Raw genomic sequence first — 53,270 nt, 5'->3', positions numbered from 1 at the left:
ATACCTTCCAACTTCAGCAAGCAGGGAGACAAAGATCCTGCAGATAAAAACTTCCTACATAGTTATGATTTATTCTTACAGCATCATTCCTCATGAATAAATACACAGCCTTCTGGGAAAATTACTCCCACTCTCTTCCACCTTCCTCATTTTTGCCCTTGAAATTCTAACACTGCAAAATTCTAACACTCAAATACTTGCAGCTCCTATTACTATGAGTTTATCTCACATACCTGTTGCTTCTCTTCTTTTCTCATGTACCAACTGAATTTTATTTTATCCCAGCAGTTTCCTCCTCATTTTCAGTATGTATGCACACATACAATACTGAAAGCACAGAAGAGTGACCTCCATAGCTTTTAGTTTCAGGATTTGGCTTCGTATGTTTACAAGAGATGAGAATTGTAGGGAAAATTCTGGCTGATCCCAGGCTGCATAGAGTATTTAGAGTCAAACTATGGAGATGGTTTATGTGTAATCTCATGGCCTGTGGAAAGCTGGACTACCCTCAGTAGAAGTGGAAAATCTGTAAAATTTAACCGAGCACCTCTTTATCATCCACTGCATCAGACTGGAAGATTAAATCAGCATCACAGATTTCTGTGTGCTAACCTAGATTCTCTCATTCTTCTTCAACATTAACTCCTGGCCTCCCTTGCTCTTTTCTTCCACTTGGTACCCAATAGAAAACTGACTATGAACAGTATCCTTGTGAAAAGCCTTTGGGATGGCAGTCTGCACAACAGCTCTGCTGTGCTTCCTCAGGTGCCTCTGCACTCAAGGCACAGAAACCCACACTTCTGTGGGTTTCAACACTCATTTGGAGGCAGCAAGTGGCAGCAAGACCTGCCTCTCCAGTGTCCATTATCATCATCATTATTTCTAATGATGGCAGTGTCATCAGTCCTGGTGTGTTCTGTGGTTGCCTTCTAGAGTCTTGCTTTTATTTCACACAGTTATTCCCTTATCTCCAGGCACAGATTTGGGGGGTGAGGAGAGGTGGTGATGGCAGATATTTCTTCCCTACTAAGAAGCACCAGCTTTTTTAAAATCAGCATCTGCTGACATTCATTTGGTTTCTGGAATTTCTGTTTTCTCAGGTTAGGTGGTCCAGGTGCCCTATGGCTGACACTGCAAAGCTTCAGCCTGCACACTGCCAGCTAGTTCAGGTTCTGAAAAACAAAGTCGCAAGCTGAACACACCTCCAGTGTCACAGCCAATCCTACACAGAAAAGAACCCTAAGTCCCAAGTGTTGAGTGCTGCTAGTCATTATGCTATCTCTTCCCATGTGTTTCACACCAGTTTCCAGAGAAATAAAAATAAAATGCCATCTCTGGCAGAAATGTGAGTTACATCTTGTCCCCTGTACCCCCATTCAAGGCATCACTGCCACTCAGATGCTGCACCCGCTGCCCTCACCGGTGTGCATGGCTGCATTTAAATTGGATCACTCAAACAATTCAGGTTAAAAATACACTACCACAATCACCAAGAAGAGCTAATTTTAACTCAGATCATTGCAGTGATCCCATTGGGTTTTTGTTCTGATGGTATCTAGGGAAACGTGACCTCAATTATGATCACCATAATTGTTAATTGAACTCCACCCATCTTTGCTCATAAAGGAATCCACACATTTGGATGTTAACTCTGGAGGATAATGTTGTTCTCAGAGTTAATGGCAGCCTTTCTATTGACTATTTTAACAGACATCTCCCGGAGCAAATACAGAATTTGGAAAGTTGTATTTTAAATCTCAGTCTGACCCCCACACAAAAGACAGGGAAGACACAATATCCAACACGCATCGGTAATGAGCAGCTGCAGCCTTTGGAGCTGTGTTTTACATCTTCTACACACAAAGAAAGCTCTCACACTTCCACACAGACACCCTGGGATCTCAAACAGGAGAACAGGTCAAGTGCCAGCAGCAGGGTGATCACTCAAACTTGCAGGATCATGTCTCGGGTCCCAGTCACTGTGGTAGAGGCTAATTGGCAAAATGACTCAGCAATACACATGTACTCAGTTTCTCCTTTTCTCTCTTCTCTTCTCTTCTCTTCTCTTCTCTTCTCTTCTCTTCTCTTCTCTTCTCTTCTCTTCTCTTCTCTTCTCTTCTCCCTTCCCTTCCCTTCCCTTCCCTTCCCTTCCCTTCCCTTCCCTTCCCTTCCCTTCCCTTCCCTTCCCTTCCCTTCCCTTCCCTTCCCTTCCCTTCCCTTCCCTTCCCTTCCCTTCCCTTCCCTTCCCTTCTTTTCCCTTCCCTTCCCCTTCCCCTTCCCCTTCCCCTTCCCCTTCCCCTTCCCCTTCCCCTTCCCCTTCTCTCTTTTATTTTCTTACAAAATGTTATTAAATCGAAGTTTATAGACCACAGCATCCCAGAACACAAGACTCTGCTTCTGTTACACTGGAGGCTGAATGTAATGTCAGAAAAAAGAGACTTTTTTTCACAGAAAGAAGAGAAACAGTGAAGAAGTCCGTGTCATTTTTACTAGAAGCAGCCTCTATTTGTGGGTTGGTAATGCAGTGTTACCTCCTGAAATCCAAGGTCATATTTGAATTACATCAACTGGAGACAGTTTTGATTTTAAGTTTGTGCTTCTAGACCATCGCTAGACTGCCAGACCATTGCACAAACCCACATCTTTAACTGGTGCTGTTCTGCACAGCTAGAGAGTCTGTTCAGAAAAGTCTTGATGACAGAAATAGCGGCTTGACACAGTCAGAAAGAGATGGACCTGCCACCATGAGAGATGTCTTAGCAGCAGATCTCTGCACCTGCCTTGATCAACCCATTTATCTCTCCTGCCATTTTCTGCATCATTAAATACACCCATAACACTTTAGATGAAAATAACTGCAGTTTACAAGCATGGTTCACAACAGCATGGTAAATTCAGCTGGCTCCTCAGAAAGGTGTCATGGTTTAGCCCCAGCTGGCAATTAAATACCATGTAACCACCCCTTCACTACCCTCATCCCCACACTGGGATGGAGAGGAAAATCAGAAAAGGTAAAATACATGGACTGAGATAAGAACCGTTTAACAACTGAGATAGATTAAAATACAACAACAACAACAACAACAATAATAATAATAATAGTGATGAAACAGGAGATAACAAAGAATGAGAGTGGAATAAAACCGAAGAAATATGAGTGATGCACAGTTCAGTTGCTCACCATCCACTGACTGATGCCCAGCCTGTCCCTGAGCAGCAATAAGCAGTTCCTGGCCAGCTCCCCACAGTTATGTATTGCACATTTCACTCTGTGCTATGAAATGACCCTTTGGTCAGTTTGTGTCAGCTGTCCCGGCCATGTTCCCTCCCAACTTCTTGTGCACCCACTTGCTGACAGAGCATAAAAAACTGAGAAATCCTTGACTTAGAATAAGAACTAGAGAGCAAAAACTAAAGCATTGGTGTAGTATCAACATTATTTTCAGACTGAATCCAAAACATAGCACTGTACCAGCTACTAGGAAGAAAATTAACCCTACTGCAGACAAAGCTAGGACAAAAGAAGATTGAACAACTTCTGTAAAAGATGACCTTGTGCCTGCAGAACAGCAGCTGACAACCCACCCACCACATCTTTAGTTTATTATGTTTGCTATTTCTATGTCTCTGTTACACACATAACAATAAAGATTCTTAATGAAGCCCAACTTAAGCCACAGTTACTTGTGAATTGACAGATACTATCTAATTATGTAGACATCCTAATTATGTATTAATGTAACATATTGAATGATGCAGGTGTTTGGTTACAGACCTGCAGAGCTGTAGTAAGACATTTTAGTGGTGCAACCCTTGCAACACCACAGCTGCAGGGAACTGCTACTCTGCTTGGTGCCCTTCTACTCCAGAGAGGACCTGGGTTTCTTGCTGCACCCTGGAGAATCCCACAGGTACCAGTGGATAGCAGGGAGAGGCACAGAATGCAAACACAGGTCGTGGTGGTACACCTGGAACTCCTGCAAATTTTGCACTATGATCTCTGCTCTTGAGACCCTGTGTCTCACACAACTTAATGACCTTTCTGCCTCATATTGCTGCTTGTAAAATGTGGGTAGTGAATGTGGTTGTGAATTATTTTGAGTGCAAGTAACATTTACTCCTCAGTAAGACTAATTGCTTTCATCTAATTTAAGATGCCATTAAAAATTATAATCACGTGATATCTTATATTGGTAGGGAACTTTAGAGATCCCCTCCCCTTCCTAAGGGAAGCAGGATCAAATTTGAAACTACATCAGGTTGCTCAGGTCCTGTCAGTTCTGAGTATTTCCAAGGATAGAGACTGCATGTCTCCGGATACTTGTTCCCATGTTTGAATTTTCTTCACAGTGAATTTTTTTTTTCTTTCTATCTAATCCTCCTTGGTGCAGCCCATGTCCTTGGCCCTCCTTGCCATTATGCATCACTGTCTTCTCTATAGCCTCCCATCATTAGTTTAAGATTCCCTCTGAGCCTTCTCCAGGCTGGACAAACCAGCCCTTGGGATGACATGGGACATTCTCATTTCATAACAAGAGAACCCATGCACATGTTTAACTGCAGCAGTGCAATCCCTGCCTGTTCATACTGCTGCTATCCAAGTAAAGAAGCCACCACTCCCCATTCATCCACCAGCCTTCCCAGTACCTCACCATGAACTCCATCACAGTGGAAACCCTCACCTATTTTTCCAGCATGGCAGCTCACCTGATCATTTTCTAACCCAGCCTGGTGAAAATGCCTCAGGCAGGTTTAGATTGTTACGGAAATGCTCAAGCAAACCAAATAATTTTGAACTGGCTTTGGTCAGGGGATGACTTTGTAGGCAGCTGCGCCAGATGAGCAGAGAAAAAACTGTTGGCCGACAAGTGGGTTCATCCAGGTCCACTGGGAATGGAAAATCCTCATCCCTCTGTGGCTGCAGCTCCCACAGGATGAGTGGCACAGCAACAGCTGCTTGAGCACTAATTCCCATAGGCTCAGGCTCCTGTGCTTGATAGAGTTTTTCTCCTGAGGTTTTGTCAAAACTTCCTGAGTCCTCAGCAGAGCAGTAATTGTTAACAATAACATTTACACAGGTGTATGAACTTTCCACACATACTGTTCCTGCTTGCCAAGCAAAATGTTACGAGGATCAAGAAGAAGAAAAATGCAGCAGCACAAGAACTTAGTTAAAGCACACCCACACGTGCTATGTTCAAACAGAGAAAACAAAACAAGCAAAAGTCTCTCCTAATCCCTAAAGGTTAAGAAGCTTAAGTCAGTTTTGTAAAGACATTTTGTCTTGTCACACCAGCCTATTACTGAGAAGCCACTTTAGACTAGAGTAGCATAGAACAGAATGGTTCAGTTGGAAGGGACCTACAATGATCATCTAGCCAAACTGCCTGACCACTTCAGGGATGACCAAAAATTGAAGCACTTTGTTAATGGCACTGTCCAAATGCCTCCTAGCTACTGACAGTCTTGTGCCATCAAGTACTCCTCTAGGAAGCTTATTCCAGAGTTTGACCACTCTCTTGCTAAAAAAAAAAAAGTTTCCTAATACCCAGTCTCTGTCACATTTTTGAACCATTCCCATGTGTCCTATCACTGGATTTCAGTGAGGAGAGATCAGCACCTCCCTCTCCATGTCCCCTCCTCATGTAGCTACAGAGAGCAACAAGGTCAAAATTCAGCCTCTTTTTCTCCAAACTAGACAAGCCCAAAGTCCTCCTCCACTCCTCACAGGACATACCTTCCAGCCCTTCCACCAGCTTTGTTGCCTTCTTCTGGATGCACTCAAGGACCTTCACATCCTCCTTAAATTGTGGGCCCCAGAAGTGCTCACAGTGCTCAGGATGAGGCTGGTGATGCCGTGTCTGATGCACCCCAGGATACAGTTTGCCCTCCTGGCTATCTGGGCACACACTGCTGACCCATACTGAGCTGCTGCCCATCAGCACCCCCAGATCCCTCTCGGCACAGCTCTTCTCCAGACTCTCCTCTCCCAAGTTATACTTGTACCTGATGTTACTCTGTCCCAGGTGCGGAATCTGGCATTTGGATTTGTCGAATTTCATCCCATGAATCATTGCCCAGGACTCCAATCTATCTAGATTCCTCTGCAAGGCCTCTCCTGCCTCAGATCATCAGCACCTTCCAGTTGAGTACTATCAGCAAACCTGCCAATGGGGCATTCAATTGCTGCACCCAGATCATTTTAAGTGTATTAAACAGAAACATACCCTACAGGGCAACTCCCAGAGGTTCTCCAACCACCAAAGTCTGACCAATATTTGTATGATAACCCTTTTGAAGCCTGTTGGACGTGTACTTTTATTTTGAAAACAGCTGAAACAACTTACCTAACAGTCATGGCTGATGAACTACGTGACTGCAAGGACTTGTGAGGCATCAGCTTGGTTCCAAAAGACACGGGCAAGGTTCAGTCAATATGATGAAGCTCTCACATGATCTGTGCCCTAGCACTACTGACTTCAGGTTTCAAAGAAGCCTGTCAGAAATATCTTCCCCTGTGCCGCTGCAGTGTGCACCTGCAGCAGTCAGAGGGAGCAACAGTACTGCGGAGGAAAGTCAGGCTTATTTTGAGGACCTCACTGCCACACTACAGGCTTCCAAAGGTGTGATACTGACATTTCTGTGTCTTGTACATTTTCAAATTGACACAGTCAAGCCGGTGTAAGATGCACATTCATCATGCCTTAGCAGACATCAAAATAATCAGAAGAAAATGAAAGTTCACAGTTACACACTATTTTTCCTGAAGATTATACATGTGTAGTTTAAAACTTGGCTTACTCTCTCTGGCTTACCTCACAACATTACATTTCTACTACTCAGCAGCCAAGCACAGAGGGAAGAGAGGATTCAGCAGTGATCTGAACTAGAAAGTCCAGCTGCTTTACGTGTAGGTGTGTGTTTGTGCCGAGGTGGCAGCTGAGTGGTCATGCACAACAGGGCAGCCTTGCGCTCAACCCAGGAGCAGAGCAAGGCTGGGCCCTCCAGCACTCCTCTCCTGCCAGCACATTCTCACCAGAGGCCAGACATGAAGCACATCAAAATCTACACAAATAACAGAACTCCAGTAAGGCAAACACTGCAGAGGCGAGTGCCAGCATGCAGACACCATCCTCAGCAAAAGCTGGCTGCAACCCACAAACTCCCATCCCATGGTGTCTTTGCATTAGGCTGTGACCACTGCTATGGGTGGTGACTCCCCCCAGCTCTAGCAACCTTAATGGCAAGACAGAGAGCAGAGGAAGCCCTTTGTATTTGAACTGGGTTTCAAGCTAAACTGTGTATTGCAAATAAACTAAATGAGTCATCAAACAGCTCGAGTGAAGCTCTCTCAGTCTTCACCAAAGTGCTAATTCCACCTCTCCCCCAGTTTGTTGAGTCAGAATGTCTCTCCCTCCAGCCCTGCTCTGCTGTACACAATCCAGAGAGGAACTGCAGTGTTAATTCTCCCATCACCTCTTTCATGCCTTCAGCCAAATGTCCTCACCTTGCCGTTTGAGGCAGATTTCTGATTCTTTTCTTCCTGTGAAAGGGATTTAGCAGATAAACCCTCATTAATACTATAATTCTTATTAAGAATTCCTTGCTAATGAGAGATCTGCCAAACACATGACTAGGCTAATTTGTACAGTGCTTGTTCTCAGCAATACCTGCACTCTGAAGTTCTGGTGTTCATCAATTATCCAAAGCACTAGTACAAATCTGGCATAAACAGGCACAACCCCATTTCCACAGACTTCAGGAGACAGAGGACAACTACATGCCAAAATCCTGTCTTGGCTTCCTAGATCTGCTGCAAGCTACTCATTTCTCACTTTTTCCAGCCACAAACAGGCAGCTGCTGGAACCTGCTTCTCTTCGGATCTTTCCACAGAGCAGAAAGGTGGGTGGGCAATCCTGCTCCACCTGCTGCAGAGCAGGGCTGCCCCCTGTCCATGAGCACTATGCAGTCACACACACCATGGTAGGGACAGCCACTTGCTCCCACCAATCTTCCAGTGCATAACTAATGAAGCAAGGACCCTCTCCAGACCCTCTCCACCTGCATGGTGCAGGGAACCTGAGCAGGCTCATGATGCTTTAGGTTCCCTGCATAACAGGTCTCACATCACTGACGTGTAGCAACAGGGGTTGGCTAAGTGCTGCTGCTTTCTGCCTTGCTTTTCCATGACAGCCTTTTAGATAAATAGTTCTCAGAAGATCACAAGCATATCAGAGATGTTGGAGGCAGAATGCAGAAGCAAAACAATTCAGCTCAGCCATATCCAAGCTGGTCCTCTCCAAGGCTTCCAACTCTCCACACTACATCTTGTACCTGCAAGCACTAAGGTGCACAGAGTCAGTGGGTCTGCAAGGAGCCAGCTGCATGATCCCCCCCAGCTGTGAGCATCCCTTCAACTCCAGCATGGGTGGAACAGCAGAGGTAAGGAACAGGGGCTCTTCAAGCCAGAGGCAGAGGAAGTTAAATTCAACAATGCACAAGCATTGCCAATTTTTAAGTGAGGAGCTGAATACAAAATCTCCAGGAAGAATTGCAATAAAACTTATGTGTGGAAATGGCCCTTACTCTGCACTTTTTATTCCAACCAACCTGGCTGCTGCACTGCCTCAAGCAGTGGATTACACTTTGTGCGTTATTGTGCTCCCAACCATTCAGTTTCCCTGCTCCACCTGCCTGTGTGCTGAGATCTGCAGCCTGATCCCCTTTTGCCATCAACCTGGCAGTCAAACTAGCCATGACTGTACCAAATGGAGAGGCTGACCAATGGCAAGGAAAGACTTCCACACAGTTCAATATATTCTTTGGCAGAAAACATTTAAAAGCAGGCTAAATTCAATTATTTGTATAACTGGAATATCCTTGTTACAGGGCTTGTAACCATAGCAATCACTTTAAAAAAAGCTTTAAAGAAAATATTCCCTCGTTATTAAAATATTTATTTTAGATTCTGATTCAGTTTCTCAATCTTCCTCATTTCTGATCTCAGAGGTGCTGTCTGCCTCCAGGTCTTATAAAATACATGGAAAAGGAAGAGCCTGGCTCAGAAACACCAAGTATCCTCAGCTAGTACTTGTGTCTTGAGCCAACAGAATGTTTTCCTAAATATACAAATACAAAAGGATCAGGTTGTCATGTGGGGATTGGGAGGTTTGCAAACATTATAAAAGTAACCAGCTATCAGGGATGTTTTTCAGAACAAGTCCCAGGCAATTAAACTGAACCTACATTAATCACATTGCAAACACAAAGTATTACTTCAGTTGGAGCCAGACTCATGTAAAAGCTCAGGCACTGAAAAAAAAGAAAATTAGGGGGAAAAGGCTGAAGTATTTGGCAATTGGCAATATACATTAAGGTCCCTTGATATTATGGCTGGATTATCTTCTATCTTCACAGACTCCATTCCACAGTTATGACTCTTGTATCAATCAGTAAGAGTCATGCAGGCATCACGAAAAGGCAGCACTGATTTGTTATTCTGTAACTCTATCTGGATAACCAGGGAGTATCTGTTTTGAAAAGATTCAGCCATAGCCTTTTACTTTTTTCAGCTGCCTATTAAATGAGTATGTAGCCAGGAAAATGGGACACAGAAACTGTAAGATGGATGTGATCTGCACACGCATTTTTCTCACAAGAAAACAAGTACAGTGCATGTTTAACAAAAGGGAGTAGCACCAGGGTTACATTCTATAATGGAGCTGAATGCAAACACCTGAATATACAGCACCTCAGGGAGGTACATTAGGAAAGGTACAAGAAGGAAAGTATTTTCTTCACGTGAGGAAGGAGAAAGTATCTTCTTGAAACACAACTGGAGAGTCCCTCCTGGATGCCACCACAGCTGGTTTGGCTCTGCAAACTAGTCATGTGAGCTTCAGATCAGGTGGCCTGTGGATTAAGGAACTATACCAGCTGCTTTAGCTTCTCTCCACATCCCACTGATCTTGGTTGGACATCACTGTATGAAAAGCAAACGTGCAGGAAGCTCATGACTAACAGATGTATTTAAGGCCAAAAAAATATTCATGTACCTAAAATACTGCAGCAGCAGCTGTTTTGTTTTACATGGTCAGGTTCAGAATAAACAGAAATTGCTTCACAGAATACTGTCAGAATAGAAATCAAATACAAACGTGTCTGTGTGAAACCTGGGCATGTATTTTTAGGTGCACACACCCACACACATATGCAGCCTGAATAGTTCATTCCCCTCCTCTGACACAATCAGGGATGCCTTCAAGAGGAAAATGAGCCCAGGCATGCTCCTAACCCAATCTGCCTGCGCCACCCCTCTTTTAACTACATACTGTATCATGTAGTGGCTTGAAAATCTTTTTAGTTCCGTGACTTCCTCCTTCCTCTACATTCTCACAATGCCACTCAGTTTCTTTTAGCAACACAGTAACACAGCAGATCAAACCTGAAATTCTGCAGTTTAGTGCTCAGTACCAAAGACTACAGTAATTATGCTAGGGGAACAGTCTCTACAAAACATTAGCTCTCATTTAGTTTTCCCACACTGGCTTAAGGTTTAAACCATGACCTAAGACCCTTCAGCAAAATATCAATATGGAATCACTGCAGTCACTTGCAATTAGCTGATGGCAGCTTATTTGCATTCCCATCCCATGAGCAGAAACTCGTATTTTAAGCAGCAGTTATCCAGAAGGCTTTTCACAATTAACATACAGGTTGTCAGTTTCAAGGTTATTCAAACCAGTCGCAGTATCTGCTTCCAAAATTAAACCTGCACAGCTACAGTGGGCTCTTTAGAGAGTGTTTCCAAATCCCACCTCATGCCTCCTGAACTGTGGCACTCCTTCCCTCCCAGAAATATTTGCTTTACCTTTTGTATGTTCAGATAGCCTTGATCACTTGCATCCTTCCTGAACTTCTCTGTGGTAATATATAAAGGCTGAAAAATCATGCTATAAGCACATGGAGTAAGGTCTGCTAAAATGGATGATTTCATGATCAGTTAGACTGCTGAGAAATCTTAGACAGCAAGCAAACATTTGCAGCTGGGTTTCAGAGGTGAAGTGTTCTGTCATAATGTGGGAAACCCTTTTGCCCTAGGCGCTACCCTGTTGTGTTCTCCCCTCCAGAAGCTCTTCTGATCTTTCACAGGCATCAGAGGGAAATTTCATTAACAGACTCCACCAAAGGGAAGGATTCAACACTGTGTCCTCCACTCAGTCCCACAGCCAGCAGCTGGCACAGCAGACCAGGATTCCAGAAACTGCTCCTGCAGGACTGACTGTGCTACAGAAGGAGCATTTCTGACATCAACAAAGTGAACAGGAGCTCAGTTTGGGAAGGTGACACCACATACACCCCACCGTGACCCCTGTAGTACAACAATCTTCAAAACAACAACAATGAAGCTCCATTGTAACTGACACCAAAAACCTGGGTTTATTGTGCCCTTTAAACTTAAGGCAACTGGAGTAATTCTATAAAGAGCAGGTGTAAGAAATTGCTCCAGAGAACTGGGAAAGAAGAACCCACACCATTAGCTGTCTGGTATTTATTATTTTTTAATACAGAGAACTCACAACAAAATATTCTCTAACAACACACATAAATGATATCATAACCAATTATTTTAATTTCATCAACATTCATTTGCTATGTACATATTCTTCCATCTGCAAAAGTGCAATCCAAGAATGTCTCAACAAGAAACCTTTATGGACAAGTATATTTTTGAGGGGTTTTCTCACCAGTGGCCTTACAACGTGTTTGTCCTTGGTTACTTGGTACAGCAAAATGAGGAACACATGGGAGGGGGAAAAAAAAGGAAAAAAGAAAAATATTGGGCTAGATGCCTCCCTTGTAGGAATATTCCTTATTTTTCCAATTAAAGTCATTATGAATACACTGCTCATTACTGGAGATGTTAATGTAGATAGACTATAGGATAGTCTATGGTCTGGCTATAAAACACTGTAGTTTTAATGACTCTGCAGCACTAGACAGAACAACAATTTCAGGCTGTTCATGTTGGTAAATGTCAAATTACACATCAGTGTGTGAAAGATGTCAATTTTGTTAGTTATGGTTATCAAAATTTATCTGTAGACATCTTACTGATGGATGAATTCAGTTTTACACATCCAAAATATGAAGCCTACCTAAATGCAAGACTCTCCCATGGAAAGGAGAGTTAACTACTGGAAAAAAAAGCATTTGCACATGCAACTCCTATTACTATCACAAGGAGTATCGTGCACTTAAGAAGAGCAGAATGAACCTCCAAATCCAGAGGACTGCATTCTCATTTACAAAACATATTGCAGGCAAATTTAATCTGACCATGGGCCAGCTTAAAAGGAACACACAGCATCAGAGAAAGGAAAGGTAATGAAGAATAAACTAGCCAAATAAACAAAGCAAGCAGCTCCCTAGCTTGGGAGGTAATTTCCCTTATGATGCATTTGTAAGCTCATGACTACTTCCAGTGCTAGTCCAGACAGGCAGCAGAGCAACTGTGGTCTAGTTTAAGCTCCAAAGTAGCCATTAGGTCCCAAAGAAGTTGCATTTGCACTTCTACTTGGGCAAAGCCCAGGAAACTCCCCTGGCCAAAGGTGAGGGCTGACTGTTTGACTGGAATCTGCATGTTAGAGAAAATCGTGCATTTTCCAGTGACCCAAGAGCAGCTTTCAGTACCAACAAGAGGCAGGGAAAGCCTTTACAAATTAGGGATAATTTACTTTGGAGTGAAAGTTCAGAAGAACCTTTCTGTAGCTCAGCTGGTTTCCAATGAGGATTGTTTTTACAGTGCTATGTACGTTGCTAGCCTCCAGTTGAGAGATGTGTTTTACAAGAAAATAGGCATTCCTCAAGCAGTAGGTAAGACTCAACAGCAGAATTAAAAGGAAAAGCTAGCAAAGAACTAAACTGCCTTCTGTATGTAATTCCTTGTCAGTGTTAAGACTTTAAATGTGCTTTTCCCTTCCCATTTTCTCGGTGTGCTCCATTCCTGGTTTTTACTTCGATGTATTACACAATCTCTCAAATACTTATTTTTAAAGCTGACCATATTTCCTTTATTCCATGTCTACTCATTTTTGATTATCACACATACAGGTCTAGAGAGGCATCCAAGAACTTAAAGGGCAGAATTATAAATTAAGCTACTCCAAGGGAAGCAAGTGAACAAGTATCTAGGACAACTCCAGACCCCACTTCTCCCCTACCATGTGCATTGCACAGTGACACCCTCCCAACACTGCACAAAAAACAGCACACAATGCCATGTATCCTGTGTGGGAACTGACACCCTGGAATCATGACATGTGACTGGCACAGAAGACTGAACCTACAGTAAGAGATGTATGCTTTAACTGCTCTCTCTAATTGCTTCATTACAGGAGGTTTGTCTTTGCTGTGTGATTTCAGGCTGCTGCTGTCTGTCTGGTCTGGTTCTCATGGTCCTGCCAGGCAACACAACTCCAACCTTGTCAGCCACCCTAACCCCAGCAGAGTGCTCAACACACCACCAAAGCTGAAGGGCTCATCCTTCTGGAGGAGTTAATCCAAATTATATTTCCACTGCTCTTCACAAGGGAGGTCTACACTGCACAGCTAACTAGGTTTTATCTGCTAGAAACCTTCTTCCTGCTCAAGAATGCCCAAGGCCAGGTCTGCTCCTAGGGACAAGGGGTGCAGTGCTAATCCCACTGCAGCTGGGCTGGGTGTAACTTTGTGGTAGCCATGAAAGGACAGTGTTAGAAATCTCTCAAAGTCTTCCCCATAATTCTCCCAAGAGAAGAAAGAGGTTTTCCCAAAACTGATGCAAAGAAGACAAGTGCACAAAACCCCAAGAATGTGCTCCAGATCCAAAACCAAGCCGAGGAACTTGCACAGAAGGAGAGCACCAGTAGTGAAGCTACCACAGCCTGCCAACACAGCTGTTCAGACCAGCACTGCACCACATGAGCAGGGGGACACCCAAGGACATCGCCACTCCAACTGTGCCAACACTCTGTGCAGCTTGGGTATAACCTGAAGGGTAGCTAATGCTAAAAGGAGCTAATTCTGCAGTGGAGACAGCAGGAAATAAAACTCTGAACTTGGCATTTTTACACACAAAGAAACATGGATATTCAGCTTGACTTTTATGTGCATGATAATTTCTTAATTCGGCAGAAAGTGTGACGCTCAGTCCAACATAGGAAAAAACACTATTTTGGCTTCTGACTTTTTTGTTTTCTTTCCCAGGGTGGCAGACTATCAGGGCCATTTTCAAGACTGATTTCAACAGATATACTCGAAAAAGATTCTCATTTGGAAAAACACAAGGTTTCAGAAGGAACAAAAAATAATCCCACCATGTAAACAGAAAGAAACCCCACACTTCTCCAGTGGACAAACACTTCATAAACACACTATCGAGAAAAGGAAAAAAACCAAACGTTCCTTAAATCTCAACTGATTTGAGAAACCAAACAAAAGATTAATGACCTATTTTGAACAATTTATTTAAGGAAGGGAGAAATGGGAATCAAGAAACAACAACTGCAGAGTCTACAGGGCCAAGCTCTCTGATACAAATTCTCTGTACAGCACAGAGGCATGTTGAAAGTAAATATGCTAAGTTTGCTTTCTTAGAACATCTCCTTGTTTTTAGATCCTAGACTGAACACAATTTTGAAAGACAAAGGTGCAGCAATTAATTGTTTTAAAAAGTGATGACATGTTTTGTACTCAGTACCTCTCAGCTCCTACAGGTCTGAGGGCCCAAACCCCAGTTCATGGTTCTCCTTCCAACCAGCCACACAAGCCTGCAGCAGACAGCAAAGCCTCAGTCCCAGCAGGCACATACAATCACATCCCCATTCAGCTCAGCCAGTTCCTTCCCTAAAATGTCTGTGAAGAAACACCTTTAAATAAAGCATTTTAAGATCTCCAGCTTGTTTTGGTATGAGCAGATGACTCAGCTGGGCACATGACAGCCCTGTTGGAAGCAGCACTATTGCCTGCACTACAACTCAGTGAGGGCAATGCACATCAAACACACATAGCAGGAAGACACAATGCCAGAAGAATTCATTCAAGATTGCATTTGCTGGCACACATTTACATTCACTTGTCATGATACCTCAGTTTACCCTGGCCATGGGAAATCTGAAAGAAAGCCTGCTGAGGGGACTGGCAACAGAGGGCCAGCTCCTGCACCCCTGGGAACCAATGCAGAAGGCTGAATGAATTCAACAGTAACACAAACATTTCTTTCCAAGGATTTCCCATTTCCACCAAGCTGGAGGAACAACCCTATGCAATTACCCATTTTCCAACTGGACATATTTCTCTGTCCTTTATGTCTCCCCACACCCTTCCTATAAACTGTATTACAACTATACAAAAAATAAACCCAAGTCATTTTTAGCTGAACTTTACCCCACACATGGGATATATTGAAAGGCTATTAAATTGGCTTGCCTCCAACCTTCACAGAGATCTTGTCAGGAGGATTCTGGTTTTAACAACATGTATATATACATATTAATATGTACACTGACAAAGAAGCTGCTCTTTCAGTTAGAAAAGAAATTAGATTTCATCACAGAATGAATCCTATAAAAAGATATGTAATAAAGTTGAAATACCCATAAAATAGCTATTACTAAAGCAAAGCTTTCGTCAATAAGCCTCCAAAACTTTAAATGAAGAAAATGGCTTCACAAAGTGGTAGTCTAGATTTCCACAGTGAGGACATTGCTGGACGTTGCTGTATTCAGAGAAATACTGCATGCCAATCCGCACATCTATTACTGGTTTCCCACAGTGCTTACAGTTCAGTCGAGCCTGCAACAAACAAAGAAACAAACAGAAAAACCTTTTTGAAATAACCACACTCCACATCAGCTTCTCACCTCTGGAAAACAAGGTGCCAGAGGCAGCCCCCTGTCCTCCCCAGCAGGAGAAGGGGTCAGTCAGGATACTGGCAGTAGTGGGATGTGCCAGTAGGGACATTCCTCACCTGGACTGGGAACTCGCAAGCACACACCATGCCTTTCACATTAAAGACCACCACCAAATTCTGGGGAGTGGGTCACCTCCCACTCTGACTGATGGAAGGTAGAGAATATCAAGGTTTATTTTGTGCTGCTAAATCTCTGAATCCATTCCTCATTTCCCAGCACAAGAAGTGGTGTCTCAATAAATCATTACTGAAGCATCAAAGCTAAGAGAGAAATTTTGTATTTGTGCCACAGCAATTCAACCATTTAGGTTGACGTTTGAACATCATCTGTCTATGAAATATATCAGCATTTTAATCTTTTGGCTTAACAAATTTATAACTTGATCTACTTTATCAGCACAACGTGGTACTGTGTCACTTTAAGTGTCTATTTAAACATTTATAGTACGTATCAGGTTATACAAACTAAACATCACTTCAACACACAAACTGTTCTACAAAATCCAACTGAGAAAGAAGCAACATTAACTGGGTGGATATGAGAAATAATCCAAGGTCATAGGTGAGGATGGATTATTATTATTCTATTATTATTCAGCTGTTGCAAAGAAGTGAGACTTCAGAAGAAATCTAGCTGAGAAACACAGCCCATCTGATACAAAGAAAGCAAAAGGCAGCATGAAAGCTCAGCAAGCCCTTTGGAATAATCAAGAGAAGCAGAATGATTTGAGACTGTAAAGAAGTTAAAGAGTAAAAATGGCAAATGAGCAGCAAGGGTCTGAGCTGCACCATAGTTTAAACTCGCATCCCAGTACACTAATGAAAGCCTCAGCTCTCCACTGAAAAGAACAAAAATATTGTCTAGGCCACCTTGATTTAAGGGATTTTCCTGGATGAGGAGAGGAGAAAATTATTAAAGTACTATCCCTGTTGAGACCAGACTCAAAAAGAAACAAATCAACAGCTTCACTGCTCTGCTTGAAAAACAGAAATTTTAATACAATCTACTAGGTTATGAATTTTTATGGAACTCTTAACCAAAGTGTCTTCCCCTTTACTACTGTCCAGCACATCAGCTAAGAGTCAGTAATCTGACAATGGTTGCAGTTTGTTATTCTACATGCAAATTTGTGATGTAGAATTAAATATTTTGAAGTAAGGCACGAAATTATTCATAATAAATCCAGAAAGGCAATTTGGAATTCTATTATATACCATATTTAATGTCATTCTTCCGTATGCACAGAATCATCTGTAACAATCATGGTGAAACAATAATGCTTATTATCTGGCAATCACAGTCACTGCAGCTAATGCTTTTATAGCGAGTTCTTATACCATGTACTGTCACACTGTCCATTAATCATGTAATTAGGGCTTTTGTATAATGAGCTCTCAAATATTTTCTTTCAACAGAAACAATTCAGATTTGAAGCTGCTGACTTTTACAAAGGTAGCAAGTTAGTATCAGTGCTTTCCTTACCTTTAGAAGTTCCTATTTTTAAAAAAAAGGTACAGCCTCAAGAGACACTAAATTTGGAGGTAATGTATTAGTCTGTAGTTATAACTGCTACCAATGTCACCTTAACCAGCAGCAGCAACACCACTTGCCTTTTGAGCAACACGTTTTGTTAAATATGTTAAATTTAAAATAAACTGTCATTTTGCATATTGACAAACTGGTATTTCAGATGGCTTTAAAGTATGCACATTACCATGAAGTGATCCCAGTCTGAATGGGTGTATCTGTGCAAGGCTTCTGTCCTGACCTACTACCACCATCTGTGTGTCTGACTGAGCATCTGCAGCGGAGCACTGAGTCATTCCCAGACAGATGTTTTTTTCACAGCTGCCTACCCCTACCTGCATGGCAGAAGCACTCTGTCTATCACATGGACAATTAATTCTCTGGAATGCAAACAATCCTGCTGTCTCAGACACATTCTGGAGTAGCCCCAAGCCTTGGATCTTCGTCTCTCAAGGCAAAGATGAGGTGAGTGTTTAATGAACTCGAAGTTGCTTCAGGCTGTGGTGGGTGAGTGCCATCACCAGGGTCAGCCACAACAAAGATTAAGGAGAGCTGAGTAATCTCCAAGCACAAAGACACTTTGGACCTTTCTGTTCCCTTGGCACTTTTTTGCTGCAGTTATGATAAAACACAATTTATGAACTAAAAAAATCCTGGAAACATGAAACGTCTGCTCAAAAGGTGGAACTATACCTGGCACTAGTGATGCTAGTGATGAAGCATCAGATTTAATTTCCAATGCATTTAAAGGGGGCTTTATTTAAAAACATAAGTGTATTAACCACTGACCCTTGCAATGACTTTAGTTTGGCTAAAGGCCATTGTACCTCTGAAAACAAAGGCAGAGAGACCCATCAGCCCTCTTGTATTGCACTCATAGGTACAGGCTGGAAAAGAAGGATGGGAGGAGGAAAGGGAGAAAAGATACATAACCTTGACTTTATCTTATCAGTTGGAATTTCACCTTATGAGTATTTCTTATGTATGGTACTAACCTGACAACAGGGAGATGCTGCCAGAATATCATAGGTGTACATAGTTCCCAGCTGATGCCAGCTTCCATCCCATCGGGACTTGCACTTAATGCAGATAATTTTGTGAACCCCTTCTAAGCAGTCTACACAAACAGCATAGAGGTGCATAAGCCTTCCTGTGGACAGAAGAGACACATCTTAAGGAGCCAAAAAGAGATGATGAAAACAGACATTTTCTGCAACGTGATATCTGACCTTTAGTGATACAAATCACATCTTTCTTTTTTTTTTCTTTATAAAGGGTGAATGATAAAGTAAGAAGTACTTCTCTACAGGAAATACACAGGCTTGACTGAAGCGATACAGAACTCAGGAATTAGTCATCACCCTGCCCACTCTCCCTTACATCATCTGCTGGTAGGTCTTAGCAGAATATTTTAAAGAAGGAGTTGCTAAACCCCCAAGAAGAGATGCCAGGTTAAGCTGTAAGATCAGCTGCTGTGTTTCCAAAACCAGAATATTGCCCTAGCTTCATCTCCACCTGACATAAGAAGTGGAGAAGTGCTGAAGCTTATTAGCAAACTTGGTACAGATTCATTTAACAAATTGCTGGTATCTTCCAGCAAAGAGGGAACCAACAACCTAATAGTCCCCATGGAAAAAAAGCAACAGTCAGAAGAGCAAATTTTTTTCATGTACTTTCTTCTGACTGTTCATTAACAACAAGTATATTTACATTATATATTGCACATTCAAAGACTTTAACATGCCATTCACAACTATGAATATAATGAGCTCTATCATCACTTTAGGCTCTGTATGCACAATGGCTTTCAAAACATGAGTTACAATTATGTCCATAAACAAACAAGTGGCTCAGACCTGAAAATCAAATATTTTCACTACATACATGTGATTAAACTAACCAATGCAAAATCTGAGACCAACTTTCACAAAAAACCCCAAAATTCCTACATAAATTATAAAGATCTGGTACCTAGGTTATGCCTGACTTTTAGTGACTAAATTGATTTGCAATTTAATAGTGGCTATTAGAAAGGCCTGACACCAAGTACTAATCCTGTAACATACCAGATTTTGCACTGCTATGTAAGACAGAACTAAGCAGTAGTGAAATTACAGATCAGCCACAAAACAGGACTGTGTTCAACATGTGTTCCCCTTGGATTGCAACTTGTGCTCTTTAGCATCAAAGCACTGAACACATCACAAACTGTAATTCAACAGACACACATCTTGTAACTCTTCTACAAAAATAGGACCAAAATATTAATAATTTATTATTAGTCTATACCGGACACTTATAAAATTAGTAGTCTGTGTTTTAACTTGTTTTGGTTTTTCAGCCAACTATTTTAGAAAAACAAGAAAAAACAGACTCTTCTTAAAATATACATACAAAATAGACTTAGTAGTGTGAGCTGGTAAAAATTGAGTTATTCTACACTGGCATGTTCAGCTCTAGAAAACATGATGGGATGAAACTAAAATGTATATAATATACACATAACATATATAATTAGCTCTGTTCCTGAAGTGAACACCCAAGACTGGTGATGTTCAAACAACTCCATGCACAGCAGTTGAGCAGGAAGATAAACATCCTTCCCCATCCAAAGTTCCGCACCGTTGCTGCACTTTAAAATACTACATTCCCCCACCATTTAATTTTCAGGATACTTTTTGTATTGGAAATGAGGCACCTGGTATCTTAAACATGCCTGAAGTAACATAAATGATTTTCTGTACTGAAAAGAAAATAACAGCCAGGAATAGCACCTTACAGCTTAATTTCATTTCAGAGAATACTTCTGGTAAGAAACCATCTTACCCACGACAAGGAAGCAAACATTTTAACAATTAATTATTCACAGCAACTTGTCTGAACAAGTTTTTCAGATATATCATCCAACAGTTAAGAAATAATTAAGGTTAAAAAAAATAATTTCACAGTTTCATTCTTAGAGGCAAATGTTAACAAACAGTGAGTTTCACTATTATTACTAAACCAGCTTTTTGTACTGATAAAATCACAAGCACATTGTGTGACTCCCCATCAAAGCAAATAAGCATAGTTATCTCACACAGGTATATTCTGTTTATCCTGGAACTTTTCTGGCTTGTCTATTTGCCTATTGCTTTTTCTCCTTAAAGTACATTAGGCAAGACAGAAACAATAATGTTAGTGTGAATACAGTTTAGTGACTTAGTGCATAGTGATTAAAGGAAAGAAAAAAATAAAATACAAAGTTTACTGAGCAAAGGTATGTTACATAACACATATTATGACCATGCATGGGATACAATGTATTTTATTGAAAGGCGAGAAACTTTAATGTTAGAATACCTCTGGTTAATCCCTTACCAACGCACATTTCAACAATAACTCTACTTTTGACCATCAGACGAGGAATGCTTTCTCTGACTTATTTTAGCCACACTGCCTGCTAGCAGGCTGCAGGACAGGCACATCTAGCCATGTACCACCCACTCTCATCACTTAAGCTTGGGCCACGGCTTTCAGGAAGAGCTGAAGCTCATGCTGGCCCACATTCATTTGTTTCTCTAAGAGGGAAAAAAGAAACACCTGCTCTGGTCTCAACTCATCTGAGAGCCAGGACATAATCAAGACATAGCTCAAACACATGCAAGTTTGGAAATAAGGAAAAAACCTTCACTGCTACACTGCTGCTTTAACACACCATATTAAAAGCTTACTCTTACTACCTCTCCAGGCCTGTGTTAACACAGGCCAGACTTTTCTGTATTTAAGAAATAATACTTTGCTATAAAACAGAACTGATACTCTGTAGTCTGAAAGCAGATGAGAGGTGCCTCACCCTCATCAGCGGAACAAATACAACTTTCAGCCAGGCTGCAGCACAGCAGGCTTAAATTGAAAAGGTGGTTTAAAAGGTTGGTGTGCATCCTGGAGTAATGATCCCAAGAGATAAACGAGCATGCATAAGCCCCAGAACAGACTAGCTGGAAAACCTTCCCATGGTCTACCTAGAAATCAAATCAGAACTTGTTTCCAAACCAAACACAAGGCATGGATCTTCCTATATGGCATCATTTTAAATTCCTTCTAAGTGTTTCAATCTGATCCACATGAGTATGTTGGACATTATTTCAAGCTTTACAGAACTGCTTAAAAATGCAGAACCAGGATGAAAATCTGTAATGGCAGGGACAGGGCACAGAAGGCAGTTCCATCATTTAATGAAACCTAGGATGACTGACAGACAACCTGTACCTTGAAGGTGACAGGGAACATCATACTCAATCTCATCGTGTCTCGATGGGCTAAGGAACAGGGTCCCGTCCACCAGCGGAAACTGTTCAAACACTGGCAGCGCCCCGTGGCACAGAGCACAGTTTACAACATTCCTGTGGCTGGCACTGAGAGCAGCAAGGATGAACTTCCGAAGGTCCTCCCCTTGGCCCACCTGGGCATCGTCTTCCATCCGCACATGGAAAGTATTCAATTTGTGTCTGGGGATATGAGTGAGCAGCTCAGACAGATCGAGCCTTCTCAGAAACTGCACTGGGGTATCAAAGTGTCCTGATCTATGTGCTTGCAAGCCAGCTGCCCCATAATCAAAATGTGCATTCCTGTACATGCCCCCCCCAGCCATGCTCTTCTTGTGGGGCTCCAGGTGAATGGCATTCTTCAAGAACTCTCCCAGGTACCGCGAGGAACGAGGGCCGCTGAAGTGCGTGGGGGCGAGGATGGAGTAGCCGGTGGGAGGGGACTGGCCAGGGGAAACACAAGGAGAGCGAATGGCGTAGCTGCCCCCCATGACCCCCTTCTCCTGGGAGTTCTGCCTGTCCATAGAGTGCCTTCGCTGGAGGTCATTACTCAAGCCTTTCTGCGGCTTGTTGGCCGGCCTGCCTTTTTTGGCCTCCTCTGCTGACTCCGTCATGGACCTTCCCGTATTCTTCTCCAACACTGATTTCTTCTTCTTGTCATCCTGCATTCGCTTCACCTGGTACCAGTCCGTGTCCTTCTTCAAGTGACCCTGCCCACAGCGGCAGGAGCAAAACCGAAAAGCCAGGTCGTATCCCTTCTTGGTCCACATGTTTTGGCGACACTGCTTTTCGTTCCAACTCCTGGCTCTGCCAATGCAATTGAACTGGACGAGGATGCTGCTTTCCCACTCATAGAAGCACTGAAGGTGCATCCAAGTGCTGTAGGGACAGTGCTCGTTGTTGCATATAACCTTCTGGTAGTCATCCTTCTCCAAGTCCACGGGCCTCCCAAAGCTACAGATCAGTGGAGTAGCACAAGGGGCTTCTGTGGAAGGTAAAACAGATACGTTAATAACTTAATGGCCCATTTATTGCAGTACTTCCTTCAAACACTGTGACAAACACACCCAAGCTCTTACTAACAACCTGTATTACTAAAGGGCCACAAGCACCAGCTCTGGGTCAATGCAAAAAAAGCAGTATTTGCCAAAAAGAGGTAAGCATATGAAAGGAGATAAGGAAATGCACAAATAAAGAAAGAAGATGACACTACAGTCTGTGTAATATCCAAAACCAAAGCACCTCAGAAGCATAAGCCCTCCTCAAGTATTTGTGGATATCGTTGCAAGGCATTAAGAAGCAAGGAGAAAGCATCGTGAATGTTTCTGGAGAGCTGCTTTGAAGCCTGAGAGGCAACATGGGGAGAACACACAGAGATGCCTGTTTGAAAAGCAAGTAAGCAATACAAGTAAGTTAGCAAGTACACCCAGCTTTGCAATCATGGGGAGAGGCAGGAATTGTGAGGGAAAAGAAATTTCTTTTCTGGGGACTGAGCAAGAGACAACAGCTAGGGAGAGAAGGAGTGAGCAGAGAACTTTGAAAAGCACGACAAAGAGCTTACGTTCCTAGTACAGAAAGGAGGGTCTTCATTACATTGCTTAGGCAAATAGAGACTATATCACCACCACTGACCTTCTGGATAGCTAAATTTCACAAACCAAACAGTTCTGCAGCACAGACAGGTGAAAAATCCAAATGCAACATGATATTTTATCAGTAAAGTAGCAGCTTTGCTATATCCTTGAGCAAAGCGCAGTTTATTTCAATTATCTCACAGCAACAATATCAGCTTCTACACAAAAAAATGTTCTACAGAAGAATTTTCTGCATTTATGAACCAACAACGTTTTCCAGTTCCTCACCAAGTACCACAGACTACACATGATTCCCATTGCTGGCTGCTCTGTTGCAGCTGGGAGGGTCAAAAGGTATTGGAAATTTTCTACTGGAGCTTTTATAAGAACTTTTTAGATGCTGTAGCAGGTTGACCCCCACCACAGATACTTACTCAAGTATGACAAATACATCTCAGTATTTCTGTCTTCCTAATTCTTCAACTTCATCAGAAAGTACTGCTCCAACAGGGCAGTCAGGCTGCCTTTTAACCTCTGTATGCCTGCTTTCAAATATTAGCAGGCTTCTTCCAGGTCTTCCGTGGTCAAGTGCTGCCTCACCCTATCTAAAACACAGCACTTAGCTTCCTGAAGTTCCACTCAAGTCTCAGCCAGAGCCCCAGGACTTATGACAGAGACTTGAGGAGAGAGATTGCCATGACTGAATTTTTTTTCCCCTTAGGACTTTAAATTCCTATCTGTTGAGCAGGTAAAAAAACCACCACTCTGTTGCATTGTTTTTAATCCCATTTTTATCACTGCTTGCACAAATACCACTACATAATTTGCAGTAGAATGAGAGGTTTTATGCTCCTCGATGTACTTTGACTCCAACTCTCAGTATGAGACACACTATCCATCATCACCTGTCCTACAGCAATAATACACAAACCAGATGCTCTGCAACAACAGATCTTTGCTGTGCTAGCGGTCCCTTTCCCAGCAAGTTTTTGGAAAAGGCTATAAACAAACAAAATGTTCAAAGCTACCTTCAGTAAATTTAAGATTACTGAAATTCTTAAAACTTACTTATACCAAAAAAAAAAAGGCACAAATTGCACAGAAAAACTTTCCTGAGCCATTCCCTGGAAGATGCCACATCCTTCACTTAATTTCTCTGTTTCTGTTTCTAATGCCAAAAGTGACACACTTGCAGGAAGAGTTCTGCAACACCTTTCCTTCAGGGAGTGGCCTACGAATTGCAAGCAAAACACATTCCCAAAAACTTTCCTTTGAAGAAGAAAAGCCTATTTCATTTCAAAATATGGACTTTTCAGTCACTAAAAACAAATTACCAAATTGGAGAGAAGAGAGGCTTTCTCTAGAGACTCTTTGGAAGTTCCTTCTATAATGTAACAAATATTTTGTTATTGGTTGTCTCACATCTATGAAAAGCCCACTACCAATGACTAATTTTTCTCCACTCTTTTACTGAGTGTTATTAAGTCTAATGTTGTTATTATTTACTATAGTGTTGTTGGCCAAGAGCAGAAGTGAGCGATAACTTACCTGCTCTGAAACAACATCTGTCAGTTTACCAATTCAGAGAGTTTTCCCACCCATTCTCCCAGACTTTCACTCAAGTCACACTACCACAGCAAGCATCTCTGCAAAGCTTTTCTTCACTGACAGTCTTTCCTTCATCATATTTAAGGTTTGAAAGTATAGTTCACAATTACAGCATCCTTATGCAATTGACCTCAGAGAGGCAGTTAAACTGAACCCATGAAAGGCAAATCATCAGAAGTCATGTGAGGCAAGGTACCAGAGGCACCAATTTGAACAATTCTCACTTATGCATTTCCTTTATTCATCTATTTTGGTAGATATTCCTTTCCACCATTACAAGAAGGTAGAAAAAAAAAAAGAACATGCCAAAAATCCACTTATGCTCTCACTGTGTTTCAGAGAGTAAATGTTCTAACAGTTGGAGGTATAATTATAGCTGACAGCTGAGAAAGTACTACACAGACAGGTCTAGAATTGAATACAGACACTATACTTGTTCATCCATACCAGCACAGTTACCTGACTAAAAAAGGCAAGTGTTTCCTTGATCCCCTTCTGAACACGTTTTTGAGTTTGTATGCAAAAATGTATGATCTCTAGTTCCCTGAGAAGTTTACAGACTCCTCTTCACTATGTGGACAAACAATGAAATTAGTAAAATAAGTGACTGAAATACAAAAACCATCACCCCAGACTATGTCTGCAATTACTTATGATCATGTACTGGGTTTCCAGAGGCTAAAATAAAGGCGACTTTCAACAGACTTTTTTCCCCTTTTCCTAGTCAGTCAATGGAAATACTGTGGAATAAGATCTTCTCCAGTTTCTCCTTAAGAATTTACAGACACCAGATTACCTGAGGAACTTCCCATACAGCAGAACCACGGGCAAGAAAAGGCAAGGCTGCAAGTTCTGGACAGCAATGTCTTCTTCAACATTTAAGTTAACTAGATGATTGCAAAGTTTTCACACATTCCCTCATCTGATCTGCTATCTACACAGTGTGAACTGGCTGGTCACATAATCACCACAGCAAAAGCAGGCCTAGAGCAGGTGGAAGACAGCAACAGAATTAACAAAAACCTTCCATCATGCAAAAGACCCCAATGAACTGTTCAATGGTGGCACTGAGATTGCTTTGGAAAACATCATTGCTAAGAGGAGAAGCTGGTGTCTACTCACCTCTTCTGGGGACTCATCTGACATTTCACTACTGTCACTGTAGCTGCATGGGTAATACTCCAGAAAGCTAACAGGTCTCTCTGTCCTGCTGCCATGCTCCACAGCACGGGTTATGCCATGCTAGTCAAAGCACCTGCTTTCACTGATGCAGATTTGCTTTTATCCAGTCTGCTGGTTTGGAGAAGGCCTTGATTAAACTGCTGCAGTATTTCCACAACAGAAACTGAGAAGCCCAGCATGGCTAATTTGTCTCAGCAGAAAATTCTGTTGTTTTCTCTAGTTTTCCTGTATTTAAGAAAGCAGAGAATTCCACTACCTGAAAAGCATAAAAAACTTCAAGCCAACATTCGGTTTTGCCACACATTTCAAATTATCTGTACAAAACAGACTGTGCAGGACCAAACATCCCTTGCAGACTTCTCTGTACCCATGTCTCCTGCCAAACATAACCATGCCACATGTTCCTCCATAAAGAATAAATGAGAAACAGAAAACAGCAATTTTTGTGCAATTTTCCCAGTTCATGGCAACAGATATGCCTTAGAAGCAAAAGAGACAGCATTCAGATCAGTATGGGAGCCTCCTTTTAGGTAATGGGAAGAGCTCTTCCCACTAATTCACACCCTTGAAAGTGGTCTAGGTTATTTAATCACCATTTTATAAATGAGACAGAGCACTTTTTTTCCAGTATTACAAGACTTTAAAAATTCTTGTTATCAAGCTCTTGTACTTCCCATAATTAGAAATAAATTTTAAGATATTCTTCAAAAGGTCAGAGCTAGAATCATCGTCCTAATGTTTCATGATGACAGTATTAACAATTACTGCCAAGAGAGATTATGATGGGAAGTAAATAGAAATTACATGGCCACACTGCCCATCCACACCTACAGCCCCAAGCTGATTTGTCACCTAAATATATTTGCTTCCAAGTAGCTAACAGCTCAAAAAGATTCTGGTTTCCAAAGCTATGGAACTGAACTTCAGGGAAAATGAAAGATTACACGGTATCAGAGCAACATCTAATCTCCCAGCAGCTCCTTTCAAAAGAATGCCAAAATAATGATAAAAGAATTTCTGTTTAACTCTCAGTTTCAAGATGGGTTTCATAGCCTAAGAGAACAAAACAAGACAGCGTGCAGTTTTGTGGAGCAGAACAGCTTCAACGTAGGCTGTCAAGTTGCAACTACAAGCGCGTGCTGCTTCTCTCAATACATTATGTTTCCACATAAAAAAATAAATGTTTTCTCATATTCCTCTGCAGTGATTTGGAACAGTGATTTAGAAAATAGTTGGAATGAGCAGTACACAAATGTCTTCTAAAACAGAAATAACATACAACATTCCAAACACACGTACATTTGTGCAAAGACAGCTCACTGTTCAAACAAGGCTGTGTTTTATGTTTGACAGAGTCACCATAAAATTAACTTTTCTTTCAAAAATGAGAATATGACCGAAGACTGCAAGGAACCTGGATTGGTTTTTCTGGCTTTTTCTCATTTTTTCTGTTCGGGTTTATAAACATCCATAAAAGCCAGGAATAGGAACAGAAACAAAACATCTGAGAAATACCTCTTTCAACAACAACAACAAAAAAAAATCCTCCCACACGAACTGGTTCTACCTTTTAATAAAAAAGAAAGGCAGTATATGAAGACCGTCCTTCCCATTTTATGACCCAAATGAAAGCAGCAGAACAATAGCTGCCTGAGGAACTCCCCTCTGGTGAAGTATATTAAGGAGAATGTTGTTTACTTCTGTTCACACACACATCATAAAACCAAAGATGCACCCAGCAAGCCAAATGCAATGATTCCATGGCTTCAGTTTCGTGACTGCTCTCATTTGTTCCAAGCCCTCAATGCAGGTGCCTAAAGCAAAATTCGCTCTTCCCCTGCTATGCTCCCACATTATCCATTGTGTTAGGCACCAGAGTTTTTCAGTCAGTGGACAGAAACAGATAATTATTTCCCCTACTCGTCGGCACAGGTTTCGGCTCACTGCACAGATTTGCCATCCCTGCTAAAACTCCAGGGAGGTGTTAAACATGTGAGGCTGGGGGCAGAGGGAGAGGGAGGTGCGGTGGCGGCTGGATCAGACAGCTCTACTGTCATCTTGGAACAACTGTCAGGCAACAGGGGTTGTTAGGGATCTGCAAAAAGAAATTATCCCCAAAAAAAGGGAAAGGTCTTGGCACCAGATTGGCTGCAAAACACTTACTGTGGCTTGCTCTTGGTCTGCTGTTACTCTAGCATCTCTTCATCTATGCCAAGGACACACTGGTTGCCAGCACATTACCTAGGCCAGAAGGGCTCCTGTGGGACACATACCTTGCAAACCAAGCACTTTAACCTCTACCCTGCTTTCCCATGAACACTGCTGTCTTCACAACCTTACACAGCCAGGAATTCTTCACTCTGCCAGCCTGAACCAGAGCTGAGTCATTCCTAGGGAAGGCCACTCCCTACCAACCATCTGCACGAATCTTCTGAATTTCCTCTGCCATCAGCATAGCTTTATTTTAATTGAAGTCATACAATACTACTGCAGTAATACTGTAATGCAGCTGTAGAAAATAAACCACCACCACCACAACGAAACAGACAGAAAGAGAAAATCTGAATTGTGTCTGATTTATTTGCTTTGCTGAACCTTGTAATACAATCTAATATTCCAAAGATTACCAAGATGTGACAAAATGGTATTGTCATACTCATAACTAGTTAAATAGTACAAATTATATGGCAATACAAAAATGACTGGCCACTTTCCTAAGAGCCTAAGTGCAGAAGAAGAATGCAGTAAGAAAAAACGTTTCAAAAGTTGATCCAAAAGGCAGGCTTGGATCTTCAGAGCAGCAGCAACAACAAATAACAGCTGACAAAAAGAAAGAGAAGTCTCAAAACAGCTCAGCTCGGGGCTTACACTGGTAACACTCACTGACGATGACTGATATCTCTTCAAAACTTCTTAAGCAATCTTTGCTGAATGATCAAGACAAGAGCTTCCAGGAGGGAAGGGAAAAAAAACCAGCACAGCAGCACCTGGTAAGCCACTCTTATCACAGGCTTTTTCCTGGGATATAAGACTTTCTCATGCTCTTGGAAAGAGAAGCTAAGGCCAGCAGTCCATTTGCAGCAAGCAACAGAGAGAGCCAGTGCCCCTGCAAGGAGGAGCTGTGTGCAGTCAGTCTGGCTGACAGCTTTATATCTGTTATGCACCTACATACTGACATTGTCAATAGGTGCCAATCCAGAGCTCAATCCTTCCCCCAAGGACCACGCAGCTGCTGGCAACACCTACTCAGAAGGGATTTAAGGAGAACAAAGCCATAAGCAGCCCAGTTCTCTCATGCTTTACCCCATGTGCAAGATGTCATTAATTCTAATAAGTGAGTAGTAACATGAAGCAATCACCTTCCCGTAGAAAAGATTTCCAGTAATTTGGAGCTGCTAAACCCTGGTTCAGCTGAGAATTTAGGTGATGAGACTCCCAGAGGGCTCAGTAGCTACTAGAAGTATCTCCACACAGTTTACTTTCACTAACTACACACCTGACCTCCAAGGCAATCTCTTCATAATACAAAAATAAATTTAGAAAAACACACCTAGCAACTTCACAGCAGCAGGAAAATACCATGGAAATCATGAAGACTTAACTCATACCTGCCACATTAACACCTTCTAACTAACAGCACAGTCTGAGCTAATGCCTGTTTATGAAATCAGCAGCCGGCATGTGATACAGTTATCTGCAGCTCTCATTCAACCACCCACTCCCAGCTCAACCATCACTTCACCAATGTAAGGCAGAAAATCAAGATTGAAACTGTACAAACTAAGGAAGATAGGCACTTACGTGTGCACAATAATTCTGTAGGTTGTTTACACAGCCATCTGTGCTCCAAGCTGAACCTACTGCCTATGCTGCTGAACCCGACATGAGAATTCATATGGTCTTGTAGAAATCACCTTCATCTGTACAATTATCATCAGCCAACTTAGCCAGTTTCTTTCCATTTAGTATGTGCTGTCTGAATACAGAAAACAATCACAAACAAAAGCTTTGGCTTTTGCTTGGGATATATAGACCCCCTCTGTATAGGAGAAATCTTGCCCTAGCTTGTGCTGTAACACCTGAATCCAATTGGAAATATCCCCAGAGAACAGACTTAAGCCTCCACCTGTATCAGTACCAGGACAACCATGCACCCCCAATACTCCCATGTGAACTCTGATTTGGTTTAACCAGGTCAGAAGACAATTGGTTCTCTGTGCCATAAGCAATCATGCCCCAGCTAGGAAGACTCCTCAGCATCATGTGGATTTTTCCGATGACTTCTATCATGGTGAATGCAGAGATTAATGACTATCTCAAGACTGGTGGGCCTTAATATGTTTTGAACACTGGCTGTTGCTTAGTCTGCACATGAACTGTCCCCATAGAAAAGCACCATAACCACTAAATCCTCTCACTTTAGCCTTCCAAGAGTTTTTAATAACTTGAACTGCTACAGAGAACTATCCTTGGTGCTTCAAGAAACAGTCATTATAATAATAATTACTAAAGCAGATTCTACTGTACCTGCCTTAGCAAGTTTTCAGTGGCAAACTCCAACTCATGCTGGAAATAAGAGATAACTGTGGCATGCAGTAGATGCCCTCATGCCAAGCACAGATGCAAATACTGCAAGCTGGACTCGCTCAGACTGAGAGCCAGCTAGCCACCACACCCAGTCCGAAAGCACAAGAAGGCAAGAGAGAAAGGAAAGCAGGTAGAGTCAACCAACACCTCTTATATTTTCAAGTCTAGGGGTATTTGTGTCATTGGTCCATCCTCCCCAAATTTCAGTGCAACAGACTGTATTTTATTTTCCACGCTAAAGGCTAAAGAAGCTGGTAGAAACTCCGTGGAAAACAGGAGATTCAATACCCAGCATCTCTTCAAGACAGCAGCTCCTGATGTGAACCTGTTGGCTCCCAGACATCTCCCTCACAATGCCAAGCAGGCTCCCAGCCCTGTCGTGTACCATCCCTGGCATCTGTGTGGCACACAGAGACCTCAGCTGGACACTACTCCCACAGTGGGTATCGGCAGCACACAAGGGGAGACGGGGAGTGCCAGGCACACTCCATAGCCAGGTTCCAACAGAAGCTACCTCTTCTCCCAGCAGGCATCCTGGGAGACAGGAACAACAGCAATATCCCTCTGAAGGCCAGGAAGGAGGGCTGATAGACTCTGAGAGACAGACAGAAAGGCATAAAGGTTGAAGCGAATGCTCTCAAGATAAATGTCACTGAAGTCTACCAGGAAATGCCAGTGCTCAACTCGAAATCCCACAAGCTTTCAAAATGGAATTACCCACTCCAGTAACTAGATTACTGTTTCAAGAGGCCTCTTTGAAATTATTTGAATTTCTATCAAAAGGGTTTAAAGAAAGCCCATGCTCTATTAATCCTGTTATAATTTAGACACCTTGAAGATGAGCTGTAGTATTTTACTCTGAGCTGAATGCAAGGTTTTCCTCTTTTTTTTCCCCTTACACATGCTGCAGGAAGAAAAGCAGAGAAGGATGGACTTCTGCCAGCCATGACAGTACTTTAACATCAAAGGATGTCTCAATGTGCAAGGCTGTAAGCAAGGCTGAAGAAAACTTACAAATGTCTCCAAGGGCTAGAAATCATTTTGTCACTACTTGTTAGATCACTGTGAGTAAGATATGGGATAAGTGCAGACGAAGCAAAGCTATGAGTTCAAAAACTGTATTTCCTTGTATGAAATAGAGCAAACATCAAGCCTAAACCTTACTCATGAAAGCACTACACTTGAACAGTAACTAATCACATGAACACAGAATGCTGTCAGAGCACTGATAACCATTTTGATAGCAAATAACTAAAAACCCAAACTTAAATGGGTGTGTACTTGCTTGCATGAATGAATAATATTTATTTTACTCAGTAACACCATGAACATGATTCCATTTGCAAAGATTTGTAAAACATGAACCGCATTTGCTACCAGAGCATGTAACTGCATAGTTTTCAAATCCTAAAACTAACATGAAAGTCCTTTTGCACCTGATTTGCATTGACAGAGACAGTGAAATTTGCATTCAATTGATTTCTGCAGTTAGAAGAACACAATGTATTATAAGGCAAAATGATTTCCCCTTAGTAAATTAATAGGTATTAAATTTTGTAGTCACTGCAACAGAATAGAAACTTAATTTTCCAGGTGGTCTCATTGATATCAATGGGACTCCCTCAGGCTAAATAATCAGAAGGTGCCAATACTGAACATCACTAGAGTGCCAAACTGGAACTGGATGTTATATGCAGCAGGGAACATTTGACAGCAAATATTAATCCAGGTTTAAATCTACAACAATTCATTATCTGAAAACACTTTTTTAAATTAAACATTGCATTGATGAATTTCATGTCCACCTTTAACTATCCTACATCCAGGATATAATTGTTTCTTTTTTAATGAATCATAATTGTTAGCCAGTCACAGTGTTCAACACATTAGTCACTGTTGTGCTTACTGATTTCCCTCTCTATACACTTTTCTTACATTAGCATTTTTATTTGAAAGTAAATCAGTCTTACAAATTTGTGAAACCCAGGCAAAGTGTTCAAAAGCACTCAGATCTGACAGTCAGCAGCTCCACCTGCCAACCAAGGAACTTACCAGCCCTGCCACTTGTGCAGCTTAAGGGCTCACCTATGGCAGGGGGAGAAAAAAAAAATCTTAAAACAGGTGGCCAGTACACTGTAGGACAGAGATTTAGAGACAGTTATGCTGGGGGGTATTTTTAGTTTAATTTGGCTGGCTTTGCTCAATTACACGTTAAAGGAAAAAAGCACAGCTAAGAGACACAGCTTTTCCTTTTCTCTAGTCTTCCCACAGCAACAGCGCTGGAGAGAGCAGAGTGACAATGACAAAGGGATGAAGCAGCAAGGTGTTAAGATAGAGATCATCAAGCCAAAAAAGAGGACTTGGCTCTACTGGACGATGAGATGAAGAATGGAAACAAGGCAAAGAAAATGGACAGAATAAGGAATATTAGGGTCAGAAACAAATCTAAGTCAAGACTAGAGCAAGACGTTTAGAGGATAATGGGGTAAAACAGCTGGAGCACAGAATCTGAAAGTGTCCAGCCTCAGCAAGGCAGAGACAAAATAGGAATTTGTTCCTCAGAGCCTCAGATCTAAAAGTAAACTCTGTAGATTTTCCTCTTCTGATGATAACGCAAAGTTTCCACAAAATGTTACACTCGTTTATGTCTGCAGATGAAGGTAACCAACTGCTGCCATCAATGGGGTAAGTGCAAAATCCCATGCAGTTGCTGGTATAATTTCACATGATCACAGCTCAGATTTCATACAAAGTAACCCAGAAAACTAGCTAGAAAATCAGAAAATTAAAATCTTTTTTAGAAACATCATTCAATCACTCTGAAGACAGGTAACCTAAGAAATGAGACTTTCTGTGACATCACATCTCACTTTCCCTGTGCACTGTGATACTGTTAAACCAGTCCACCCACACCCTATAACTCCCTCTCCATGACTTGTGCATCACTTAGTGCAGAAAATGGATGCACTTAGATCAAGAAAGATTAATCTAGCATATGGTCTGATGGAAGAGATAGGAACAGAGGACATAGCTAGAGAACGTGAATCCCCCTTGCAGGCATCATCCCAATACCTGCTGAGAAATTGAGAGTGCAAGGTAAGAAAAGCCATCACATCTGGTCAGTGGTTGTGCTCTCTGCCTTCCTGATTCCCCTGTGGGAGTCTAGAACCCTTCAGGAGCAGTTTGAGCTCTGAACACACAAAAATTTAAACATCACCAAAAAACTATAAACAAATGCCCTGCTGGGGCAGGAGAAAAGTCTGCTGACATTTCTCAGTCATCATGCCAAAAACTGGATGCTAGTTTAAAGGAAAAAATTGTGCAGGGATTGAGGCAAAATTTATCAAAATGTAGAAGTGAACAAGAACCTTCCACAATAAAGGGATGCTGTAGTGGCAGTTCCCAATCACATGGCACACCTAGTCAGGGCTGCGCAGAGAACCCCAGAGGAAATTAAAAATTCTATTTCATTATGCCACATGGATGAGGGGCATAAACAATACATGGACAACACAACGAACTGTGAAGACTTAAAAGAAAAAAAACATATCTGAATCACTGTCCTTCATGAGAAAGTAGGGTCCTGATGTGACTGTGTAATCAGACCATCATACTGACATCACAATGCAAAGCCAAGGTCTGCACAGACATTTTCAACTGCTAAATCTGCTGCTTTCATCTCTGCTTACTTCTGCCTTGCCATATGAATGAAAGCAAGCAGGTTATGTCATTACGATCATGCACTGCATTCCCAGGGTACAGGTGGAGCAGGAGAGCAGTGACACCAGATACAAACAAATTACGCTAGAGCAGCACATGGTGACAATGCAGAGAGAAGAGAGAAGAGAGAAGAGAGAAGAGAGAAGAGAGAAGAGAGAAGAGAGAAGAGAGAAGAGAGAAGAGAGAAGAGAGAAGAGAGAAGAGAACCCAGGGTCTCACAGGACCAATGAGCCTGGGCAGCATGAGTCACAGCATGCAGCTGCACAGCCCAAAAGCAGCACGGCTAGGAGCTTCCCTGCAACCCTGCAGACTTAATCCATAACCCAGGTAGTCTCCCACAAACAGTCAAGACTTGACTGTGCACAGCAGAACTCTATTAACCCCACCACACACTGCAGCAGGCCACATCCTCCATAAACTGCTCAGCGATCAAGCAATCCTCCAGTACACAGCCTCTTACAAATGTCTGCAGTCTAGTAATGGGCTAGTTGCCTCCAGGGCGGTGGCTACAGTACAGAGCTTCATTTCAGATTCATTGGGTTTGAAGACTTGAGGGAATCTGTTATCATTGTCTAATCTTTTCCCGGCACGTGAGCCAGATTCCCAATTCTGCAGCGCAACCTGAACCAAAACTGTTGAAAGCTTTGCACTTACCAGAGAGAATACAATTTATGAAACTTACAGCTCAGCATTATCTGATGGGAAGTAAAATAAAGCGAGCAACCACATCTACCCCTCCAGCCTTTATGATTATCTGAAAATAAAGGTATGATGAGATGCAATGATCCTGTCAAGGCAAAGATCAGGTGTGCTGACCAGACAGCATACAGCAAATGTTGAAGCCAAGACGGCACCTCTGTGGTGAGAGGGTAAACAAACAGGGAAGTGAGGGATTTGGTGAAAGAGTCAAGGGGTACTTCTGACCACTGAAGTGATACGGAAGCAGGGAGAGAGAATAAAGGAGCACCTCAGGTTAGATGTCAGAAAGGCAGCCTCAGCTTCTGAGGAAGGTGGCCAGCAGAGGGGAAGGCTATGGCAAACATGTGGGACACACAGCCTTAGAGCAGAAGAAGACTGATAACGAGTCCAACTAGTGAGCTGTACCACTACCAGCGTTCACTGGCATCACCTCCTGTGGCACCTGCAGATGGAAAACCACCTCATCATCCACAGGCAATACAGCCACAGCAGAAATGCACCACTGCTGCCACTTGTGCTTGAGCAAAACAAAAATTCAAAATATTGCTTCTCCCCATCCAGAGAAAAGCCACCATGTAAGACACCACCGGCAATGTGGACATTGGACATATTACATTACCATACTGAAGTAATGATTAAAATACTCTAGCAATATTCTAACTCCTGTTAACCTCTCTTTTTTTTTTCCTTGTTCACTCACTTAAAGCAAATAGTAAAGAAAAAACCTGAAATAGACACAAAAACGAAATTCTAATAATTCTCCATGATTCTCTGGAGTAATAATCTCACAAAAGCAGTCTCGCAAAGACCGTTTGCTAAAGTGATTCGTAATTAATTGCTAATATTTCCAAGGAAAAGTTTCCATTAAATAATACCTGGGAATCAGACATCTTGAAAATCAAACTAAGACACTTGGAAGCGCCTTTCTAACAACCACAGGCAAAACTACTGTCACAAAGCACAATACCAGTTTTGAAAAGCATGGAGAGTAAAAAGCTGAAATCGAACTTGGGAGAGGAAAAAAGTGAAGAGTAGGGACTGCACAGCAGTTTGCAAACCTAGCAGCAGAACTAAGAGGTGGGGTTTTTTGGCTTAGCAAAAGTGTAATAAAATCTTTCCCTGCCTTTAGTTTTAGCCTGACACATCCTTTTGCAGAGAAACAAACATGAATAGCAATTCAAGTTTCTGCAAGGCACCACCTTACCAAAACCGCCGCGAACCAAAATCCAACCCACCGACCAAAGGCAGCATAAAATGGTTGATGCGAAGTGAGCACGTTGCCCTGACAAACCCAACTGCTGTACAGCGGCAAACAAAACTGACCGAAAGCAGGACTCCATTTTTAATCGTGACGGAATAAAGCGGGCATTTTTCAACGGAGCTTCCAATCAGCCGCGGCGCGGCCGCTGCCGGCGAGCGCTGCGCTTCCCGCCCGCCGGGGATGCGCTCTGCCCCCGGACCGGGCTCCCGGGCCGCCCGCAGCCACCGCACCCGGGCTCCTGCCGCGGGCTCCCGCCGCCCTCAGCATCGCCGCCGGCCCCCGCCCTCCGCCGGGTCACCGGGCGGGGACACCCTGCGCGCAGCCCCCGGCCCCGCCGGGTGTTTCGGGGAGATCCCGCCGGCGGCAGCTGCGCAGGGCCCAGTGGAGCCCCCCGCCGCCCCGGGCACCCGCCCGCACACCCCCGCTCTCCGGGCGTGCCCCCGCCCTGCGGGTGCCCCCGCGCCGCCCCCGGTCCCGCCTGCCGCCTGCGCCACCGCGGGAGGCCGCGGGCCCGGCCGCCGCTCACCGCTCTTGACGTCTCCAGGCGCCGAGCCGCCCGCGGCCGCCGCGCCGCCCGCTCCGCCGCCCGCCCCGCCGCCGCCGCCCGCGGCCGCCGCTCCGGCTCCGCCGCCACCCGCGGCACCGCCGCCCGCCGCCGCCGCGGCTCCGCCGCCCGCAGCCGCCCCGTTCTCCTGCTCGTCGCCGCTGCTGTTGGCGCGCTTGTTCTTCTTGCCCTTGCCGCCCTTCTGGTTCGGCATCGCGGGCCCGGCCGGCCGCCGCAGCGGGCGCGGCGGGCGGCGGCGGCTGCGGAAGGCGCCGCCGCCGCTACCTCCGGCTCATGGCGGGGCGGCGGCGGCCGCGCTGCGCTGCGCCGCGCCCGCGGTGGGCGGCGGGGCCCGGGGGGCCGGGCCGGGGAGGGTGAAAGGCGTGTCCCTCTCGGCCGCCCGCTCGCTGCCGCCGCCCCCTCCCGGAGCAGGCGCGGGCGGAGCGGGAAGCGCCGTGCACTGCGAGGGGGGGCTGGGGCTGAGCCAGGCGCGGACGGCGGGAGGGGCTTATCGGCAGAAGGAACGCCCCGCTCCCGCCGGCTCGGGCTGGGGGCACTTGCGTCTCCCGGGAACGGGAGGTCGCGCTCTGCCGCCGGGAGCCGGAGCTGTAGTCGGTGCCCCCGTGGCCGGGGCGCGGTGACAGTGACGGGCGAGCGGGGCCGGGGGTCTCCCTGCGCGCCCCTCGCCGCAGCTCCGGCCCCGACCTCGGCCGTGCGCCTAGGGCCGCGCTCCCGCCGCGGCGTGAATGTCCAAGCAGCGGGGAACACTTGGAAAATGTCACCTGAACGTGCAGGAATAAAAAGGAGATGGAAGGAAAGCAAAACAATGCGGTCTCGTGGGGGAGAGGGGCGGGTTAGAGAGCAGAAAACCTTACAGCAGCACAGCCCTGACATTGGATTTCTCAGCTCATGTGGTTCCTGATGGGGGTAGCTCCATGGGTGACGGACTGCAGGGGCAAACCTCCAGGATACGAGTTACAGGAAGACTCAAACTGCTGCGCTCCTCTGGAGCAGAGCTGGAAGCGCCGTGCCTCGACATAGGCGATGCCGAGGAGCAGCAGCCTCATCTCCTCCGGGAGTCCGGGCTCGGTGGGAGGCACTGCGGAAAATGGGTGACTGGTAATCGCGGGATTCCTGCAGCCAGGGACACGAGATGCTGCCCGTCAGCTGCAAAACTGCAGCCCTCGTGACATGCCTCTCACTGGCTGAGGAGCGGCAGCTCACTGCTCATAGGTGTCACCTGCCCATATGCTCACATTGTACCTAGCAGCTTATCCAATTTGGGAATGAAAAACTGCAGTCTATCATAAGAACATTATACCAGCTCCCAGGATGAGCCGTTATTCTGAGCTTGGCAAGCTTTTCCTTGCACATAAATTAACTTTTTTTCCTTCTCATCCAGATACTGGAGATTAGGTTTCCATGACTTCCTTGCTGAAGAAGTAGACAGGCGTGCAAGAAATTGAGCAGTTGCGTTACTGGTCTGTGACTGGCCTGTGGCTGGGAGGACAAAGCCATGCCTGAGCTGTTTGGGCTCCAGAGATCAAATCAAAGTGGATGGGTAAAAATAACTGAGATCTCTCTGATAGGAATGGGCCACATTTTGTAAGTCGCAATTTTGTGTGAAGTAACTGGGCAAACTGTTTGACTGGAACAGTTCCTAAATCTTTTCCTTTTAAAAATGGCATACATTCTGTAACATCTTGTACCTGTAGCTAGGGCCTTGGCTTCCCAAGAAAATTAGGAGTTGTGTTTTCAAATACTCTTGAAGCAACTATCACAGAAGTTTCAAGTCAAATAGCCTAGTTTCCTTGCCTGCAGATGTCAGCATTTCAGAGATATTTTTTAAAAGTTCCTTTTGTTGGTGGAAATGTTCTGATATTATGCGATTTCCAGTGTCTTGCATTCCCACAGTTAAATGCCCTGCCTACCTTAGTTCACAGTTTTGAAGCTTCTAAATTGCATTTCTATCTAGAAACCAGAGGAATGGAGAATTGTGGCCAGTTTCTGAGGCCACAAGTCTGGGCAAATCCTGATTCCAGTGACCTGAGTTGCAGGACTTCAATCTGTTTTGGCAAGAGAAAATTTAACCCCTAGTCCTGTAGGCTTACAAAGGGAAAATTAAAAACCAAAAAAAACACCTTTGCCTATTTCACAGGCACACAAATGTGCTTGCCTGCCTTAACAGGGGTTCAGACCTCCAAGAAAAACTTTTCAAGTCTTCAAGTTCCTATAAAACTGAAAACTCTGTGGATGTGAAATGGGGCCTGATTCACATGTCCAGAGTAGGTGTGGAGTGTCAGACTAAATGGTTCCACTTGAGCCAAGACAGCAGCTCCTGACTGTGATTCAGAAGAGCTGGAGGAGTAACTTCTGTGGCTGGGTACAGGAGTGTAATATCTCAAGCATCAATTTTGCAAAATTTAAGCTTCCTGGTTCAGCAGGTCAAATCTTGGTGCTGTCCAGTCAGCCTTTACACCCTTGCAAGGGTCATGCCATGTGCAGGAAAGACCTTCTCAGAGTGACATCACAGACATCAAGTGCAGAGATTGAGTCATTCCTGGCAGTTTTAGTAGTCACAGAGAACTGCTGTAATGTCCTGGTGCTGAAAAAATTCTTCTACTATTTGGGAAGTACTGATGCTGCCGTGTGTGCTGCCTGATTTCCCTGCCTGGTCCAGCAGGGGAACAAAATTGGCACAATCCCCCTGGAACTTGTCCAGCTTACACCCATGGTGGTTGTGGGGTAATGAGGATCCCTACACATAAGGGGTCTCTACCAGCCTCTCCACAGAGGCCTTCCCCTTCTCTGTCCCATGGAAGGGAGGTGGCTTTGCTTGGTCTGCAAGTTCTTACTTGGTCTGCACATCATCAGCCAGGACTTGTCCTGGAGATGCATTTTTCTGACAAGTGCAGCAGGTCTACACCAACCTGTGCTGCAAATTATCAGCAAATTATATCTCCACAATCCAATCCTTTGCAGAAGCCTTGTTTTTCATAACTCAAAGTATCTCTTTTTCTTTCTATAGAGTAGACAAAGAATAGTTGTGACCAGTTTACTCTGAAATTGGGTATTTTAAAAATCAGGTAATTCATTACATCATTCACACAAATTTTGGAAAACTTAACCAGATTTCTGATTTCTGTTCACACTTAGATCTTTTCCATTTACCATACTTCCTCAGAAGTTCTTTTATCAGAATAGATATGCTCTCTTTAGTAAGTAAACAAGGAAGATGTTAGCAAAACATCCCACCTTTCACTGTATTTTATTCTTGTTTGTAATGTTTAATATTTTATTTCTTTCTTTATACAAAGACCTAGCAACACTCCCAAAAAGCTGACCTTAGCATACTTGATTTGCAGCCATTCACAAGTTGTTAAATCTCACTGAATTTTGATTTAGAACATAGAAGACACCTTAAGACACAGCTGCAGCAGTGTAAACTGTATCACATTTGTATACTTCAAATGAGCTGCACACAGAAATAATCAAGAGGCTGAGAAAATGTACAAAGTCTGTTTTCTACCAAGAAGAAAAATTCACCAAAGCAATATATTTTAGGTTTACAGGTATTGGCTGGTATTTCATTCTTGGTGTAATCTCCTTTGAGGTTAAAAAATGCGCTTGAAAACATCAATAACAGAAATAAACTACTGCACCTAATCAGCATGATGGTGTAGGAACAAATAAGACTTTCTCAATAGATACAGACTAGACGCTTGAAATCAGGGTCAATCGACAAGAAATGGGAGAAGATAAAATAGTGCCATTCTACTTCAACTGCTGACAGAGAGACATATTCCACTCCATTGCTGTCAAAAAGTGTGAGAGAGAGCTAATGGGAAGATGTTGTGAATCATTTTGGAATTTTCCTCTCAGAAATATTTAGTACAAAACCCCTCTATTCTAAACTTTCTATGTAGGTGCTTTTATGTAAGCATAAGTTTAAATATAAATAATTAGATTAAAACAGTGAAGACTCAAACTCAGACCTCTGCAGTTCTCCGAACAATGAATTGAACAACAAATGTTCATTCACATCCAGGTTCAAGCTGATTGAATAGAACTACCCATAACAAAAAAATAAAAGTAAAATGTCTTTTGTGAGAGATAAAATGGAGTACTTTGGTTGATTTATTGGCTAGCTATTACTATCATCTCTCCAGATAAAAGATTACTGCTCACCCAGCTGCTTGAGATGACTAAAAACTCACATCTGGTCTCCAGTTAGTTGCCATTCACAAATACCTGTTCTGAAGAGAAACGAGTCCCTCCACCTCTCACTCTGCCACCCCCATCTGTGATTTCCATGGTGCCCCTTTCAATTCCTATCCCCTGATGGTGAAGCCCCTCGCTGAGTGCCTGGACACATCTGTGCTGCAGCTCCCCTCTCCTCAATGGCTTTGGCCCAAACTCCAAAATCAAGAGATGAAGTGTCTTTGGTTCTTCAGCCCAGTCTCAGTAAGTAGTTTTGGTCCTAGAAGTCACTTCCCATTTTTCCTAAGCAGTGTTATGTGAGGCCTTCCAACTTTAAAGACAATAAAAGCTGAGTTTCCTGAAGCATCTTTCTCTGTCCCTAGTGTGCAATAGTGGCAGACAGGCTCGTTGCAGTTGGCCAGTGAAGTTTGTCAGGGAAAATGTGAGCTTCTCAGCTCAGAAGTAATTTGTGACAATTGACTGAATGCAGGCTCTTGTGAAGCCCCAAGTATTTTCAAGTCTCAGGAGCTTTGCTTCCAGATCATCACATTCATATCTTTTGCAACTACTGAGGGAAAATTGGTGGCATTTCTCACCTTCACTGCTGCTGTCCAGAAGTTGGTGGGTGATGAAGCTGAAGAAAAATATATCAGTTTCACATCATTATTGCTGAGATTACAGGCAGTGCACAGATTTTCCATGGGAATATCACGTGTCTGTGAAAAACACCTGATTTTTGGGAAACCGCAAAACACAAAATTATTCATAACCTGGAAATTTTCCCAGTTCTCCATGAGTGTTTACTACAAAGAAGTTGATAGTTAGCATTTCTTCCTGCCATTTCTTAAGAAAAGGAAAAGGAAACGCAGCATGTAATGTGTCAGCTGTTACTCATTCTTTGAATAATGGATGCTATTTTGTGCAGAGGCTCCAAGACACGCATGGGCAAGTTTCCTCTGCAACTGTAGGAAGGTGATAAAGCAACAGTTGTTGAAGGAGAAGGGATGGGAAAGTCTTTATTTCACCTTTGTGGTGTTTACTTTTGAAAAACTCAATTGAGTTTCCAAAAATCCAGTAGGGAAAGATTTGCCATCCCTGGGATGAGCAACAGGCAGGGGATTAGTCTCTCCTGCTATCACTAATTATGTGTAAACGCACGGGTTTGGGGATTTATAATGAGATCTCAGGAGATGGGTTCTGCTATTACTAATTGCTACTACTCAATTGAATGGAAAGATTGGTTTAGATATCTGTGGTAGGGATGCTGTAAAGCACTGCAGAGCTGTATGTGAAATTTGGGAAAGTGGTGCTTCATGCAGTCCCTTGAACTCAAGGGTGTTTGAGCACTCATGATCAAAGGTGAAGGTCCTAACTCCAAAGCAAAGCATGAGCATGATGCTTTGTGCTTCAGCTTGTGCTGAAGCTCAGTCCCATTGACCCAGACCTTATTTCCTGGTGATGGGACCAGGCCAGCTGCAGCGCAGGGACAAGGTTTCTCCCTCCAGCCTCCTAAACACAGCCAGTGCAGCAGGCTTACCTGTCCCTTCCCAGTGACCAGGCAAAGCCCTTTGTGGTGATAACAGCCAGCTATTCCACATTCCATGTCTCAAAACATTACCGAGGTTTGTAGCAGTTGTGTATGCTCGCCTCTGCAAGCAGCAGGGCAGGCTGAGCTCAGCGCTTGCTGAGCTCTCCCATCATCCTTATAAACAGATGGGCCTCCTGTACAAGTCATGTCTCGGTTGCATTTAGCTAACAAAAACAACAATCCAAATCTCCATTGCCCCTGCAAGGAATAATGAGGATTAGAGTCTCATCCAGAGTGCGGGAAGGCTCATTTGCATTTCTGGTCTGGCGATTCCCCTCTTTTCCATTTTGTGAAAGGACCCTCTCCCCAAGGTCTTTCTGTTCTATTCCTAAGACAAGGGAGCTAAAAAGCTTTCATTGATGGGGGAAAGTGGAAGATCTTGTTCATCACATCTCATTTATACATAATTCCTACACATCATACGCTTCTGGCACAATTAGCATTTAATTCATTTCTCTCCAGAAGAATGCACCAGTCGTCTCCGTGGCTGCCCTGTTTGTCGTCTCCGGCTGTGGGAGCCGTACTGGCCAGGTGCAGGGACAATGGCTGGCTATTCATTGCTCTGCACCAGCTGTTACCCTCAGCATGCTCCCAGTCTGGGTCCTGCTGCTAACAACCCTGGTATGGCTGCTGCTGCTGCAGCTTTAATTTTATTTTGAGAGCTAATCCCAGATGATTGCTCTGAGAACATGCCTTAGTGAGGGGTAAGTATATTTTGTGGAAAGACATGTTCCAGGCTTTAAAACTGTCACAGAATAGCTCTGTGTGAACTTTTAGGGTTTTTTCCCCCAGGCTCGTGGGAGTTGCTGACTGGTGCAGTCAGATAATGCCAGCTAATGAATCACTCCCCTGCCATCGGCACCCACCAAAATCTGTGTTCCAGCATATAGGTCAAATTGTGACTGATTGCACCAGCAATAGCCAGTGCCTGATAAAAAAATGTATGGATGCCAAAAAGGAGCCACCAGTATATTTCAGCCCTACAATGATCCTGGAGCCAGCAGCAAGCCCATTCCATCGGGTCTGCTTGTGACAACAGGAACTGGTCTGCACCAGGCAGCTTAGAGGTCTCAGGTCATTGCTGATTCTGGGTTTTTACTACATGGGAGAGGAGAGGAGAGGAGAGGAGAGGAGAGGAGAGGAGAGGAGAGGAGAGGAGAGGAGAGGAGAGGAGAGGAGAGGAGAGGAGAGGAGAGGAGAGGAGAGGAGAGGAGAGGAGAGGAGAGGAGAGGAGAGGAGAGGAGAGGAGAGGAGAGGAGAGGAGAGGAGAGGAGAGGAGAGGAGAGGAGAGGAGAGGAGAGGAGAGGAGAGGTTCATAATGAACTGATGGCATAGGAAAGAAGAGAAAATTTGCATACTAAATGTTGTGAGGCCTTTGAAGCCTGGACTGAGGATCCAGGTCCTAGTAATTTGCTTTCAGAAGCATGAAATCCATCATTTCCCATTTAAAAAGTGAACAAGACCATCTGGGTTTTCAGGGAATTTCTGGTTCTGTTTTCAAGTCCTACTGTCCACCAAAACATTAGCTGTGAGGTTTTTAAAAATGACTTTGAACAAGATGTGTTGTAGCAAAGCAAAAGATATAATTTGCAGCTGTATGAAAGCAATGTAAAAAAAAAGAGAAAATAAACTCAGAAATATTTTCTTAGCCTTGATTATGTAATTCACAGATCTCTTCCAACTAATTATCTTTAAATTAATAATTTTCAACTAATTGCTTTACTTTAAAACTTTTTTCATTATTATTAAATAGAGACAAAACCTACTCATAGCTATGTCTGTTACATTTTGCTTAAATTGATTGGATTTTCCTCCCCCACATTCTCAGCTCAGTCTGTTATATTATCAGTCAAAATCCCACATTGAAGAATGTACTTTCTGCCTCTGAGATTTCTGCTCACTTCCCTTCAGATGAGAGAAAGAATTTGCCAGTACTTTGACCTTTCTCTTTCTACTAATCCAGCTTGAATCAGTAGATGCCAGAGGCAGCTTAGTTATTTCATATTTTTCCAGTTTTATATGCCAATAGGGCATCATTCTTTATATAGACTCAGGTCTGAAGAATAGTACATTTTGTTCTTTTACAGGCCAACAGAACAAGACAAATTGGATGCTGTAAACATCTAAACAGAACTAAAATTAATGAGTGGAACTGCAAGCTTTGAGAGAGGTCATTCAGAAATAGCTTTAATTCCAATAGACTCTGTATTAGTGACTCAAAATTGTGTACATAGCCAATTAAACCATCAGTTCATGGTGAGATACAGGGATGGGGTCTGCTGCATATGTTCTGTGAATTATTGACTTTCCTTACAGGAGATGTGCCTTCTCTTCCAGCAATTCCACACATGTATGGTATGATGCTGAGCAAATCATCCTCCCTAATGAGTTTAAAATCTCACATTCCTTAGAATGAGGGCCATTATATGGATATTCTTTGTAAAATTCTTTGAAATCCATGGCTAAAATCATGCCTTACACTGAAAAATCAATGGCATTATGCATTTACAGAGGAACTTCTCAGGGTGCTATCCTGAAATTAAACAAAAATGTATTCGGCAATTCAGGAGTGTTCTAGTTAGATTAATCTCTCTGAAAAGGCCATATTCCCAGATCAAGGACAATTTTTTTTTTTTAATTTTCAGCTTTGGCCCAAATTATATCAAACTCAGAAATCATTAGTATTTCCCGCAAATGGCAAGTTCCAGGGGAAAAAAATAATCACAAATAACAAGGAAGGATGGCTTCCAAGAGAAATTACATTCCCAAGTGAATCCTGAATTATAGACAATGAGTGCCTCAGGCAGGGGGTAAGGAGGAAAAGAAAATTAGTTTTGCAGGATGCCTGAAGAGAACCAAGCAAACATTGAGTATCTAAATTAGTATTTATCTTCTTTTTGTGTTTTAACCTCCATGCCTAGCCAAAATTCAAGGTTCTGTAGTAATTTTCTAGTAAGAAGAGTAATGATAAGAGAAGTGGGTGGTTTTTACACAGCTCCACTTGTTTACAAATAACGTACAAAACTTTACTTCCTTGAACAAGGCAGAACCAGCAAGCCGGAGACAGCTGCTCAGAAGGGGGCCTGGCACGGCCACCCACCAGCACTTGGAACAGCAAGATCCCAGGAGATTTTCCCAGGACCATCTTCCCTGTGCTAATTCACACTGTAGCTTATGTTTGGCTTGTCCCATTCCCTCCTGGGTCCTCCTAGGCTGCTTGCATAGACACACAATCCAGGTAGTGGGTGCTGCAACTGAGGCCTCTCTCAAAGCCCCCGCTGCTGGGCACAGCATTAAGCTAAAAGAGGCCACTGCAGATAATTTTGGTGAAAAGTTGGAAAAAAGCTTGCATGGCAACCTGAAAACTGAAAAAGGAGAAGATAAGAGGATGCCCAATGTACTTGCTTTGCCACAGAAACACACCCTTAATATAAGGGCATTTGTTACTCTGGCCCTGGTTGCTGCTTTGAACATCTGAGGTTTGTGATTTTTCAGGAGCAGACTCCATTAGGTAATAATTCAGTACCCTTCTGCCGCAAGAAGTATTTGGGATGAGTTGAGCAGGATGAGGATGGGTAAAAGTCATAAATAACACAAAGGTGGTACACAAATGCCATCAGCATCTCCACTTGGCACAGTCATTGCCATTCCTGTCACAGGCTGAAAGGTCTCTCTTTCTGCAAGAAGTCTTTTTCAACTTCCAAAAGAAAAGTGTGTTGGATATCACAGAGTTTCACACCGGGGAACATGCATGAAATCACTGTAAATGATAATAATGAAATCGTAGTATATATGTAATTTGCAGCAGAAAAAAACTGCTACCAACCAGAAAGGAGACACTGGAAAAGAAATTGAGATGTCTTTTTTATTCTCTTATTTGCCATTGTCCCTTGATATCTCTGAGCAAGACTGAGGGCTCTGGAGCAGATCATTCTGCTCCATTCTCCTTCTCTCTTTTCTGTAATATAGGCCTCTGCATTACAGAAAGGAAAAGCTGGTATTGGAACCACAAGCTCAAACAATTCTAGTGAATCCATATGAAATTTATGGAGTATAGCTCCAGGTACATGATTAAAAGGGTGGAAAGTCTGAAGGTGATATTTAGTCTTTGGAAAGAGATGAAGAGTCTTGGAAGAGCTGTGCTTTTTTTTTTTTTCCCTAAATTCCCTTATCTCTAATCTGAAAGAGTAGGTCTCTCAGGTATTGAGTTTAAATTTAGATTGCAGTGTTGTTTACCACTCTGTTACAGAAGTCAGATAGATTTGATGTCCAGACCTGTAAATCCTTTGCAGTAAAGCAGGGAAAAATAATGAAGTCACAGAATGAACACCAATTAATGGAAGTGTATGAATGAATGGCCTGTGGGGTGTTCCCATTGACTGCTGTGCTGATTTATATTGCTGTCATCACAAACTTCTTGTGTCATTTCTGATTGTACTCAAAGAATATTGTTACAATCAGGTTGAAATTTGTCTCTGTGGGAGGTATTGCCCTGACAGAAGGATGAGGATGATCTGTAATACAATTGGCCCCTTAAGACTGCCAGATGACATTCACTGGATCTTCATCACCATGCATAGAATGCCCAGAATTTGGGAATGGTTAACCATGGGATTTCAAAACATACCTCCACTAAACCTTCAGATAAAAGACAAACAACCACCTTTGTGTGGAACCAAGGAAGGGAAAATCCAGGCACCTCCCTCCACGCCTGAGCAGGAGTTGAAAGCAGCTGCTCCTGCTGAGGTTCATGCTCATGCTGCTGGGGGGTGATGTGTGCACACATTGCAGCTAATCACACTCTGTACATCAGACTGCAAAAACCGAGACAAATTAATCATAATTTCTCTTTGCCAAGTAAATACTGAAACATTCATCTTGCATACAGGAAAAGCGAGTCATCAAGCTGTCACAGAAAGAGCTGGGGCTGGTGCCAGGACCAGGAAATAGTTATCCAAGCTCTCCAGTGCACTAGCTTTCATCCTGCTTCCCTCAGGCAAAACAACTGATCTCCCTCAGAGTTAAACTCAAGCTAGTTCCTCTGGAATAGGGAAAATGGCAGCCCACCTGTCGTGGTATCCCTTGGATCCTCTCTGGGAAGAACAGATTGCGCTTCCTAACTTTTGGATACTTGTAACTTGCTCTTTGCTGAGAGGAAATGAGGAGCCCCATCCAGTAGTTCTAGGGGTTTCTGATTGCTTCTATAGGGGCAAAATAGCAGACACAAAGAATAACAGTGACAAACTTTGAAGACCAGCTAATGTTTCATTTCCATCTAATTTTCCGAATTTCCTATGTGTGCATTTAAAACACAGATGAAGATTAAAAGCTTCCCATTAAAAAATAAAACCAACCGCCTGGACTTTCCTTAATCTCAGAGGCATCACGGTGAGATCTTCACAGATCCCATAGCTGACTATTTTTTTCAAAGGCAGGCCAACACAGGCTTCTTGCTCCTGTTTTTATAGCTCAGTTCATCCTACAGACTCTCTGTTTGTAGGACCATGAGATTGCCTGTCTTGATATACACATGCAGATATGGTTCAGCTGGCAGACTTTTCATCTCCCTACAGGACAAAGGCAATATAATAAATAAATAAATAAACAAACAAACCTTCAAACTTAGCAAAGAAAATAAGATGCTTGGACAAACCGAGTGCTCTGGAGTAGCTTACATTTGATTTTCCCTACTAACACATCTGCAATTCTCTGTGCTACAAAAGGACAATGTGGTTCAGCTTGTTTGCTCTCAGGATTGCTGCTAGCCTGAAATCCCCTAGCCACATACTGAGGAAGGAATCCTTTCATCAAGAAGCTTTGAACTTTGCATCACAAGTATTGTACGTGCCTGATACTGTCCTTCATTATATTCTTGGATGGGACTGACCATAGTGGCAGCAATGTGCTGACAATTGATTTTAGCTCCAGTTTGCCTGATGAGATAAGGCAAACTCATGGATTTTGGCACTTCCATTCAGGAGGGCTAATAGCAAGAGCTAACACCAAAAAGTGTGGTAGAGCAAAAGGAATATTAAAAAAAAAAGAAAACAGAAGAATTACCACCGTGGACTGTTCTTACTCCACCTGTGCAAGTGCTTTTGTATCCATTGGCAACAGATCTGGAAGGTTCATCTTTCTAGCCAACACATCAACACCCACTGATCCCACCTCACATGCCCTTATTCTGTGTCCCCTCATTTTACCAGATCATAGAAAGGGAGGAGGAGGGAGAAATCCAGTGGATTTACCCTAATCCTTGAATGCAGCTTTGGATCTGCTTTGTATGGTCTCAGAGCCATCCCCTTGTTTATATAAACAATATCTCAAGCTGAACAGGAGATTCTCTACAGCTCATGGGGAAGAAAAAGGAGAGAAGAAAGGGTAGTGAGAAACAGTATTTAGCTTAGGGAAATATAATTTAATAGTGGCAGAGTTTGCATTTTATGCCAAAAAAATCCCACCAGTTTTCTCGGCTTTTTTTATGAGAACTTGCTGAAGTTGAGAGGCAGAGTGTAATTTTACAGACTCTGACACATTTAGCTGACTAGCAGAGCAAAAAAGCTTAGGAAATACCTTTTACATTCAAAGGTACAAAATAATACATCTTTTGGTCAGTATCAACCTGGTTTTCTACATGCCTAGGATATAAATGTAAATCTCTGCCAAGCATAAGGAGTTTTTAAGAGTGTTAATCACCTAGCCCTTTTTGTAGTGTGTGAAGTGATTTGAAATCCTTGGGGAACATTAATACTTTGTGGAGAGAGTTCCAGGATAGAAGACTGCAGTTTGCAGCACTGCTAAGACATATAAATCACTTCAGCTGTAGTGGAATGTGATGATTTGAAGTCATTGGGTTTGGAAATGGAAAAAAGACATGATCTTGAAAGATTCAAACTGCTTTGAATATACTGAGCCCAATCTTACAACTCTGAATGAGATATTTTCTATAAACATCAAAATACAAGCTGCAAAATCAACTACTTTCTTCTGGAAAACTTCCAATAAAACCTACCCTTTCTAGATCAGCATATGTTTAGAAATACTGGGTTTAATCATACAGGAGTTTGCACTTGATGTAATCACCTGCTGTTGTGCAAACTGAGCTCAAACACCTTTTCTGATCTAGTAATTTTGTACGTCATTTTGCCATCTGTGTGAAATGCAAAGCCACAATGAGGAATGCTTTGTTCTGCAAGGGGAAAGAAGCTGTAGAGACAAGATTCTTGCTTCCACAAGACTGCCCTGCTGTAATAAGCAGAAAAAAAATGGAAAGATGAAGGACACTTACAAAATTGTGTAAGTTACATAAAATGGAAGTGGAAAAAAGTGGGAGCTCGGCAGCTTCACTCCTATAAGCAACATCAGCCAGAGTGTAGGAAGACTATAATCTTTATCATCTCATCCTCTAACCTTGCTCATGAGGACTGGAGGGAAAACACATCTTGCATCCAGTTTACGTATTATTTATAAAAGTCTTGCACTCTCTGAGATCTTGTACTGTGCTAATATGAAATGCTAAGAAAGGAAATCTCTAAAAAAGGATTTAGAACAAACAGTTGTCAATTGGTGATGCTCAGTAAGATGTCATTAGTGGCATGGGATCATACAGGGTGTGTTTGAAGATTGCACTTGCTTCTAAAAGCCATTGTGTATCCACAGAAAAAAAGGAATAAAACACATTTATAAGTTTACCGATTATAAGCACACCAAAATCATTCTTCTGAAGAAGTTTCCCTGCCTTTTGCCATTACTTAGTTTAACAATAAGGATGACATGAGAGAGAAAATTGAACTTGTATGTGCAGGTTGTGAGGACTTACATATTTAGCTTGATTAGTTTTTGCTATTGCAAAAGATATCTGACCTTTTTTGGAGGAGCTCAGTTGCTACCTCTGCCTTGCGTCAGGCCTTTGCAAGTCTGGAGCAGGGAGCGGTGACGTGGGGGCTGCCTTGCCTCCCATGGAGCTCCATGACGACCATTTTCCAGGTTGTTACAGTCCTTTGGCCATCTGCATTTGCCCCATCAATATCCTCCCAAAATAATGGAGCACAAGCCTTTGTGAAGGGGTGGAACAGAGTGGGCTACCAATAACTCATACACAGATCCAGAGTGAGACCCTGCTTTCCATCTTCCTTGTAAAGGATTTGTATGTAGAAATGCTTATCAACATGGAAATAAAGCTTATCCATGGGCATATAGATTCATCATACAGCACCTAACTGATGTGCTTTAGAATGAGGTTAAACGCTCTAGAATTTTAAAATGCATTTTCCATAGAGCCTTAATTTGGATCCTTGTGTATGTACAATGGAAGATAACCCTTTATTATTTTTTTCTACAAGGATCTTGTCATATAGGGAGAACAGTGATAAGAAAAAGAAGCAAGTTTGGGAATTGATGAGGCTCCTTGCTTCACTTGTTCCACCATGTAAGAAATTAAATTTCTGTGAAAAAGGCAGGGAGCATGTCTTTTGGAATAAAGCAAGTGAATATTACAAAATGAAACCCTGTCACTGCTGCACACTTCCTCTCTGACTGTAACCACAGCTCCCTCAGTCTGGTCCATGGGTGGTGAATTGACCATTTAGACATGACAGGGTGGAGGAGAAGTGTCTAGGTCTGTATAAAATGGGCCAATATTAGAGTACCTGGCAGCTTTGGAAATCAGAAAAGACCAAAATTTTGCAAGAGGGGGGCCCAGAAACAGCACATGACACCAAGCAGGGTTAGGTAGGTTTTAATATCCTAACTCTATGTGACACAATGTAGTTCTCACAGTATAGAAAATGTGTATTTGGCGAAATTCCCATTGGGACAATTTTTAATGTCCACTCCAACACATGAAACACTCAAGCTCCCATGAAGACCAGTTACTCTACTTGAAAACAGCATCAGTTGTTGTTCAACTGATGTTGTTTTCAAGTAACAAAACAACATCAATTGTAGTTCCCCAATTTTTCTTCCCATTTTCACTGGTACATTAAATGACTTCATTTCAGCAGTGAGACAAGGAGGAGTGTTAGGAGTGTTAGAAGTAATCAACTAAAATTTATCTATGTAGTGATCCTGACCAGGAGGACGCTGTGCATCAAGGAATCAATCACCCTCCACAGGAAACCTGAGCAGTCCCAGGCTTGTGCTGTGCCACGTTGTACATCCAGCATGGCCCTCAGCCTCAGCTGTGATGCACAGATTGACCCCTCGACCATGGGACAAACTTGGCCCCCCCATTATTCAGAGAGGAGCCTGTGGGCAGCTTGCCCTTGGTAACAGCAATTACACCATCCTGTTTGGCCTTGGCCTCATCTGAAAGTGCTCTGAGAAGCTTGCATGAAAACATCCTTCAGGAAAAGGGTTGGGTTTTTTTAAAGGAAATTATTTACTAGCTCAAAGGACCATAAAGGAAGAACTTTTCCTTAGAAGGTTCTGCCCTGAGAAAATACATATGGGGCCTGTCGCATGCTGTGGGTACTTAAGAATTACTTACTGTGTTTCTTTCTTTATCCTCTTATTCAAATGGCTATTTTATTAATCTACTTGTCAGCCATTCTTTCTGAAATCCAGAAAGAGCCCTGCACTGTATTTCTCTCCATCTCTCTCTCTCACCTTATCACCAACCCAGTGCAAAACAATGTCTTACATGGATTTTTAAAAATCTTTTTCCTGTAATAGTGGAAAAAAAGTCTGACCAGAAAAATATTTGTAAAGCAGCTAAATGAAGGTCTAAGTGATACTGTCATTTGCACCACTACGTCAGTAAAACAGGTATTCCAGTCAGGACTGGCTTTGTGGTGCATAATTGGACAAATTCAAAGGAACAATACTTACTGTGGAAATTTTCCACCAAAAAGCCCTGGTGCTACCAGAAGAGCCATAGGGATAGGATCTGTGATCAGATGCCTTAATGAGAACATGTTCTGGGATTTATGGGCTAAGAATTCAAAACGTTGTTTTGTCTCCCCATTATGCAAAGATGGAGATAGTTTGTAACAGGTATGGTTATGTTGCTTGGGCTTACCCTAGAGATACAAACTAAAACAAAAGAGAATAGGTATCTGTAAAATGGACTGCTGGTGTTATAGAGGCACAAACTCACACTTTACTTTCCCTAACAAGGGCGGAGATAGTCACTCTATTGGATAGTCACCCCAAAAAGCACATCTCAGGGTTGGGAGGTGGAAGTACCATGCTCACCCCTCAGACTGTGGACCTCCAGGTGAGGAGGAGCTAGCTGGCTGTATCCATGGTAGAGATAACAGCATCTCTGGAGCAGAGCCTCTTCTCATTACCACGGGCAAGCCTGGACAGAGCACCCAGTAGAATGTCAGATTTTCTCAGAAGTTTCATCCTGAGCTTCTGCCCCAGGCTTGCTGCCTTCCAGCAGCGCGGTGACCAGATCACCCAGCAGCCTTCACAGCTACACCACCCCAGTGAACCTTTAAACCTGAAACACAGCTCCTGCCAGGTCGATTTTTTTAAACAGTAATGGTAATGCATTGAGCTGGTAATATAAACCATT

General features: G+C 43.0%; 1 protein-coding gene across 1 annotated transcript; it reads right to left on the bottom strand.

The window, feature by feature from the left end:
- Positions 1-11,542: 11,542 nt before the first annotated feature.
- On the bottom strand, positions 11,543-37,237 carry HECA (hdc homolog, cell cycle regulator). The gene is made up of 4 exons (XM_030945152.1): positions 36,946-37,237; positions 21,733-22,773; positions 18,477-18,631; positions 11,543-15,835 (listed from the first exon to the last, which is right to left on the bottom strand). Exons 1-4 carry the CDS (start codon positions 37,175-37,177, stop codon positions 15,671-15,673), a joined length of 1,593 nt encoding a protein of 530 aa, XP_030801012.1. The 5' UTR covers positions 37,178-37,237; the 3' UTR covers positions 11,543-15,670.
- Between the last annotated feature and the right edge of the window lie 16,033 nt (positions 37,238-53,270).

The sequence above is a fragment of the Camarhynchus parvulus genome, chromosome 3 (assembly GCF_901933205.1).
Source record: "Camarhynchus parvulus chromosome 3, STF_HiC, whole genome shotgun sequence".
NCBI lineage: Eukaryota > Metazoa > Chordata > Aves > Passeriformes > Thraupidae > Camarhynchus > Camarhynchus parvulus.
This window is presented reverse-complemented; position numbering and strand designations above follow the sequence as displayed.

What these genes read in the sequence shown, in the direction of transcription:
- HECA (XM_030945152.1), bottom strand. Translation starts at nt 37,177, where the DNA reads ATGCCGAACCAGAAGGGCGGCAAGGGCAAGAAGAACAAGCGCGCCAAC. An exon ending in GCCTGGAGACGTCAAGAGCG is followed by an intron (nt 22,774 to 36,945) that starts GTGAGCGGCGGC and finishes TACCTTCCACAG; the next exon opens with AAGCCCCTTGTGCTACTCCA. An exon ending in TGTTCCCTGTCACCTTCAAG is followed by an intron (nt 18,632 to 21,732) that starts GTACAGGTTGTC and finishes TTCTGTCCACAG; the next exon opens with GAAGGCTTATGCACCTCTAT.